The sequence below is a fragment of the Scaptodrosophila lebanonensis genome, unplaced genomic scaffold, assembly GCF_003285725.1.
Source record: "Scaptodrosophila lebanonensis strain 11010-0011.00,11010-0021.00 unplaced genomic scaffold, SlebRS2 tig00000101-arrow-pilon, whole genome shotgun sequence".
In the NCBI taxonomy this organism is placed as follows: domain Eukaryota; kingdom Metazoa; phylum Arthropoda; class Insecta; order Diptera; family Drosophilidae; genus Scaptodrosophila; species Scaptodrosophila lebanonensis.
The window spans coordinates 896186-968274 of NW_022060569.1; the positions used below are offsets into that span (position 1 = coordinate 896186).

At 42.2% G+C, this 72089-nt stretch overlaps 1 protein-coding gene and 3 long non-coding RNA genes across 6 annotated transcripts; 3 read left to right on the forward strand and 1 right to left on the reverse strand.

Annotated features, from left to right (window-relative positions):
* The first annotated feature begins 6215 nt into the window (after positions 1-6215).
* Positions 6216-7409, forward strand: LOC115628103 (zinc finger protein 830). The gene is made up of 2 exons (XM_030524084.1): positions 6216-6341; positions 6751-7409. Exons 1-2 carry the CDS (start codon positions 6256-6258, stop codon positions 7373-7375), a joined length of 711 nt encoding a protein of 236 aa, XP_030379944.1. The 5' UTR covers positions 6216-6255; the 3' UTR covers positions 7376-7409.
* Positions 7410-24609: 17200 nt separating this feature from the next.
* On the forward strand, positions 24610-26369 carry LOC115628101. Its single transcript, XR_003995746.1, has 4 exons — positions 24610-25155; positions 25251-25561; positions 25634-26157; positions 26235-26369. It is a non-coding gene; the product is annotated as an uncharacterized LOC115628101 (long non-coding RNA).
* Positions 26370-27113: 744 nt separating this feature from the next.
* On the forward strand, positions 27114-28013 carry LOC115628112. The gene is made up of 4 exons (XR_003995747.1): positions 27114-27323; positions 27382-27460; positions 27521-27674; positions 27733-28013. It is a non-coding gene; the product is annotated as an uncharacterized LOC115628112 (long non-coding RNA).
* Positions 28014-68179: 40166 nt separating this feature from the next.
* Positions 68180-71333, reverse strand: LOC115628098. 3 transcript variants are annotated; one of them, XR_003995743.1, is made up of 5 exons: positions 71129-71333; positions 70318-70549; positions 69895-70223; positions 68625-69760; positions 68180-68569 (listed from the first exon to the last, which is right to left on the reverse strand). It is a non-coding gene; the product is annotated as an uncharacterized LOC115628098 (long non-coding RNA). The 3 variants fall into 3 exon arrangements; XR_003995744.1 differs by having other exon boundaries at positions 68625-69027; positions 69120-70223; XR_003995742.1 differs by having other exon boundaries at positions 68625-70223.
* Between the last annotated feature and the right edge of the window lie 756 nt (positions 71334-72089).

A 72089-nucleotide genomic window follows, 5' to 3' on the forward strand; every position in this document is an offset into this window, starting at 1 on the left:
GGCAGAATAGCGGGCACATATTGAGCCGCGGCAGTCCTCAGCCGATCCGTAGATGCGCGATTTAGGCCCTGACGTGCACAGGCCATTAAGGCGAACCACGATGGGCGATTCCCGGCCCGACGTCGTCCACATCAGGAAGTGGGGCCTTGTGTTTGATGGCGAAACAAAAGGAATGCCGTTGGCGGAGCTTATATTCAGGTTGGAGCATCAGGTGCCTTGTATCAGGTGCCCTGGGCCGACGTGTTGCGAGACTTCCACTGCCTGGTGAAAGGAAGAGCGAAAGATTGGTATTGGATGTACATACGTTGCTCGGGCGTGCCGGACTGGCCGAATCTCCGATATGGGCTGCAGCAACAATTCCAGACTCGAAGATCGGAATTTGAACGAGAGCAGGAGCTGAGGGAGCGGAAGGAGCAGCATGGCGAGAGCATAGAAGAGTATATTCAGGCGATGTTGGTGTTGCGTTCTCGGTTGGTGTGTCCATTTTTGGATTATGACCCTATTAAGGTGATAAAGACGAATATTAAAGACACCGTGTCTAGGGTCATCTATCCGATGAATATCACGAATCTGCAGAAGCTGAGAGAGGAGTGCCAAGACGCCGAAAAGATGCTGGCAACGCATTGGCGCGGCCCTCAGCTAGTACCAACTACGGTCAGCAGCGAGAGCAGCATCGAGTACATGAGCTGGACGTGGTAGCGGAGAGTCAAGAAGGCAGCCAACTGGAGCATTTGGAGGTGGTGTATAGGCCACATGAAACTGGTGGGAGCCGCTCGACTCTCAAGTGTTGGAATTGTGCCCAACCAGGGCATACATATTTCGATTGCGAGTCCGCGGTGCGCAATATGTTTTGCCGCAAATGCGGACAACCAGGCGTAGTGCTGCCAAGATGTCCGAAATGCCGTCCGGGAAACTCGGAGAGTAGTCCGACGCAGCCGGAGGAGTCGCACTCTCGGTAAACGATAAAGCGCGTACCTCCGATGAAACAGTAGTTAGGATAGGAATTAGTAGCGATAAGGATGGTACCGTTAGTCATATTTACTCACAGATATATAAAGTCAACCAGGCAGTCCCACCGAAGACAGTTTGGTCGCAGCGGAAACCCTTGGAGTAGCGTCAGCGCGACTATGAAGTAGCTAGAAACTGCATATTTGGTAGCCAGTACGAACTGGATGCGAGAGGGGCGTCGAAGACATCCTTGCGGGCGCGTGGGATACACCGGGAACGCCGACAGAAACGTCAAGCGGTGTGTGCAGCGGTGAATTCTGCAGGTCGTGCCGACAGCCGTCCATATGCTACGGTATCGATTGAAGGCAGAGAATTTACCGTAGAGGCGTAGCAACAGGAGGAATTACAGCGACTCATGGCCCAATTCAGATCCTTCGAGGAGCACGGTCTGGGTAGGACGCCAGTGGAGTAGCACCACATTCAGTTGTCGGAGGGGGCACTGCCAGTGAAAGAGCGTTTTTATCCCGTGTCACCGGCAGTGCAGACGCTATTGTTTGCAGAAGTCGACGAGATGCTTCGGCTAGGGGTGATCGAGCCAAGTGAGAGTCCATGGAGCAACCGAGTGACTTTGGTGAGGAAGCCTGGAAAGAACCGGTTGTACTTAGACGCGAGAAAGCTAAATCAGCTCACGGTGAAGGATGCTTACCCACTCCAGAGTATTGAGTCAATTTTGAGCCGAGTGAAGGATACCGTTTACATCAGCAGTCTGGATTTGAAGCATGCTTTTTGGCAGATCGGGAAAGCCGGCAGTACACCGCGTTTACGGTACCAGGAAGGCCACTATACCAATTTAAGGCCATGCCGTTTTGGCGGCGCAGCGCCTTTGCCGTGTGATGGATAAGGTGATTCCCCAGCGTTTGAGAAGCCATGTATTCGTCTACCTGGGCGACCTTTTCATCATATCCAGAGCAATTGAGGATCATTGCAAGGTGCTGTTGGACGTGGCGAGTGCGTTGAAAGTAGCCAACTTGACGATTTCCTTTAAAAAATCCAAGTTCTGCTACAGGTACTTGAAGTATTTGGGGTTTGTGGTTGGCGATGGTGCGTTGCGGACTGACCCAGCGAAAGTCGAGGCGATTCGGGCGATTTCCTTGCCGACCAGCGCGAAGCAGCTCCGCCGATTCTTGGGGACCGCGGGCTGGTATAGGCGTTTCATTCGGAATTTTTCTACGATTTCCGCGCCGTTAACGGACTGCCTCAAAGGGAAGGGAAAGTTCCAGTTATCGGGCGAAGCGGTTGCGGCATTCCAGGAGTTGAAAGGGGCACTCACCTGCGCGCCAGTGTTGGTGCATCCAGACTTTCGGAAGCCGTTCGTGATCCAATGTGACGCGAGCCAAGCGGGCATAGGAGCGGTTTTGTTCCAGTACGATGCAGACGGGGCGGAAAGGCCGATAGCTTTCTTTTCAGCGAAGCTTCGGGGCGCTCAGCTAAACTATAGTGTCACCGAGAAGGAGTGCCTGGCTGCGGTAAAAGCGGTCGAAAGATTCCGGCCGTACGTGGAGTTGATGCCGTTCAAGGTGGTGACTGATCACGCCAGCCTGCGGTGGCTTATGTCGTTGAAGGAGTTGGACGGCCGATTGGCGCGGTGGTCGTTGGCCCTGCAAAGGTTCGACTTTACTATTGAGCATCGGAAAGGCCAGGACAACATTGTAGCCGATACGCTCTCGCGGCCCTTCGAACTCGAGGAAATTGATTTTTTTGATTTCGAGACCACCGAGTTCGAAAGTGCGGAGTATACCGAGCGGCTGAAACAGGTGCAGGAAAGCGCGGAACTATTTCCGGATTTGCGCGTGGAGGATGGGCTGTTGTATAAGCGGGCGCAGTTCACGCGGCCCGAGCGAGAGGAATTTTCCTGGAAGTTCTGGGTACCGCGTTCTGTGTCCGCAGCCCTTATACAGCAGGCCCACGAGAGCGACGCGACCATGCATGGGGGCATGAAGAGGACCATAGAACGGCTCCGGCAGTTCTACTTCTGGCCCGGGATGATGGCACAGGTGAAGAGGTACGTGGCCGGTTGCGAGACGTGCAAAGCGACAAAACACAGCACGCAGTTAGCGAGGCCGGTGATGGGTGCCGAAACCGTATCGCTTCGACCTATGCAGAGGCTATATCTAGATTTTCTGAGGCCGTATCGGAGGTCCAGGAGAGGGAATACCACCATCCTGGTAATTCTAGACCATATGTCCAAATTCGTGTGGTTGCGAGCGATGCCAAAAGCAACAGCGGCGGCAGTGGTCCGGTTTCTGCAGGAGGAGGTGTTTTCTGCATTTGGAGTCCCGGAAACCGTCCATACCGACAACGGGAAGCAGTATGTGTCCAGCCAGTTTACGGGGTTCCTGCAGGGGCTGGGCATCACCCTCGTACGCACGGCGAACTATGCCCCACAGGCCAATGCGGTGGAACGCGTGAACCAGACGGTGCTAGCGGCCATCAGGACGTATGTACAGGGCGACCACACGAAGTGGGACGATAAGCTCTCGGATGTGCAGTGTGCAGCACGTAGTGCCATCCATAGCAGCATTGGCACGTCCCCGTACTTCGTTTTGTTTGGATGCACATGTTCACCAGCGGGAAGGACTACAAGCTGGCACGCAAGTTGGGAGCACTGGAGGACACAGAATTGCGCATGTTGCCCATAGCGGATCAGCAGAAGACAGTGCGGGATGAGGTACAGCAGAGTGTCCACCTAGCGTATGAAAAGGCGAAACGGCAATACGATAAGCGTGCGAGGATGGTTGCGTACGTACCTGGCCAAGAAATTTACAGGCGAAACTTTGTCCTCAGTCGATTTAAGGACAAGTATGTGAAATGCCGTGTCCGGAGCAGCGTGGGCAACAGCCTGTACGAATTGGAGGACATGCACGGGCGTCGGCTGGGAGTCTTCCACGCCAAAGATTTGAAGCAATAGCAAAGGCCTGGCTTTGTTCGTCGGTAGACCGAGAGACCCATCGCAAGGTGTGGGCGTTGGCCTACGTTGGGCAGAAGAGGAACCGCGGCGCTTTCCACTCCCGTTTCTTTTCAATTTGCACAAAAATAAACCGGAGTGTGTTGTTATGTGCGACGCGGCAGTATTGGGAAACCTCAAATGGCATAAGACGAAGGGGATGGCAACTCGCGCGATTGACAGCTGGCGCGGGCTGATACCGAGTACTCGTGCGTGAGGTGCGAGGACCAGTGCTACCAATTAGGAGGGTTGCAAAGTGGGGAAAGTAGCATCGGGGAGAAGGGAAATTATCGGTTCCATGAAGAGTGGCCGGCCGTGCCCTTTGTCAAGGGCAGAAGGAAAGCGAAAGTGAAGGAAGTGACAGCCAGAAAATTTTCAGGCGCAGAAAAGTGTGGAAGTGACCGAAAATATATACATCAGTGGTGCAAATTGGAGATCCAGGAAAGGGGAAAGGAGAGTTTAGACCCAGGTTGTACATGCAGAGGAAAAGGAGCAGAGCGCAAAAACAGACGAGGTAAGGGGCACAGAAAATGAACCAGGCGCAAGTACTAATGGTGCTTTATTCAGTCCACCAGGCTAGGGGAGTGAGAGTGGGGGCAAGTCGCCAACGTTCGAAGAGGCAAGTCGCCAACGTTGTACGGGACAAGCCGCCAAAGCGGATGGGGCGTACCGGAGGAACTGCGTGCTGGAAGCGAGAGACTGTTTCTGGGCTAAGTACCCCCTTTAGAATCTAAGTTTATATGAATACTCCCACTGGGATAATTTAAAATTATATACATCACATACTCATACATATTCGATCCATAAACCCACGCATATGTACCATTCGAGCAAACCATAATTATATACAACCATACGCACCTAATCCATTTAATGTAAAGCCCATAATTATATAAAGCCCACCCCTCCATAGTCCATTTACATACAACAAACTCCAATATATAACACCAAAAGAAAATACACATGTATGCCATAGACAAAATTCAAAATACACACCCATTCATATACAAGTCATATAACAATACAATACAACACACAACACACAAAACAATTAACAATTTTCTGTTACACACATAGCCCAAACGATCACAACATAATATAAAACATTAAACAAAAACACAACACCAAACAAGTAACCATATTGTAAACAAAAATTCAAATGTATACTTAAAAAAAAAAAAAAAAAAAAAAAAAGTGAAAGAAAATGTATAAAATTTAATATAAGTAAAGGAGTTTGTAATGTGTATTGAAGCGGCGCAGTTTTTTTTTTGTTTATCTCCTGTTAATAATATCCCTCATAACCAAATACTCGAGTATAGGTAGAAAGAGGTTAGGAATTCAAATAAGTAAAATAGGCACAAAGAGCCAACGAACTGCAGCGTCCCAAAACTCAATGGCTTAAGTATAAAAGTCTATTTTTATTGTAATAAAATTTAAAATTTGAACATGAATCTGGAGTAGAGTCCATTTATGGGGTGAGATGGGGTGATAAAAGTCCCGGAGCAGGAAAAAAAAACCAAACCAAGCATGTTGAAGGGAGCCGGCAACAAAATGCCGAAACCGGCTCAAGGTAGGGAGGGCCACGCGGCTACATGACATCAAGGTAGCCACGACTCCACCCAAATTCCACAGGGGTCCCTCAGTCGACCATATGAGTAGGTGTGTTTAAAAAAAAATATAAATTCATTGTTGGTCTGCCGCACCCCTGTCGCGGTCGAATCTGACCCTGAGCCGATAGCTAGCCGGCGTAACGACAGGGGATGCACTGGCAAAGGCGGGCATAAAAAAATGTAATGTTCTATTCGGGCCAATGGGGCATCTTTATTGCTTGGTTGGTTTGAATGCTGGTTTTTTAAGTATACATTTAGTAATTTGCTAATTAAATAATATTTACATAGGATATGCAAAATATTTTTGATGCAGATTGTTCAGAAAACCTATAAGGGTTACATTCCAATGATTATTTTTATTTGCAAAAATGTGTTAGTGTTTTTAATAAAATCTCCTGGAAAAACATACAAGATTTTAAACCTCCAAAGAGTGTGAGTTGGTTTTAAGGCGAAACTTGGTGGGAAGACATTTCTCCTAAATGTACAAATTGTGATTTTCATAAATTCATACGGAGCCCACAATTTTCATTGAATATAATCGTTCGATTTAATACTTGTACCCAAACACAATGACTTTGGTCAAAACCAAAACTTATTCGTGAGCACAAAATCACTTTTATATACAGTCGATACACTTGTTATCGATATTTCTTACATCTCCATTATATTATTATTAATGCTTAACTTTATAAAATGGAGAGAAGTAACGCAATAAGTATAAAACTACGCAGGCAATCTCAAATCGCGTCAACGAAGAAAGTGGATTCGCCTATAGCTAAATATCCTTTGCAACTTAAATTTTTTCATAATGCATATGTGTGTATGTATGTATGTATGTACATAAATAAGATTGCACTTACATACATATGTACATATGTATGTACAAATCAGGGTGTTTAAATAGAGCTTGTTGACACCCAGATGGTTTAAATTATGTATAATGTGAATGTGTATGCATGTGTATTTTAGTATCGCAGAACACTTCGTGCAGAAAAATAAAATAAAATTTTTGGTATTCCTCATGCGGATCCATTAACCAAACCCACTTATGCACAAAAACGTAAAAATTTTATGCCGATCGGGATTTGCTAATGAACACAGTACATCTACTAATGTGTTTTACATACATTCATACATATTAAGAAATACACTCTTTTAAATTGTTTTTTTCCTTAACCTTATACACACATATGACTCTGGTGGTAACTTGACATGCATTATTTGTAGAATCCCAATTAAGTCTGCAACCGTATGGAAGATTCATATTAACTCTAAACATCACAAGGAATCAATTAAGTTTGCAAAGCAAGAACATTGTGAACTCTTCAATAAACAAACTATCAAAGAATCGAAACCAATATTATTACACAAAAATGCACGCTTGAAACCAAAAAGCGACATAATTAACAATTCATTTTTGGAAACGAATGGTTCTCCGTTAGAAGTTATTGGATCAGTTGCACCGGCTCAGATATTACCAGAACAATTTTTTGATAAACAAACTGCTAGTGCGATTCCTGATTGCATCCAAGATGAGGAGTGGTCTCGCTTTCAACGTGAAATTAAAGACGCTGACACAGTATCAAATATAATTATAGCAGAGGAACAACAAAATTTTAATATTAAAAGACAAATAAAAGAAATAGATGAGCAAATTGAAAACTGGAATAGATTTATAAAATTAAATTATAAGCAAAATCTTTTAAAAAAACATAACCGAAAAGTCTACGACAATATCGAACCAAGCTCAAGTGAAGAAGATGGTATTGAAGAAACTTTGAGTAACTGGAGAGTCAAAAATTTGCAAAAATAAATAAAAAGTATTATTGAAAAATGTGTTTTTAATATTTAATGAATGTTTATTTTAAACCGAAACCGCGTGACAGTTTTCGAATCAAGTTGTGACTAAAAGGTTTGAAACAAATTTTTATACTGAATTTGTTTTATGGTTGAGGAAAAGGAAATCAATATATTTCCAATTTTCAAATTTGATTTTGTAATGGTTAGGTTAGATATGTGTATTATATTCCTCTCTCATAAAAGCTCTGGCGATATAACTGTCATTTGTCGGAGTCTTCCATTGATTGCATTTGGTGACGCTCAGAAAACTGTAGGCTTTATATCGCGTCTGGCATATTGGGCTGTTGGTGAAACGTTGCTTGTCCCCTTTAACCTACTCTTGCAGTATTATCTTTATGACCGCAGAATTCAGGTTAGGTTGAGAGAGGCGGTAGATATTGCCTTACGATGCCATCGCTGAAGAGCCTCAGCGTAGTGTCCTTGGTCCACTGTTCTATTCTATAACTACGGCAGAAACTCCAGCGCAGAAGGAGGAGGAATCATTTGCAGACGACATCTGCAACTTCTCACGTAAATGATTCAGAAACGTCTGCTACACTATGAGAAGGGACGATGGGTCTGCGGTATGGCAGAATGATCAAATCCTGCAGCAAGCCTAGGAAGCCACATACTTGCGCATCCTATTGGACCGCAGGCTTACCTCTAAGCCCAACATCATAGGAACAGTAGCAAACTGCTGGCCAAGCTAAACTGGCATACGGACTACTACTAGGTGCAACCACCATAGCAGTCGCTATAATCGGTTGACAATGCATCGCAACAGACTTGCAATCAACAAGAGAGAACGATATAGTCGAGCAAGCCCGACAGTAAAATACTATGTACCCACTCCCACAAAAAAAGAAACAAGGGGAGAAGCTAAAGTCAGGTTTCCCGACTTCAAAATACTCTGTACGTATGTATGTATATGTAGAATAATTATAAAAATTAAGAAAATTAAAAAAAAAAATGTGATCGATTTTACCTCTCTCGGTATTCGAACTCACGTAAAGGGTGTATAATTGCACATATACAAAACAATGAATGTCTATGCGCGTGTATTCGTGTCTGTGTAAACATGTTTGCAGTCAACCAAACAGCAATCAAAAAAATAAAAAAAACTCGTATAGCATACAATTCTGAAGAAAGTTATAGCCATAAATAAATTCGCTGGCCATGCTCTGCTTGCAGCGGTGCCGGCAGCGCTGTCCGCAGCTGTTGTTGTTATTGCTGCTTGAGTTCAACTTTGTGCTGCATACATACACGCATACAAACACGCAGAGACACGATTCTGATGTAAATGTATGCTGTCGAAACTGTACATGAACATGTCTTTAATTTAATTAAATAATTTAATGAATATACTTTTTTTAATTATTGAAAATTTTTATTTTTTCCTTTTTGGTGGGAGGTACAGGGTATTTAAGAGTTGAGCTTGCTCGACATTAGCATTCTTTTCTTGTTTCTGCCTGAATTCATGAACGACCATAGGTTAGGATAGGTAGGCGGGTAGTAAGGGTATACCCCTGACTCACTTAGGCCAAGATTTGAGTTGTGCTGCCGCATGGGAATGTGGAATAGGCCAATGGTCACTGCATGCTCATGAATTACATCCATCCGGGTGCTTGGAGAAATTTTCAATTATTCCTCGGCCTACTTCTGGCTAATGCCGATAAAGTTTGGAGGAAATAGGCTCCAAAAAACGCTGTCTTGTACTAAGTAGGCCCGAACAGTCGCAGAAGAGCTGAGTTACTGTTTCCTCCTCTTCCTCGTCCTTACAACTACGACAGAAGTCGTTGTGGTGGAGCCCAAGGCTGGCGGCGTGGACAGTAGCTTCTGCTAAGTTTGCAGAGCTCTGCTAAGCGTTTTTTTTTATTGCGAGTAGGCCACTTTAAACGAGTGTCATCCATCCACATTCGATTTGCAACCGCTTCGAAGTGGTTTCAGACTAATAGCTTGCAGCTGACCATCGGTATACCAATACGTTCCGTATCGGGAAGGATAGGGACAGTGGTACCGTGTCTTGTCAGCTCGTCGGCTTTCAAGTTTTCCTCTATGTCCCTGTGCCCTGGGACCCATAAGATGGAGACTGAGAACTATGCTGCCAACTCGTGAAAAGATCTGCGACAGTTCTGCGCTTTTTTCGAGTTAGATGAGACTGCACTTAGGGATTTGATAGCTGCTTGGCTGTCTGAATAAATGCAAATGTCTTTAATATCTGTGTCTACACTTAACTCAGTAGTGAGAGCCTCCTATACTGAATTCTTCGCCGATGCGAACCTCAAGCTTGAAACTATCAAGAAAGATTCGTACAGAATCGTTTGAGCATGGTGTCCTAAAGTCCATTCTTCCCTAGAGGGAATGATGGTACGGAAAGGAGTGGTGCTTAGCGGTCCCGAAATTGTAAGTTCAGCCTGTTGCTGAACTTTATATAACCTCTGAATGCGTATGTTTTTGGTGAGAGCCGGCCACGATATAGAAACTCCGTAGAGGAGAATTGGGCGAATTACCGCTGTGTACATCCAGTGAACTACATGGGGGGTCATTTTAGTCCGATGGGTTTTTTACAAGTGTAGAACGCGATTGCGGCTTTTCTCGCTCGTTCTTCGATATTTAAGTTCCAGTCCAGCTTCCTGTCCAGTATCAGGCTTACTATACTTTGCTGAGCGATAAGGGTACCCCGTTTAGAAAGTGGGATCAGAGTAGAGGAATCTCGTACTTCCTAGTAAAAAGAATCAACTAAGTTTTACTAAAATTGACGCTGAGTCAACTCGTCGTCCTCCATCTGGATTGTGTGCTGAGGACATCAGTCATGCGCTCTCACAGAGTCTGAGGAAATTTTCCTGAAAAAGATACGACTACGTCATCTGCGTAGGCAACAATACGGCAACCCTCCCATGCGTTCTAGGGACCGCAGCAGTGAGTTTACCGCTACGTTCCATGGGCGAGAGGACACCTTGAGGGGTTCCGCGACTCACATATCTGGATTTTCAATATTAGAGGCAATGGCATTTCTGGCCTTTTTCATCGACTCGCCAACTTGGAGAGTCCACCAGGGAGGCTTGAGTTCTTCCCTTGGCTTTCCGTCGGGGCATGATTCGAGTATAGCTGTTTCGCAAAGTATGGTAAACCTATCTACAGAGTTGAGGCGAACTTAACCCTGTCTGGGACTTGGGGGGGGGGGGTCCCTGGTATGGGATTCCCTAGAAGATTCGAGAAAGAAAGCCAATTGGTGCGTCTGGGGTTCCTAGTCGCAGTTGGTTTCACGTTTCTGAAAGATACTTCAAATTGAGTCTACCTATGGTCTGAAAACGAGTGTTCGGATGGAACTGTCTATTTTCTAATGCTATTGTAATGCAAATTGAGTCTACCTATGGTCTGAAAACGAGTGTTCGGATGGAACTGTCTATTTTCTAATGCTATTGTAATGCAAATTGGTAGTGCATAGTTCAAACTGCGAGCTTGGCGCTCAAGTATCGATTTCCGCTTATCGATACGCCCCCATGCGCCACCTATCAACAGCTGTTTTTACAAGATCCATGCTGCCGCTGCCAACTTCTAGGCTTCAACCGCAACTAACTTTAAGGAGTTGCTCTCTTCCTGGTGTGCGCTGGACCGACACGGTTGTGTTCTCCGCTGATGCGGATCATTTAAGCATCTCCATATGTGTAAATTAAATCTTTAAGTATTTGGGCCATCTGCCTGTTTTGATCGCCATTGAAGGCTAATAAAGTGAAGTAAAGGAAAGATGAGTTGAACGGCGCAATTATTTCTTTGGCGCTGCTGTTAATTCTTTGAAAGTGGGCCCTTCTCTGACAAGCGTCGAAGAGCGCCACTTCGCGCCTCCGCTATACAGATTTGTTGCTGCAGCCACTTCGCCAGCCGCCACGCTGCTGGTCCCTGCTGCTTTACACACCTGCCCGCTATTGTTTTGCGTAGCGAATCGCCAGTCACCGCTCGGCCAAAGGGACGATTTACGCTACACTATCATATAGCGTGTCTGAGACGACGGTGAGGTATAGAACCTGGCTTCAGTTCCCCAAAAGCAGGATCAGATCCCAAGTTGCATAGTAGTAATTTGGTCATTAGGATATAGTTGAAAAGTAACTCGCCCCGGCCGTTGGTGTCAGTACTGCCCCACTGAGTATGATGTGCCTTTCCATCGCAGCCGATTAGGAGGTCGATCTTTCTCCGTTTACTGTCCTCGATGACATGTCTTGTCCTCTGGAGAGGAGGGCCTCGTATGGCATGTAGGAGCGGTTTTTGGTTCGTCTCGATGCATGCCGCATCACACATCTGCAATTTGTCGTGCAATAAAAGCGGTCTAAGGGAGAATTACAGCGAGCACCCCAATTAAATACATTAAATGCAAAAATTGGACCTCGTGGTTTAACAGCTGCTGGTGACTGGTTTGCAAAAAGCTGGTTGTTACGGTCAAGTAGGAGCGAGGAGCGTCAAGTGGAATGCATTTGCCACAGCAAGACGGTGCGGAAGCCAAGAAGAGGCACCAGCAGCCATAGATCAGCACCCGCTTCAGGTGCAGCCCAAACCGCCGTCGAGCACTAGCAGCCGGAGAGCAGTAGCCGTGCCAGCAACAGCATTAGCGCCAGGAACCAGCAACCATACCTGTAGCGAAATCACAGAACCAGGTGCGGCGGAATGGATGTTACGATCGTGCGCCATAATAAAATACGATCTTCCTAACAGAATAGCTAGTCGGTATTTATCGATGAATCATCGATATTTGCAATCGTGCTTAAGTTGGGTGTCGAAGTGCTGCCCAGTCTTAGTGTTCAAAAGCTCTAATAGGTTATACGTGGGAAAAGTCATTGATTTGTGCTGCGAATGTCTAGCCGGGACATAGCTTTAGAGAGTAGTAGAAGAATTCCAAGACTCGCAGGGGGTAAAGGGCAAAAACATAATTTCAGTCAATTCCTAATTTGGTTTGAAATTTTGGGTTAAGTATGATTATTGTCTGGAAAATTTTATGAACGCACAGCTGAAATACCACCTCTCCGCCGAACTAAAAACAAAATTTCTGCGCGCGGAGTTAAGTCATTTTAAAACGTTAGTGACTCACAGCGTTTTTTATGCAATACATATTATCGCCTTTGGAGGTCTGTAACAACGAAACTATTATAAAGAAGTAAATGACAATTCAATACCTTATACATTAAAAAAAAAAACTGCATATTTTTATGCCACAGCTTATTTTATGCAGGTAGTTTTGAGGTGGAAAACTTTCGTTTTTATAATAAAAGTCCTTATAGTCTACAACGCCTGTAAGGCATTTTTGCGTCGATATCACCAATGTTGAGTCACATCTAGTGTAATATTCGGCTATTCAGTTCTAAGCGCATCGTTGTGGTCGTTTTTATACCCTGTACCCGTAGCGAAAAAAGTATAGATATCCTGATCAGCATGACAAGAGAAATCGATATAGACAAGTCCGCCCGTCTGTCTTTATGGATGAAAGGCTGGATTTCGGAAACGGCTGAGCGTACAGTCTATACGAGTTGATTTTATTTTTTGAAATTCCCCCCTCCCAATGCTACAAAATTTCGTCAATACTGTCCACATTTCAAAAGCTACATAATAATATATATCAAATTACACACCCTTCATGTACAGGTCACATAACAATACAATACAACACACAAAACAACAATTTTCTGTTACACACATAGCCCTAACAATAACCACATAACATAAAACCCGAAACAGAAACACAACACCAAACAAGTAACCATATTTTAAATAAAGATTTAAAAGTATACTTAAAAGAAAAAAAAAGGAATTAAAAGAAAAATGTGTAAAAACTAATGTAAGAAAGGGATATTGTAATGTGTATGTAGGTTAGGAGGTTCGGTAATCGAATAAGTTAAATAGGCACAAAGAGCCAACAAACTGCAGCGTCCCAAAACTCAATGGCCTAAATACACAAATATATTTTTATTGTAATAAAATTTAAAATTGAGCATGACTCTGGAGTAGAGTCCATTTATGGGGTGAGATGGGGTGACAAAAGTCACTGAGCAGAAGGAAAACCAAAGTAAGGTCATTTAAGGGAGCCGGCAAAAGATGCCAATACCGGCTCAAGGTAGGGAAGGCCACGCGGCTACAAGACACCAAAGTAGCCACAACGCCACCCAAATTCCACAGGCGTCCCCCAGCCGACAATATGAGTAGGTGTGTTTTGAAACAAAAATTTCGATTGTTGGTCCGCCGCACCCCTGTCGCGGTCGATTCTGACCCTGAGCCGATGGCTAGCCGGCGTTGCGACAGGGGATGCAATGGTAAAGGCGGACGTTACAAATAATATTAATATCTGACAACTTCGCTACCGAAGAAACCAAGTGGGGTCGGCTAAACAGTCTCTAGGATCAGATTATACTGCTTTTTGGTCAATTATTTTGATAAATACGAAAGTTCGACCGTAATTCCAAATTTTTGGCACTTTCAAGACAATTCTCGTTATAATTTGAAGGAAATTAGGTTCATTTATCAAACTCCTCATTAAAAGCAAACTTTCCTGTACCAGAAGCCAACATACTGGCCCAAGCCATGGCGCTGCTACCGTTATGTGTATCCGTTGCATTAAGGATTTCTTCTTTAAACTATAAAGTATATTCTTGGCGCTGATATAAGGTTTTTAGCAGGTACGTCGGTTAGAAAAATCATGATTACGTAGTACCTGCTCATCAGTTTCTACCCCACACTGCTTGGCTAAGCTTTCCAAAGCCTGGGATACACGTTTCGAAGCTAAAAGTTGCGGTTTCGCCTTAGTCACTTTATATGATAATCAACTTATGGGTCACTGCGCTTCTTTTCTATACAATTCGAATAAAAAGAACGTTCGAATTTTTTTTACCGTAGGCGTGTCAATGTTCACAATTTCTGAAAGATTTCTCTTGACTCAACTGCTGTTCTGGACCCATTTTACAAAAAAATAAAATTAAAAATAGACTCCAAGAAACCAAATCAGAATAAAATGCGTGTAAAACTAATTGCAGAAGCAGATCAAAGGCATACAATTAAAATGTACTATTAATTAACGAAACATTGAAGCATCATTCCACATAAAAGTCGATGCATAAAATAACCTGTGACATAAAAATATGCAGTATTTATTAGTGATGTAAGTCTCAAATTAACATCGATGATTGACATCGGATGCAACGATGGATCGAAAAACTTAACTTCGATACATCGATTTTTCATAAAAATTTGTAATATAAAACCACTAACCATACAACATATAGATGCGTCATTTCATACAACGAAAACGTCCCATCAAAATTGTTAGCGACAGCTCCCATAGCTGTTCGGGTATTTGCCGAATGGGAGCTGTCGCACTTCGGCTATGAGCCGATTGGGAGCTGTCGCATTCGTGCTCTATGTGAGCGAATTTCATTTCATTCGCAGAGAGGCAGTCAACAGAGACGGTCGGTTCACGCCGCTTATGCTCTTTGTATGTGTGCGTGCACATATATACATGTATATGTTTATATGTATTTGTGCATTTGGTCTTTTGCTGTTTGCGAGCAGCAGCTTCAATTTCGTTTTCAGATTTTACCTGCTACATGGGCATGAGAATTTCATACACTGTTGCCATATTTGTGTCGCATTGTATTTTGGGACGCGTATGCAAGTGAAGTTTGTCAATAGTGTATGGGTTTCTCGTAATGCCTATAAAAGCACACATACATACAATTACATACATATGTATGTGTGCAAATGTTGTGTTCATATTAGAGTTGGGCACGGGCCGTGATTTTTGTCGTGGGCCCGCGTGTTCGTGTTGTAAATTCCGATTTCGTGCGTGGCCGTGCGTGTTCGTGTTGAGCCAAAAAGGCACGACAAAACACGCACGAGGAAACACGATAGAACACTAAAATCGATACTAGCTGAAATAAATGATAGCTTAAATAACGATTTAACACTTGAATCAGAAAACGAAGCACCCAATAGTCAACACGACTTTTCTGAATTTTTGGACACCAATAATTCAAAAAAAAAAAAATTAAATTGGACAGGTCAAGAATGGATATTAAAATAGATGACTATATAAGTAGTGTTGTTGATCCAGGAATTTGTGTGCTAACATTCTGGAAAAAAGCAACAAAATTTAAAATGCTAAGGCAATTATCAAGGCATATACTCAATATCCCTGTCAGCTCTGCAACAAGCGAACGAGTTTTTTCCACTTCTGGATATATTTTAAATGAGCGACGTACTCGGCTTCTTAGCTCAAATATTGATAAGATAATATTTCTGAATAAAAATTTGTAATGTTTATATACATATATATATATATATATATATATTTATATATATTTATTTTTTTTTTTTTTTAATTTTTATATTTAATATATAAAAAGCTCGTGTTGGGCCGTGTTAACAAAAATTTCGTCGTGCGTGCGCGTGCCTGTTTCTAAAAGTTAATTTCGTGGCTGTGTCGTGTCGGGCCGAAAATAGCCGGCCCGTGCCCATCTCTAGTTCATATGCAGACACCTCATATATGAACGCGTGGCAGTAGCCTTGACATTGTCATGACCTGCCTCAACTTATATTTATGCACAAGCAATTTTGTTGATAGACTATTTCTTATTTTTGTTTGACTTGCATATTAATTACAAAATATTTGGTAAAAATGTCAGTTGGCATTTAAATCAAATTAATTCAAAAATATTAGTTTAAAAATATTTTATTTATGTTCTTGGTAAAAATGTCGGTTGGCAAATTAGCCGATATTTAATATGAAAATAAGTACATTTAAGTGTCGCAAAATGTGGTAAATGTGCCGAAACCGATCATGTCATCTTTTTTTCGCCAGCCAGGACAATATTGTTATATTTTATAGACACTGCGGAAAAGGTATCCAAAAAGTCTCTGTAGTCCGTGTGTCTGTTAGGTCTATACGTACATCCGACAAGGATGCTTTCAATATTTTTGCGGCCTGATATTTGCAGAAACAAATATTCCAGATTGCTGCCCAATGGCTGGTTGCTAATCACCTGGCATTTAAGACTATTTTTAACATATATGGCCACACCCCCCGCATGCCCCTCACGGTCAGAACGATAGACATTATACCCATTACAACATACATATTGATCATTAAGACTAGAGACAAACCACGTTTCAGACACACACATTACATCTACATTAGAATTGACAAACAAAGATCTAAACTCGTCCATTTTATTCACTAGACTTTGTGCGTTGAGGTGACAAATATGAAGACCCTTCTTTTGCTTACATAGAACCCGAATAATGGAATTACTGTTCGCTGTGGAAGCATATCTTAAGTTATCTTGCATGGAGTCCAAAAAACAATCAAACGCCCACGCATTATACAGAGATCAAGAGCACTTACAGATGATCTGCACACTATTATTACATTTACATTTACAAGAAAACGAATAATGAAAAAATTATTTATCCAAGAATTAGACCTAAAGCTTATATTATTGTTAAAAGCTAGCATATGTTTACAGGGCAGAAATTCAGGCAGTGGGAGAGCGAAATCCACGCTCATTATAATGAGCGAGCTGTAAAAGCTCGTCCCTGCTTTGTATGGGCTGCGCACTCTCGTTCTCCCTAAGCTTCACGTGCACTATGCCTCTGCGTGAGAACACAGCAACAAAACGTTTCTGTTTTTTAAGCTTTATCGCCTCTTTAAAGATTATATAGCTTTCTCTTGTAAGCTGCTCATTGATGTATATGGGGGCTAGAGAATCAAAGCCCAGCATTTGCAAGCTTAGTGTTTTGTTGCTTTGCCGACGGTAGGCTGCGGCTGCCTTCAGCAACGTGGTTTTTTCATATAAATTTTCAAATTTAATAATTATATCGGGATCAACATTCGAAACCTGTTTATTTCTTGGACGAAAAATTTCCCGTATCCTAGGCGGTGGTGTAATGTTTAAGGCGAAACAGAGGGAGTGGTATAAGGTACGTACATTTTCGCCCTCCATGTGTGGGACTCCATGTATGCGCAGGTCACAGGCAGCATTGACATTGAGCTGCGCAGCAAGCTTTGCCTCCAGCACTCCAACCCGCTCCCTCAATGAAGACAGCTCTCCGACCTCGCGCTCCATGGTATTCACCCTCTCATGAAGCTGATCCACCCTCTCATGTAGTTGCTTCATTTCCGCAGCCATACGGTCGAAACGCTCCAGCAGAACGTTTAGGATGCGCTGCTCAGCATCTCCCATATTGGCAGTGATGAGGCTGGCCTGTTCCTCAAAACGGAGACTTATCAACGCCATAATTTTAGACGATATAGCCTCTGACTGGCGGCCCTCCTTAAGGTCAGTGACTGTGTTTTCTCGTGCGCGTTTGTTGGGTTGCGGTGCCATGATGTTCAGTGTAAGTTTTTCGTTTATGTTTTATTGAGTTATTTGTTGAGCGCTGATGAGTGATTGTTGAGTGTTGAGTGCTTTGTTGAGCGCTGATGCAAATATGCAGATATGTTAATAACTCAGTGCCTCGGTGTTGGTATTGATATATGTGTTTGTATAGTTTTCGCGCTTCAAAAGAACTTTTATAATTAGTGATTTTATTAAAGATTCCTTTAATTTATTTGATCACTAGCAGTTTCTATGAAGAACGAAATTGAACTTCTCGCGATTATTAGCACTGTGTACGTAAAATGTTGTAAATAAATTGACAAATTAGGAGTTTTGGCGCAGCGATAGAGAAACACGTCTGTATGCAAGCACAGCTGACTTTTTTTTTTTTGAAATTAAGTCAAATCCATGTTCCCCACTTAATATTACCTGATTTAGTGTATTAACTAACATGTAAATATTTAATATTTGCTACTATTTAAACATAAAGTAAGAAAAAATTCTACTGCTTAATTATTTTTAATTTATTTAAAGCTACCCTGGAGTTCTTACTATCAGCAATCCCATCTGTTATCCATTTACAATTTTTATAGCCTGTACCCAAAGGGTGAAAGGCTATACTAGGTTTGTGCGCATGTATGTAACACACAGAAGGAGGCGTGGCAGACCCCACAAAGTATATATATTCTTGATCAGGATGAGAAGACGAGTCGATATAGCCATATCCGTCTGTCTGTCTGACCGTCTGTTTGTATGAGCGCAAGGATCTCAGGAAGTACAAGAGCTAAGATAACCAAAATTGGTATCAAGGTTCCTATAAGCCCTAGGCAGATCGAGTTTGGTAGGTACATCCAGTTAGTACTAATGTGTCCGTGTGCCGTTTCATCATGATAGGTCAATTCTGAAGAAAGTTATAGCCATAAGTAAAATCGCTGCTCATGCGCTGGCTGCAGCTCTGTCGGCAGCGCTGCCCGCAGCTGTTGTTGTTGTTGCTGCTTTGGTTCAACTTTGTGCTGCATACATACACGCATATAAACACGCATAGACACGATGATGTAAATGTATGCTGTTAAAACTGAACATAAACATGTATTCTAATTTAATTTAATTAATTAATTTTAATTAATTAATTCATTAATTTTTTTTAATAATTTAATTTTTAAACAAATTTTTTTTTTTTTAATTTTTCCTTTTTGTGTAGAGTACAGGCTAATTTACTGTCGGGCTTGCTCGACTGTAGCGTTCTATCTTGTTTCTAATTAAAATCAAAATGAACTCATTAAGCAATTGAGTTCTGTGATTATAACACGGACCAGACTCTGAAATCCAGCATGCGTATTTATCTAACTTTGATGTAATGAATACGCATTTTTGAACTATTGTTTTTTTCAAATGGAATCTGTGAGACTTTGCCTCGAAATACCGTTTAAAAATATCAAAGTGTATAAATGGATAACAGATAAATAAATTAAAAATAATTAAGCAGTAGAATTTTTTCTTACTTTATGTTTAAACTAGCATGTATTGCCCGTCTTAACCCGGCTCAATATAATGTTTCCAATTGTATTTATTTTGTGTGTGCATAACCTACCCATATGTTTTCACCTTATAAGTTACCAGTAGGAAGGCATTTAAGGTATTTAAATGAACATTTTCTGTTCTTGACAAAACGAACAATATATATTAAATTATCAAAAGATGTACATACATACATATAAACATATATGTATTTTTATTTATTTAATTACACTTGTTTTACAAATTTTACCACATTTTGCGACCCTTAAATGTACTGTTCATATTAAATATCGGCTAATTTGCCAACCGACATTTTTACCAAGAACATAAATAAAATATTTTTAAACTAATATTTTTGAATTAATTTGATTTAAATGCCAACTGACATTTTTACCAAATATTTTGTAATTAATATGCAAGTCAAACAAAAATAAGAAATAGTCTATCAACAAAATTGCTTGTGCATAAATATAAGTTGAGCCAGGTCATGACAATGTCAAGGCTACTGCCACGCGTTCATATATGAAGTGTCTGCATATGAACACAACATTTGCACACATACATATGTATGTAATTGTATGTATGTGTGCTTTTATAGGCATTACGAGAAACCCATACACTATTGACAAACTTCACTTGCATACGCATCCCAAAATACAATGCGACAGAAATATGGCAGCAGTGTATGAAATTCTCATGCCCATGTAGCAGGTAAAATCTGAAAACGAAATTGAAGCTGCTGCTCGCAAACAGCAAAAGACCAAATGCACAAATACATATAAACATATACATGTATATATGTGCACGCACACATACAAAGAGCATAAGCGGCGTGAACCGACCGTCTCTGTTGACTGCCTCTCTGCGAATGAAATGAAATTCGCTCGACAGCTCCCAGTCGGCTCATAGCCGAAGTGCGACAGCTCCCATTCGGCAAATACCCGAACAGCTATGGGAGCTGTCGCTAACAATTTTGATGGGACGTTTTCGTTGTATGAAATGACGCATCTATATGTTGTATGGTTAGTGATAAAACTAAAGATGAAGGCTAACTAGGGATGTAAGTCGAAGGGAAAACATCGATGTTGATGTACATCGATGTCTCTTTATAAAAAATCTATGCGTTGTCGATGCATCGCAAGAAAACATCGATGTTTTAAAAAATTAGCTTTCCATAGGAAAAAAGCTATTATTAGGGAGCTAATCAACATAGATGCTTGAAATAAAAAATGTTTATATATCAAGAGGGACTGTCATAGTACTGGACAAACATCGATGGATCGACGATGCATCGTTAGCAAAAAAAACATCGGAAAACATCGATGCATCATGGTAAAAACATCGTCGATGCTCGATACATCGATGTTTTTTAACATCCCTACTAACGACGAGCGGGATTAACTCTCCTGTGCATATTATATGACCACGAACCTATTATGCCATTCGGTTACGGGATATAAAAAAGCTAGTATCTTATTTTTGCACTATTTTAAAATTTTTAATTATATATATATACATATATATATATATATATATATATATATAGATATATATATATATATATAGATATATATATATATAGAGATATATATATATATCTTATATATATATCTATATATCTATATCTATATATATATCTAATATATATATATCTATATCTATATATAGTATATATATATATAATAATAATAATAATGTTTAGGGCAGATTAGGATAAATTTGTATCCAAAGAGGCATCTAGAAAGGTCAGATCTCTTCACTGTCGTCCATCCAGATGAGGATGAATGGAACAGTGGATAAAGATCTCGCGATATATAAAAAATATGATTCTGAAATTATGTAAAGCGCAGAAAGGAGCAGCTGGTGGTTCCGATCGGATAAATGATGAATTTCCTCCCCTCATGGAAATAGTAAAACGTTGGATTTTGTTTGAGTGTCATATTTGATTGCAGAATTTGTAGCGGTATGCAACATTTTGTTGTTTGTTTTTTTTTTGTAAGCTGAGATATAACGCAAGGAAGAAAGCATTTATTTGTATTGTGGCTGTGTAGGGAGTTTATTTGTTGAGTGCAGATATATTTATTTTGGTGTTTGAGCGTATATTTATTTTGGTGTATAGTGCAAATTTGGTCATTTTCAGTTGTATATTTATATTTTTGTATTTTGATTGATTGTTACATTTTTCTAATTTAAACATTTACATTACATACAGCATATACTTATATTTTCTTTTGCATAATTGGTTTCGTTGGTCGTGGTGTACCAGCATATACAAGTACTATTTTCGTTGTTTTCATTGAATCCTTATATTACATAAAGTCATTCCAAAAATAAATATAGGAAGTATACAGATAATAAATAGCATAAAATGGAGCAGGATTCGCATCGCGAAGAGCGCTCGTATAATACGAGGGCGCAGGCAGCTCGAGAGGGTGGGCTGATAGAGCTTGATGAAGGCTCGGAAGCTGTGGCGGCACGGCCGGGCAACCTGCTGCGAACGCCGCCCAGACAGCCTCTGAGGGAGGAGGAGTGACGAGATGACACTCCAGGGCGCGTTGATAGCGAAGTGGCGTCAACAGTAAATGTTGCCATCGCACAGGCAAACCAAACTTATCGGCATGCGCAGGTGGACGGAGTAAGCCAGGTGTTGCAAGAAGAAATTCGGAAAGGCTTCCTGGAATTATTGAGAGCGGTTAATGAGGCATTGCTACCGGTCAGAACAGGCGTGGACTACGTACCTGAATTGCGCGCCGAGCAGCAGGGGTCTGATTATGGCAGCAGAGGAGCAGTCCCGAAAAGGCCTGAGCCAAGGCAGAGCGCAAGCAGGGCCCAAATACACGACGCCCCGAGTCGAGAGTACCGGCGGCCAAGCGACAACACGTCGACCAACATTGACGGCAGAAACGAAGCGGCGGCGAGGGACTGGCGAAATCCGTGGAGCGCTCAGCGGCCGCGGCGCGTAGATTTCCGGGGCCACAATGATGCGCGGCAGGCAGATCCACCCCCACCATACGTGCAAGGCAACGAAAGGTCGTCTTGGGGTCGAGTTGAAAAATGATGCCGACAGGCATAAAATGGCTGTGGAAGATTTTATTTTTCGTGTGGAGTTTCTACAGCGGCAGTGCAGATGTTCCTGGGCTGAAGTATTGAACAATTTTCATCTATTGGTGGGCGGCAACGCGAGGGAGTGGTACTGGCAGTATGTGCGTGACCACAGGGCCGATAGCTGGCAGGAATTGAAGCATATCCTGATCGCTCGGTTTAGAGGCGCCGCCGATGAGTTCCAGCGGATGCAAGAGTTGCGCGAGAGGAGACAGAAGGCCACATAAAGCGTCGAGGACTTCTTCCACGCCATGAGGAAGCTAGCATCTCGTTTGCAATCACCACCAAGCGAGTCTGAAATGGTAAAAATAATTAAAAAGGGGCTGAAAGTCGAAGTGGCGCGGTATGTTTACGCACTTCGTGTGTATAGCGTGGACCATCTTCGCGACGAGTGCGTGGAAGTGGAGGCAACAATGGAGCGGCAGGAGGGAACGCGTGCATACCGCAGTGTCTTTAGGGCTGGTCCCAGTGGGCGAACCAGGCCCGTAGACGAGTTGGAGGCAGATTTTGGAGGCCCTGATGCAGCAGACGACGTAGCCGTGGAAGATGCGCGAGTCACCAGACGTGTACAGCTGCAGCTAAATTGCTGGAATTGTGGCCAAGCGGGGCATGGTTTCCGCGATTGCATGGCGCGAGAGCGGTGTATATTTTGTTACCGGACGACCAGACACGTATAGTCCGCAGTGTCCGAGCTGTACGGGAAAGGGGCGGCGGAGTGCGATACCCATGGGCGAAGCGCGCTCGGCAGCTGCGCCCACACCATCAGCGGGAAGTCGAAACTAGAACAGAGAGAAGAAAATATTAATCCTAGGTATAAGGGTAGGATTAGGGATTTGCCGATGGAGGAGCGGATGCGAGCGTACTTAGAGGGGCGAAACGGGATGTTTCAACAGCACAAGGTCGCCGGAATGCGGATGCTCACTACCCGCGTGGTGTAAGCGAGGACGCAGTTTAAGAGGAGGCGTCAAACGAAGCGACAAGTTGCGTGGGTCCGAGCCGTGGGAAGCAACGCTTATGAACTGGAAGACCTGCAAGGACGGCCTCTGGGAGTTTTCCACGCAAAAGATTTGCGCTCCTGAGCGCGAGCGAAGAGTGGGTGTGGCCTACGTTGGGCGCGTCGGAAGGATCGGCTGCCGAATTCGCGCGACTGCGGAGATGATGCGCGCAAAGGTTGTAGCATTCCGGATGGCGTCATTCGCACCTTTGCGTTGGTGTTGCATCGGCTAATTAGCGGCCGCGGTTTCTGGCAACGCCGGCATACATTTATCCCGCCAACCAGTCACCAGCGCCACCTTGCGGTACCGGTAAGTCACAGTGCCAGCCGTTGCGGCAGCAGGCCATGGTTGCTGGAAATGGGAGTAAGAGATGGCAGCAGGAGAAGGATGGGAATAAACGGATGCGAAAAGGGTTTTTTAAAGTGTCACGCGGTACGCGAAATGGCGGCGGCATTGTTGCTGGCGAATCGGACGAGCAAGGACAGAGCACGGTCGCAGGCCTTGAATGAATATATTTGAATATACATACATATAACCTGAAAATATGTAAGGGAAAAAAGTTAGAAAATGAATGAAAGGAATTTATGAAATGTCTACGTGTTAGATAATCGTAGACCCAGAAGCAGACGAGCGGCCGCTGGGTCTGTATTAAATTTGGGTCTATATTTTGAGCCGACCAGTGTAACCTGTGGATTGTTTCGGCCTGACACATTACCTTCTTTGGCGGCGCGAGGGAACTAGAGACGGCAGTGTAGGGACTCATATGGGTTGTTTGCCAATTGTTGTGGCGATAGCGAATTGTTGTCTTGGTATAGATCAGATAAAAAAAGAAAATAATAAATAAATTAAAATGAGTGTGGATCAGATTTGCTTAGAACTGATGTGATATATATATATATATATATATATATATATATATATATATATATATATATATATATATATATATATATATATATATATATATATATATATATATGTATGTATTACCTAATTACGGCCAAATAATGACAACCTTCTCGCTTTCTTTCTCAATCAGCCCTACTAGTCCACATCGAATTTGCGTCTATACATACATCAGTTCTAAGCAAATCTGATCCACACTCATTTTCATTTATTTATTATTTTTTTTTTTTATCTGATCTATACCAAGACAACAATTCGCTATCCCCTCCCTTCAGAATTGTCTTGTCCATTTTTAACATAATTATTTTCTCTTTACAAACTTACCAGTTTTGACGGCGCCCTCGTATCGGCTTATTTTTTGTTCTACTACGAACTTCATTGCTTGCTTGCCTGCGTACGGTGACTCCATATAAGTCTCCCAATCCAAAATCTGGTTCAGAGCCTATTTCCCACCTACAATCTGGGCTTGCAAACATCAGGGAACCCATCCTGCTCGAGGCACTACCCAACGGTCAGCCCTCGGCACTCCTGGCATTCATTTCGAAATCCTTAGATTGGGCGCCATATTGTTACGACCACGCTTTTGTACTTGGGCAACGCCGACTGGCTCATCGGACTTCAATCAGGTTGTTGGTCCATCCCAATGCCCGCGTGACTCGAACAAATACCGATTACTCGGTTACGGCAAAACATCCACCACTATAACCAATATAAACAAACGGACCAACTACAAAATTACAAGACGTGCAACAAAAAAATACCCCTCCGGCAGTTTCTGTGGACTTCGGTGTTCCTGCCCAAGCGCTCCCGCCCATCCTGTAGCCGACACGGTTTGTGGCTACCCACTATGGAGCTACGTACTCCTTATTTTGGCCCGGTCGGTGAGTTCATCTCCCCCCCTCACTCAACGTGTTTAGCAACAACGCGTCATTATTTTCCTTTCCAAAACGTTATAATTGTGCTGTCCAAACGGCAGCACTATGCCTGGTTGTCCGCATTTGAAGCAAAACATATTGCGCACCGCGGACTTGCAATCGAAATATGTATGCCCTGGTTGGGCACAATTCCAACACTTGAGAGTCGAGCGGCTCCCACCAGTTTCATGCGGCCTATATACCGCCTCCAAATGCTCCAGTTGGCTACCTTCTGGACTTTCTGCTACCACGTCTAGCTCGTGCACTCGATGCTGCTCTCGCTGCTGTCCGTAGTTGGTACTAGCTGAGGGCCGCGCCAATGCGTTGCCAGCATCTTTTCGGCGTCTTGGCACTCCTCTCTCAGCTTCTGCAGGTTCGTGATATTCATCGGATAGATGACCCTAGACACGGTGTCTTTAATGTTTGTCTTTATCACCTTAATAAGGTCATAATCCGAAAATGGACACACCAACCGAGAATGCAACACCAACATCGCCTGAATATACTCCTCAATGCTCTCGCCATGCCGCTGCATCTGCTCCCTCAGCTCCTGCTCTCGTTCAAACTCCGATCTTCGAGTCTGGAATTGCTGCTGCAGCCCATACCGGAGATTCGGGCAGTCCGGCACGCCCGAGGTACGTATGTACATCCAATACCAATCTGTCGCTCTTCCTTTCACCAGGCAGTGGAAGTCTCGCAACACGTCGGCCCAGGGCACCTGATACAAGGCACCTGATGCTCCAACCTGAATATAAACTCCGCCACCGGCATTCCTTTTGTTTCGCCATCAAACACAAGGCCCCACTTCCTGATGTGGACGACGTCGGGCAGGGAATCGCCCATCGTGGTTCGCCTTAATGGCCTGTGCACGTCAGGACCCAAATCGCGCATCCACGGATCGGCTGAGGACTGCCGCTGCTCAACATGTGCCCGCTGTTCTGCCTCTAAGATATGGTTGTCGACGAACAGGTGAGTCGGTGCTGCAGCTACTGGTCTACTGCTTACAAACTCTCTTTCCTTCTTTGCCTGCTCGTACCCGCCTATAGCTGACCGCTGCATTTGCGCGTGAGATCGCTCTGGCCTGCCCACCGGCGCATGTGCTACAGACGGAGGCGCACTATGTGTCTTTTCCTGCCTCAGCGCTGCCACTGCCTCATTAATCTCCCGCATGAACGACGAGCGCGCGCGTCGGCTGCCGCTCCGGAATTGTTCGGCAACTCATCCCCAAACCCTCGGAACGCTGCCCCGCTTTCACTCGGCGGCGATGCGTCATCATCGAGTGCTTCCGCTGGCTTGTCCGCCTCACTCAATCTTACGTGAGGAGGAGAGTCCAAGTGAACCAATGGCCTGTTCCTACTAAACTTCTGACTCCGCCTGACCTTCCGGGTAACATTCGGGTCTAGATTCATTTCTATGTACCTTTTTTTAACCCACAACCAAAAAAAAAAACACTGCTAGTACTAAGGCTTTATGCTAAAAATTCATCTAAACCCAACAATAAACGAATAAATAAACCAACCTGTGTACGCGTATGTGTCTCTAAATGGGCAGCGAGGATAATATACTCCCACCGCTATATACACACTATATACCCGCAACACCAGCTTACCTACATAAAATAATTAAATATACCAGTATATGCAAATACAAAAAGGAAAACCACAAATAACAAAGAAAATGGTAATAAGTGAATGCAAAAAACGTAAATATACTCCACACGCAAAAACGTCCAATAAATAAATAAATCGTGGATATACGATACTTGTACGCCTCCGGCAAAACTAAAAAAAACTTAGACTAAATAAATATATAAGTGCCACACGCAAAAATATGGGGATAAATAAGTAGAATAAATAAATAAGAATAAATAAATACACACCAAAAAAAACTGAACAAAAAAAAAAATAATACTAAGCGAAAATATTACTCCCAAAAAAAAAAACTAACGATAAGTTGAACTTCAAATTCCCGCCCTATGTACAGACCCGCTAACCTGTGCCAAAAAAAAACCCTATCGATACTTATTAATATCGATGGTTCAGCCCAGGAACAGCTGTGCTAGACCGAGACCATTCACAATGGACTCCCTGCCTATTGATAACTTATTTGCTGCTACGCAAATAAATAAATAAAAGGTAATTAATACACTAACTGACCATAAGACCAATAAAAAACAGATTCTCACAATTACAGACTCAATAACCAGACATGTAAGGGTGAGATGGGGATCCTCAGTATGACGCTGCACCACGGCACGCTGTCACTGCAGAAGGTAAACAACCAAAACAAACATATATGTACCGCACGCTTTACACCACCCAATTTCTTCCAGGTGCCTACTAAAACTCAAATCCTGCTTGGGCTATGGCGAATTGCTGCTCCCATGCTCTGCTACGTAGGGCAACGATGCTCCTTCCGCTTGGGACAGGACATGGACCTACTACGCAACCATACATAAGAAATACCAAATAACCACAAAAAAAAAGGTAACTAACCCAAAAAAAAACAAGGCAACTAGACTATTCTTTACTTAACACCTAACAGACATTACTCTCGATCTTTTCAGCCTCGGAACACCCTGTAGGGCAACAATGAGTGGGCACCAAGACCCCTCACGGACCTGCTACACTCGCTCCTTCGCTGCACCTATTCTGCTGGTTACCAGGGCTCAGGGGCCGCCAGCAGCTATCGCTGTGGAAAGTTACATTGAAACACTAAATAAAGAACAAACAATATCAATAACAAAACTGCACCGCTCAATACACCTTACACATTTCTGCAATTGTACAGAACCAAATTAAATAAAAATATCTCATACTTGAAAATCGGTTGTTTATTTTCAAGGATATTCAAGGTTTGAAGTATTTGTGCGGTGTATATAATATATTTATGAGTATAAGGGTATGTGCTGATATGTGTATATAGGTATGTGTTGATATGTGTATATGGGTATGTGTTGATATGTGTATATAGGTATGTGTTAATATGTGTATATGGGTATGTGTTGATATGTGTATATAGGTATGTGTTGATATGTGTATATAAATTTTGTGGTGTGAGTTTAAATCAAATGTTTATATATGTGCCTCAAACAAAAAAAAAAGAGAGAGGGGTACTTAGCCCGGACTTCAGGATAAATGAAAGTTGGCCTGGCTTCAGCTAGGGCCGAGGTCCTGCATTAGATCCAGTGTTGCCGGTCGGTGCTGGCGCTGTCTTCTGCCGCTAGTATAAACTTTTTCGACGTTCGGTGTCGACCCGCGCACAGCACACTTTCCGGACCGTCCGCAGTTACTGCTACTCCTATTATACATGGTAAGGAATTAGTTATCGGCACACTGGCCTTTCTAAGATCCTTACCTCCTCCTATGAACCCCCGCTGGTGTATTTCCCAACCCTCCTGTCATCACTCCGGTGTTTTATAAATCTTCTAGTCCCCTTATTTTGTTTTTTGTTCGTAACTTCATGTTCGTCTCACTCACTGGCCACAATTTATTTGCCCTTTCCTGAGGTCATGACTTGCCATTCACCAGGAATTTCCCCACTTTGCAACCCTCCTAATTGGTAGCACTGGTCCTCGCACCTCACGCACGAGTACTTGGTATCGGCCCGCGCGAGTTGCCATCCCCTTCGTCCGACGCCATTTGCGGTTTCCCAATACTGCCGCGTCGCACATAACAGTGTATAAAAACTATGTTTATATATATATATATATATATATATATATATATATATAGCTACGGGCGCAAATCGCCTTCCCTCCTAAGAGCTCTTATGGGGTCAGGGGCACTCCTCGGTATTACCTAATTACGGCCAAATAATGACAACCTTCTCGCTTTGTTTCTCAATCAACCCTACTAGTCCACATCGAATTTGCGTCTATACATACATCAGTTCTAAGGAAATCTGATCCACACTCATTTTCATTTATTTAATATTTTCTTTTTTTATCTGATCTATACCGAGACAACAATTCGCTATCGGCACAACAATTGGCAAACGACCCATGTGAGTCCCTACACTGCCGTCTCTAGTTTCCTCGGGAAGCTGGCCACGAAGAGGTGAGGACTCAGCTGCTGAGGCGGCGCAGCGTTGGCGTCGCTAGCGTCGGGGACTTGTACCGGAACGGACTCTCTCAGTTTGCACTCCTTTTTTTTATCCTCCGCCTCCGCCTTCGCTGACCATGCTACGGCTGAATCTGCCGGTCGGTGGGATGGCGCTGAATAGGCCGCTACTACAGGCTGCCGTTGACGATGATGGTGATGTCGGGAGTCCTGTGCAGCCTTAAAATGCGCCGCCAAAGAAGGTAATGTGTCAGGCCGAAACAATCCACAGGTTTTCTAACTTTTTTCCCTTACCTATTTTCAAGTTATATGTATGTATATTCAAATATATTCATTCAAGGCCTGCGACCGTGCTCTGTCCTTGCTCGTCCGATTCGCCAGTAACAATGCCGCCGCCATTTCGCGTACCGCGTGACACTTTAAAAAACCCTTTTCGCATCCGTTTATTCCCATCCTTCTCCTGCTGCCCATTTCCAGCAACCATGGCCTGCTGCCGCAACGGCTGGCACTGTCACTTACCGGTACCGCAATGTATGCCGGCGTTGCCAGAAAACCGCGGCCGCTAATTAGCCGATACAACGATATGTATACACTCATGTTAATTACAGTTAGTTTTGATAATGCACGCATTCCATAAATTCGTTTGTATAAATTCCCAATTAAGGTTTTTTATTCACTTTTAATTTTTATTTAAGATCTGACCTAGGTTGGACAGTTATTAAATTTTACGATAACTTTGAAATCGTAATTAGTCTTCAGCCTTGATGGTTGCGGCGACTCAGGAACAAACATTGAGGGATTCCTGCCAGCTCGTTAAGTATATGCTATATTGCACAAAGATACCTTATGTGTGTACGCTGTGCAAGTTTGTCTGATGTTTTTAATTTCCCCCCCACTTTCCCCCTATGAGGGATTTTCCGCTCGTAACCGCGCCTGTTTCTCCGAGACTGTATGACCTAGGGACACCAAATTTTAGTCCTAGATGCCTTATATGAATACGCAGAAAATATTTGTCTCTCCCCCTCCCCCCCCCCCTCCTTTCCCAAAAATCTGTGATGATCATAACTCCTGTATTTCTTGGAATTTTTCTTCGAAGTTTGGAAAATATTATGAGTCCGTGTGTCTCATTATGAGAGACCGATTTAACAGGAAGTTAAAGCCATATATGTGTATATGACCAAGCTGTGCACGCAGCCAAGAGTACACATGGCAGTTCACAAACGGGAGGAGGAGCAGGAAAATTCGGTAGATCTGAAGCCAGCACTGATTCCTATGCAGCGACGCCGGAGCACGCAGTCGCACCGATGGCACTACAACCAGCGGCTTCAGTACCTGTCGTGGCAGTGGCGCAGCCAGCCCCTCGGCGGTAAACGCCAACTCAAACGGTGGCCTCGGCCACGGAAGCTCCCATCGCACCGTGAACGCGGGCGTTAGGTACAAAAGCACCAACCGGAGCTGCGCCAGTGCCCATAGCCGTTGCCACCACCCACACTGGAGACACGCCATCGGTTCCAGGCGTAACAACGAGCCACGGCGGTGGCTACGACGACCGGGTCAGCAGTGCCGACCGCACCAGTAATGGATTCAGCGGCCCGGTCGACAATGTTGCGAGTGGAGTGGAAAGCCATGACCACGGAGGTGGCACAATGGGGAGTACATTTCGTCGGCACAGGCTAGAAGACAGACCAGTAGTGAGTGGAGAGCCCGTAGATAACTTGGTACCAATATCCTGCAGGTTGCACCACTGACGTGGACCGCACAAGGTGAAAGTCGACTTGGCGCGACGACGCTTCCAAGGCGAGGCGGAGTCCACTGCGTCCTATGTGAAGGCGATACTGGAGGTGATGCTCGTTGCAGACATGCGTGGGGAGGATCAGCTGAGGCGCATCTATAGCAACAGCCGACCAGCGATCAACATCAGGATGTCCATACTGTTGCAGAATTCAAACGGCAAGCAGCAGAACTGAGGGGTTGGGCTAGGTTCCGGATTGTACCATAAGGGAAAGGCCACACCTGCCAGCGCTCAGGGCTCCAACGGGGCCTACGATCCGACATCCAGGGCCAGCAGACACGCAACCCATATTTGGTGGTGAGTCAAACAGGCAAATCTTTGTTCCTTCGCAGGCGCAGTTGCTCGCCACATGCAGCCGATGGGCGAGTCCGCGCAGGAAAACTAGCGGCAGAACGCACGCTAGCGATGGTGTTGATGGTGGACTGCTGTAGTCTATCCCTCGACGCTTTGGTAGATACCGGGGCCACTCAAAGCTTTGCAAGCCCAGCCTTGGCACGACACCTGCGAGAGCCATGGGCTGCAAGTACGAGCGCTTCACTAGGTCTGGATTACATCAGCCAGGTCCAAGGTACGCTCGCCATCGGCGGCCACAAGGTAGAGTTTCGACATGCGCGTGGGTGACAACGGCGGAGAAGGCGTCAGGGGCGCCGAAGGGTTCGGCTGGGGCTCAGTCGGCAGCCATGCTGACAAAGAAGCAGGCTTCCAGAGTGCCATGTTTCTTCAGGAGGAGTTGCCGCCCTTTGAAAGTACTGTCGGTGTGTCATCAGTGGCAACACACATGATCCGTGTTAAAGGCGACATGCCCATCAAACAGTGCCACTATCCGAGAAATCCTGCGATGCAAGCGGTGATTGACCACGAGAATGAAAAATTACTGGCAAAGGGCTGCATAGAGCTGTCCAATAGCGCGTATAGCGCAATCATGGTGCTCGTACGTAAGAACTGGTCTGAATCGGTACCGCCACAGCTGCAGCAGTAAAATGGACGCTGCGAGAACGAATTCTGGCTGACAGCCATACACCATACACGCCGCAAGAGAACCCACACTAGCGCATTGCATTGCACAACTAGAGGATGGCCAGCACACTGCATGGGACGAACACCTACCAGAAATCCAGTTGGCGACTAACAGAGAACAAGCAAATACAATTTGTCGTGCAGATGGTGCGAAGGAACCAGGGGCTGGTAAGCGAGGAGCAGCTACCGTCTGCGGAAAAGACAGCAGAAATGGCAACACCAACACCAGCAGACTGCGGGAAGGGGAAAAAGAAGAGTCAGCGACACGCCAAAACAGCTGAAGAAGTAAGCAAAAAAATAGGCGAACGCAAACGGATACTAACCGAATGGGAGGCTCAGTTCGCGACCACTCCGGTGGACAACGCAGTAGGCAGTAGCGTAGCAGATGGCAGCTCAGCAGGGCTATGAGCGGTGCTGATCGAGCTGAAGGGGTACCACTTGGCGACAGCCAAACAACGGCAGCAGCCGCAGGTCCGCCAGGCACGCGAGCAGTTCATGATCTCTAACCTTGCACATCGTGCGCGCTGTTCTGCAGTTGTTTTGTGTTGTCCGTCTGTTCTCCCGCCTCAGTCCATGCCTTATGCTCCCATTTGCTGTGGAGCTCTCTTGGTGGCATCTGTAGGTGGTTTATATCTGTCTTGGCTAGATTTATTCCTTGCTTTGCAAGAGTGTCTGCCATATCATTGCCTTCTATGTGACCTTTTTACTGGCACAGGGTCTATCTACGGCTTCCCTGTTTGCTAAGACTGTTTTGGAGCAGATGGTGGGCATCTGTATCGATTTGTATGGTGCTTGGCTGTCCAAGAAGAAGTTGATGCATTATTTCGTGTTCTGCAGTTGCAGGACCTCCTCCGCAGCCTTCCGTATGGCGAATACTTCCGCCTGCTAGATACAGCAGTGGACGAGCAGCTTATACGAGTGTGTGAGCACAGGCTCTTCACAGTATATTGCCGCCCCGGTTCCTGCCTTCACCTTCGAGCCGTCCGTGAATATATTGATGGGACGGGGCCCTCTGGTTATGCTGATGTTGCTCGTGGAGCAGTGTAGTCCGTGCTACTGTGAAGGTTCCTGTCGATCGAGCTGTGTCCATTGCCCAGTAAGGCGAAGTTTCCTGTTGCGAAAAGTCTCTGCGCTGACTTTTTCGCAAGTAGGCGCGTGGGTTCCATCTTGGTACCTTGTATCTCTTTGAAAAGAGAATGAGGTCCTTTTTATCTGCGTTGATACTTAGTCCTACGCCTGTTGCCGCCTTAGTATTTCTTGCAGTGTTGTGTCCATGACTGAGCTGATAGTCGATGGAAACTTTCGCGTGATTATTATGCTTATGTCGTCATCATAGGCATCATATCTTTGGGGCTATCCTGCGATGTTGTTTGAGGAGTTTGTCAACCACGAGATTCCACAGTAGCGGCGATAGGGCTCCACCTTGTGGTGTGCCTCCATGTACCCTATATGTTAAGATCGTGGTTCCGCATAGATATTTAAATTTCAGTAGATTTCTCTTCGCTTTGATGTGTTTACGCCAAGTAAGCCGTCTTTTCAAATGGATATATTGACGTTGTTTAGCGGTATATTGATGTTGTTTACAATGGTGGACAGGTTTTTTTGTTCAGGGTAAAGGTGACATGTTTGCACTTTTGCTCGTTTACATGTATGCGCCAGTCTGCTAGCCATTCTTCTATGGCCACGAGGTGAGATGATAAGAGTTCTGTAGCTCTTGTTGCACTTGGAGCGACTTAGGATTGCAGTATCATCAGCTAATTTCAAAATTGTTGTATGACTGTTTGTCGGTATATCTGCTGTGTATATGATACACAGTGTCGGTCCATGCACGCTCCCTTGGGATACACCAGCTTCAATTGGATGGTATTCGGAGAGGAAATCTTTGCATCTAACTGAGAAACTTCTTTGCTGTAGATATGACTCCAGTATTTTATGATATACAGTGTCGGTCCAAGCACGCTCCCTTGGGGTACACTAGCTTCAATTGGATGGTATTTGGAGAGGAAATCTTTGCATCTAACTGCGAAACTTCTTTGCTGTAGATATGACTCTAGTATTTTATGGATGTTCTGTGGAAGCAATATTTGGATTTTGTGACATACAGAAAAACAGCGGCCCAATACTCTCGTTTTTCAAATTCATTTCGTATCTCAAAGGTCATTCGGTGTACTTGTCCAATGGTTCCATGTTTTTCGCGAAAACCTAATTGGTGCATTGGGATTAATACGATTCAGGATCACTTTTTCAAATATTTTCGATAGGAGACTGATAGGTCTAATGATGGTCGAGACTTGTCTTTTCCTGCCTCATGGATCATTGTGATGACAGATTTTCTCCGTTGTTGAAGATAATAACCCCATTTCATCATGCTGTTAATTATTATGGTGAGGAAATATACTGCACAGCTCGGCATTTCTATGCTCATTTTCCTTCTCTCTTTTGTGGCCATTTCAACTGGATTCCGGTTTTGGTCACGTCGAGTAGTCCTCGACAGTTTGTTCTGTCTTGTACCTGTTGTCGCCCATTGGTCACATCAAGACTATTTAAGTCCTGCATAGCTTGGTATTTACATCGCAGTCACGGTCGTCCTCTGCGTCGTCCACCAGCAGACTCGAAAACGAATACTTTTTTTTTCTGGAGCACTGTCATCCATGTGGACGACATGACCTAGCCAGCGCAGTCATTGTATCTGAATGCGCTTGACTACATCAATGTCACCGTATAGCTCATACAGCCCATGATTCATCCGTATTTGAAACTGGCCGTCAACGTTTAGTGGGCCGTAGATTCGTCTCAAAATATTTCTCTCGAAGCCTCCCAGTCTCGCCTTATCAGGTCTTGTTGACCAAATCTTCTTGTCCATGTTTACCGCCAAACAGTTTCGTTTCCCTCTTAATTTCTGGGAAAGCTCCGCTCACTGTACATGCGCTTGTGTCAATGATGTCCTTGTCATCGCCATACGGTAATATGATAATTCACAGGTCCGTATCCGAGGCTTTCTCAACCCTTTCATTGGTTTGGCATTTTTTACAGTGGCCGGTACCAAGCCCAGCGCACCTGCCTCAAACCGAGGCAGCGTTCGTCGCTCATTTTAACCATTGATCTAGCTGATGTTAGTACAATGTTAGCAGAGGTCCCCACATTGAGGGAATGAGTCAGCTTGAGGCGCAGTCAAATAAGGATCGCGCTGGGGCCACCAGCTTGAACCGATCAGAAAGACTGCCTTACGACATAGACCTCCAAACCTTCTATGATCATTTAAGGGGAAATAAAATCGTTGCCAGGGCCTTTTTTGTTTGCTTTAAAACTTGGTCCTTAATTTGAGATCGGTTTCTTTCATATTCTAACGCGTGCCTAGTATATGGTTGGCAATTTTTAACCGCTCCTTCGACGCAGGTGATCTGTGGTCTTTCCACTCTCGCCGAAGCCTTCTTTTTTTGTACCAGCTAGGAACACGACTTCAATACGGAAACTTATATACTTCCTGTATTTTAACCAATCTGTGTTGCATGAAGTTAAAAAAGTTAGTTATGGGCGTTCCGAGGACTGTGGGTGGTCATAAATGCGATGATGGATTGGCTGGTGATCCGGTGATAAATCTGTTAAGAGCTCCACACAAATCTGAGCCTGTGGCACTCTTCTTGTAACAGCAAAATCAATCAAGTCTGGTTGCTTCTTTGGATCTGTGAGAGAAATAAACTCAAGCTTGTTTCGTGGTGTTATGATAGCGTTATATAGTTGTCTTCCTTTTGGGTTGATGAGTCGGGATCCCCAATGTGTGCATTGTAGTCACCAGCTGTTATGAATCGGTCACCTAGTAGGTCGATGAAATGTACAAATTCTGCCTCAGAAACGGAGAAGCGCGGTGGGTAGTATACTGCGGCTAGACTAAAATAGCCACTTTGTGTTTCGATATGAGTTGTTGTGGCGATGCTTTATCAGGATGCCAGTACCTCCGTGGGCCTTGCCATCGGTATGATTGGTCGCATAGAAATTGTAGCCATTGAGATGAAAATAATTATTGTTTGTTAGGTGAGTCTCTGAAATGAGCATGGCGTCAATGTCATGTTGATTGAGGAACTGCAAGAGCTCGCATGCTGTAAAATTCCATTCGCATTCCAGAAACATATGTTTGGTGAAGCCATTTAAGTAGATTTATGTTTGAATAGTAATTCCAGAAGGAGATTTTGATTGCGCATAATTTCTTGCATCGTTTGTTGTATTGCTACCATTGTATTTGTTAGAGTTTCCGAAATTGATTCAATTTCACTAGGCAATTGGGATGGATTTGCAGGGGTATGTTGAGTCTGGCCACTGTTGCGATGTCTGACGATTCATTATTCCTGCAGTGGTTTGTTTAGAGGCTGAGGCGTACGACTTGTTGGTGTAACTTAACGCCTTAGCAAAAGATACTATTGAAATCGAAGATGATGGTATGTACGGCAAATTTTGTCGGATGACTGGATTTCGAGCTGCGGATTTTTGTTGGCTTAGGCGACTTTTTAACTCTTTGTATACAGGGCAACCTCTAAAGTTGGCAGTGTGGTTTCCCCCACAGTTGCCACATTTTTTAGCAGAGGGGTCCTCCGTATTTACAGGGCAGGATTCATTGAGATGTACATCCCCGCAGGCACCACAGACTGCGCGTAGGGTACAGGTTTTTGTGTGTCCATATTCCTGGCAGTTTATGCATTCGACAGGTCAATTTCGTTTGTGCGGTTCCTCAACGGTGATTTTACGGTGCAGTAGATATTGCAGCTTGTAAATTGCGTGAACTTCGTTTTTATTTATAGGCATACAGTCAGGTGTCAGTTTTACCTTGAACATTGGTTGGGGAATTTTATTTCTATTTATTATGTTCATTGCCATTTTGACTTCAAAGCCAGTATCTTTAAATCCATCTTTTATCTCGCTGACTGGAACCGTTGGCTCGATTCCTTTGATAACCACTTGTAATCCCTTGCTACTTTTAAGTTGGTAGGTGTAGTAGTTCATCTTTTCATCGTCGAGGTATTTGACCAGTGATCGATAGGTATTTTCATCATTGACATGTATTTTAGTTTCATTTATTCTACCTCTTTTTATAGACGTTGTTTTCACCAATTTTGGTAGTGAGTTTTTTAACTAATTCTGTACAATTTGCCTGACGCACATAAATAGGTGGCGGCTTTAGTTGCTTGGCCTTAGCTGTTTCGGCGATATCTTCTTCAGGTAAACTGAGAATCGCGAATCAATTGTTTTTCAGCTCCTCAGTTGGCACAGGATTTTTAGCTGTTTCTGTTATTTCGGATGCGTTGTTTTTCTTAGTCGCTTGTGGGCTTAGTTTTCGTTTAATCTGCACATAGCGATCGAGCCCAGTGTGTATTAACGCTCCGTTAGCGTCGCAGTGAGTTGACAATACCGGGCGCTATGAGACTGCTGAGGTTGTAGTCGTTGTTGTCGGAGTCGAAGACACTGTTGTAAGCGAGGGCATTGTACTGGTCGATGTTGTTATCAGCAATTCATTGGTAAGACAGTAGGGGTCTGGAGAAGGGCACTGGGCACGCATGACCCACTTTGCAATATGCTGGGTGAGCATATTAACGGAGGGGAGAGAGAGCGTTCTCTTTCCGAATTAGCTTGCAGTAATGCAGTTGTTGTTGGTACCGCTACATCGGGTGCGCGTATAGAAAAGTACGCGTTATTACGAAGTGACGAAAGTCGACGGATAAGTGCCCACGCATACCTCCATATAGTCCATTTGAGCTCGGTGTTTCTCATCTTCTAGGGCTTTGCGTAGTAGATGGTTGGCTATTTTTAACCGCTCCTCTGAGTCAGGTGATCTGTGCGCTTGCCACTCCCGCCGAAGCCTGCTCTTATTTCGTAGCAGCTCTTCAATATGCCTGGGAACACGACTACTTTTGTAAAGTTTATAAGCTGTGATTTCTCGAGCGGAATGTTTTGCCGCCAGTGACATTACATGTTTGGGCAGCCATTGATATGGGAACTTACGTACTTCCTGCATTTAAGCCAATCTGTTTTTCTAGAATCACTCTGTTCTAGAAATACTCTGTACATATGTGTAAAATAATTATGCGTGTATGTGTGTGTCTGTGTATGTCTCGTGTGCCTGTGCAAAGCAGTAACAACAACAGCTGCGTGCACTGCTTGGTCATACATACATATATGGCTATAACTTCCTGTTCAATCAGCGTATCATGATGAAACTTAGCGTACAGTCCCCTAATCACTATCTGGGGGTATTTCCGAATTTCAATAAAAAATTCCAAGAAACACGGGAATTATGGAAAATGACTAATTGCACTGGAGAGGAAAAAGGAAAGAAATTCTAAAATACACATTTTCTGCGTATTCACATAATGCATTTGGTGCTCTAGTGCCCGAGATATGGGCGATTATACGAATGGAAAATCGGGAAAAGCCCCATATTTGGAGTCTCTACCTCTTATAGTCTCTGAGATCCAGGTGTTCATACGGACAGAAAGACGGACAGACAGACAGACAGACATAGATCGACTCGTCTTGTTATGCTGATCAAGAATATATATACTTTGGGGGGTCTGCCACGCCTCCTTCTGCCTGTTACATTTCTCAGCTCCCGCAAACCTATTATACTCCCGTACATTTCATGTACAGAGTATAAAAATGCATTGTTCAGAAACTCACCATACAAAGTTCAAGATTCATAATCATAAGCCCATTTCTGATTTCTCGTGCTTGCAGTACATCGCGCTTTAAACATAATCAGCAAAGAAATAATCTCGATCTCCACCCTCCGCGATGATTTTGGTAGTCGGCAGTCGCCGAAAAGTTCATTAAAGTTACGCATTTGCCTGGCATTTGCGATATCGATTGCAAGCTGCACGACACCCTTAACTTTGTTAAAGGTGCCATTTACGCACCCTACCTGGTCAATATCCCCGACGAAGAAATAATCGAAGAGCTTAAATCCCAGAATGTGCATTCCATTTTCAAGTTCTCCAGAATAATCGATGGAAACGCAAAACCAACTGGTGTAATTTTGATCACCTTCGACCTTTACAGTTTACCAAGCAAACTGGACATCTCCTGGCATACCGTCAAGGTAAGGGAATATATCACCAACCCGATGAGGTGCAAGATATGCCAGCTATTAGTAGAATGTAATCTGGTTCCCCACCTCCCCGTGCCGTGCACCTGCACATTTTGTGCCCGCCTCCTCTTCATCATGCCCAAAATACCAACAACAGAGGGAACTTCTCAAAATAAAAACCACTAAAAAGTGCAGTTTGCGAGAAGCACGAATATAGTAATAATGAAATAACACAAACAAGCACTACAGTTAACTCATCAACCACCTACGCTGCTGTTGCAGTTAATCGACCAACTGCGCCGTCTACAACTACCAAAACAAATTGCGATAAGAAAGAACCTCTCCGAAAGCCAATCATTGCAGACTCCTCGAGTCAGGCAGCTCCCTCTGCCTCCCACCTCTCTTCAATAATCACAAAGCTCAAAGCTTCAAGCTCCCAAAACTCAAATATAAAGCGCCTTGTAAAATCTCTTGCTCTTAATTTAGAAGCCCTAGAAATTTTACAACAACAAAATCAAAACACAATTATATTAAACGAAAAAATTTATTCTTATAAATCTAATTCCTCAACAGAAAACAAAACCGATGATTCGGATACATCAATGGAAGATCTCGTCTCATAGTCAAATTGATATATCTCTATACTGCACATATAAAACATCTGCTGTAAAATTGTACAATGCCTATTAAAATATTACAATGGAACATAATGGTATATTTAATAATTATAATGAACTTACACTTTTATAAAAGACCACTCTCCAGATGTTCTATGTATGCAAGAAACGCACTTGCCACACAACTTTAAAAATTTTACTTGCCCCAAGCAATATATTGGCTACTTTTACAACCTCCCACAAAACACATCGGCCAAGCAAGGTATCGGTGTGCTTATTAAAAGACACATTCCCCACACGCACAACTTTTTGAACTCCAACATTCTCTGCTCCCTCCTACAGCTTAACCTCGATAGTGTGATAAATATTTTAAATACATACTATATATCCCGCCCAGCCAAGGTTTTACCAGTAGCTTAATTACCAATATATTGAACCAAGCCATTGGACCACTTATTCTTTTAGGAGACTTTAATGCGTAGAGTCCCCTATGGGAATCCCCGAAAAAAAATGCTCGCGGTAAAATCATTGAACGTGGAATAGCTGGTAAAAATTGGTTATCCTTAACACTTCGTGTCGAACACTCTTTCGTCTAAAAATCACGTTTCCATATTGGCAAAGGATTTTGAAAGAGCCTTCGATCGCGTGGGGTTACATGCAGTGCTTTGTCTCTTATAAAGGCCTTTATGACCAATCGCTTTTTCAGAGTTCGAGTCAACAACGTCACTTCAAACACCTACAATCTCTTCCTACAATTCCTCAAGGCTCCCTACTCTCCATCCTTCTTTTCATAATAGCTTTTGAAGAACTAAACAGTATTTTGACAAGACATAAATATATTCATGTATCAATATACGCCGATGACACTATTATTTTTACCAAAATAAAAAATTTAGCCCATGTAAAGATAAAATTTACCGACGTATTGCAAGACGTAGAATCGTGGGGAGTCTTATCGGGTGCCTCACTGGCTATAGAAAAATGTAGGCTACTACACATCTGCCGCAAGCACCAATGTAACCTATCTGACATAGATTTTAAGAACAAATGTATCAAAAGAATAGACGAATTAAAAATCCTAGGTATAACCTTCGACTCCAAGCTTCTCTTTAAAATACATGTATTAACCTTAGAAAACAACTCGAAAAGCGTTTCAACATTATAAAATTCCTATCTTCAAAATACTCGAGCATTCACACTAACACTCTTATAAACATTACCCGTTCCCTAATGCGGTCTAAAATAGATTATGGCCTTCCAATATATGGATGGTGCGCAAGGTCCCACATCAAAAATATCCAATCGCCATACCACGGGGCGGTTCGCTTCGCAATCAATGCATTTCCTTCCTCTCCCGTGGCTTGCACTCTAGGAGAATCAGGACTGCCCATCATTCATACCGTATCGAAGAATTAACCATGCAGCTTATTCCAAAACTTTACACTACATCTAACCTTCTGTTAAAAAAGACTTTTCTGCTATCTTCAAACATACCCGAAAGTACAAATGTGTATCCACAATCAGGCGTTGTGCCAACTACAGTACACAGCTCGGCTTACCACCACCTAATTTACATCGCCCCATCAATTCGCCTCCATACTGGTCCTCCAAGAAACCAAACATCATCATCATCAACCTATACAACGCAAACAAAAGCAACACCTGCAGTTCGGAGTTTCTAGCTCGATTTTTATGCGAAAGAGACAAACTCGGTCCAAGAATCTGGCTCTACACAGACGGCTCAAAAAGAGATGATGCCACCACCTTCGCCGTTGTTGACAGCGCAAACACAATTGTCGCTGGAGGATCCCTCCCTACATATAACTCAATTTTCACCGCCGAAGCATTTGCCATACTAAAAGCCTGCCGCCATGCTGCCAGTAGCAAAGGCCTATACTTAATATGCTCCGATAGCCTCTCGACAATATCTGCTTTACAGAACTGGGATCATAGTGACTCCACTGTTCGTGAAATAAGGAACCTCACCACCACTCATAAAAAAAAAATTACCATTCTCCCCCAGCCACCAAGGGATTCCTGGAAACGAAGCTGCCGATAAGGCCCCTACCGCCGTTTCCTTTCTTTTTACACCCACCAATGCCAAGGATATAAGGAATAAAATCCAGCTTCATCTTATTAAAAAGAAACAGGCCTGTTCACACACAGATACACACAGATTAACGCAAACTTCTCAAGAATCTTTCTTCCCGCTAACCTTTCGAGACGAACATGCGGAACTTTCATCCGCCTGCGCATTGGACACACACAATGTACACATCAACACCTACTGACTGGTACTACACGGCCTCCCTGTCCACTATGCGGGGAAAATCTTACAAGCCCACATATTGGATTCCTGCCAAAAACTAGAGAGCATTAGGGTTCACCATTTTGGTTCTCAGAGCCCTTGCAACAGTTTAGTAATTCTAAAAATATTCAACTTTATGAAAGAAGCAAATCTTAATATATAAACGCATTGTAGCCCAAACTTGCGAGTCGAAGGCCCTAGCAGCTAGTGCTCGTTAAATTATTATTAAGTTTAGCACTGTATACTAGATTTAATTTGTTAAAAAAAAATAAATAAAATAAAACATGAACTTAAGGACTCATTATTTCCATTCAAGAATATTTCATTTTTTAATAAAGAACATTTTTTGGGTTGGAAAGGAAAACAGCGAGAATGCTACAATCGAGCAAGCCCGACAGTAAAATACCCTGTACCCAGGTAAATTTGCGACACTGAGGTATATGCGCTTCCAGCAGAAGCAAAAAAGGAAGAAGAAGAGCGAACTTGTTTCTGTAGTTTGGGGGGTTGTACTGACGAGAATTTGTTTCGCTAATAACATTCTTAGCATTAACCGATTTAGTTGAAATTTGAAAAACTGAACTATTATGTATAAATTATGTGTGCACAGTTTGGTTAATGTAGCTTTTGAAATGTGGGCGGTATTGTGTAGCGGGGGAAGGAAGGGAAAATTTAAAAAAAAAATCGTCCCTTCTCGGACCTAGGAAAATCTGGATACCAACGTTGGTTTTTCCAGCTTTTATAGTTTCTGAGATCCTTGCTTTCGTCCAGACGGACAGACGGGTGGACATATCTAGATCGATTTCTCTCGTCATGCTGATTCAGAATATATATACTTTCTGGGGTCGGAGATGCTTCCTTCTGCATGTTACATACTTTGCACAAACCTAATATAACCTTTTTACCATACGGGTACAGGGTATAACTAGAGAGACCGCTACAGTGGACCAAGCCCGACAGTAAAATAGCCTGTACTCTCCATAAAAAAGAAAAATTAAAAAATATATATTAAAAAAAATTGAATTACATAGAAGACATGTTTATGTACAGTTTTACATTTACATCACGTATCTATGCGTGTTTATATGCGTGTATGGATGCAGCACAAAATTGAACCAAAGCAGCAACAACAACAACAGCTGCGGGCAGAGCTGCAGGCAGCGCATGTGCAGCGATATTATTTATGGCTATAACTATAATACTAACTGGATGTAACTACCAAAATTGATTTCGAAATTCCAAGAATTACGGAATTTATAAAAAAAACAAGTAAAAAAGCTAAAGTCGTGTGTCCCGACTTTAAAATACTATGTACATATGTTAACAACAATTATAGAAAATAAAAAAAATTAAGAAAATTAAAAAAAAATTTTTTTATCGATTTTACCTTTCTCGGTTTTTGAACTCACGTAAAGGGTGTATAATTGCACATTTACATAGCAATTGCGTCTGTGTGAGTGTATGTATGCCTATGCGCATCTATTCGTGTCTGTGTAAACATGTGTGCAGTCAACCAAAGCACCAGCATCAACAACACTCGCGGGCAGCGCTTGAGCAGCGCTGCAGCAGCAAATATATTTATGGCTATAACTTCTTGTTAAATCAGTCTATCATAGTGAAACTTGGCATACGGACATAATAACTAACTGGGGGTATTTGCAAAATTTTAGTTCGAACAGTAGAAATCAGCTGTGCTTGCATACGGACGTGTTTTTCTATCGCTGCGCCAAAAATTGTTTAATTTGTTAAGTTGTGTACGTACACAGTGCAAATAATTGCGAGAAGTACAATAACGTTCTTCATAGAAACTTCTGGTGTCAAATAAAATAAAGGAATCTTTAATAAAATCACAAATTAAATAAAAGTACATCCAAGCGCGAAAAACCAATCTATACAAACACAAAGATCAACACCAACACCGAGACACTGAGCTATAACCTTAATTGTAGTAACGCTTAATAATCACTAAAAAAATCTCTCATCTGTGCTCAACAAACCACTCAATAAAACACAAACGAAAACTTACACTGAACAACATGGCACCTCAGCCCAACAAACGCGCACGAGAAAACACCGTCACTGACCTTAAGGAGGGCCGCCAGTCAGAGGGAATCTCGGCAAAGATAATGGCTACAATAAACCTGCGTTTTGAGGAGCAGGCCAGCCTCATCACTGCCAATATGGGAGATGCTGAGCAGCGCATCCTAAACGTGCTGCTGGAGCGTTTCGACCGCATGGCAGAAGAGATGAAGCAGCTACATGTTAGGGTGGATCAGCTTCATGAGCGGGTGGATAATATGGAGCGCGAGGTCGGAGTGTTGTCCACGCTGAGGGAGCGGGTTGGAGTGCTGGAGGCGAAGCTCGCTGCGCAGCTCAACGCCAATGCTGCCTGCGACTTGCGCATACACGGCGTCCCTCACATGGAGGGAGAAAATGTGCGTACTTTGTACAACACGCTCTGCTTCGCCATCGACACTACGCCACCGCCTAGGATACGGGAAATTTTTCGTGTTCGGAATAAGCAGGTAGCAAATGTTGATCCCGATATCATTATAAAATTTGAAAATTTTAATGAAAAAGCCACGTTGCTGAAGGCAGCGGCAGCCTACCGTCGACAAAACAAGAAAGCACTAAGCTTAGAAATGCTGGGCTTTGACTCTCCAGCCCCCATTTACATTAATGAGCAGCTGACTAGAGATAACTACTTAATCTTCAAAGAGGCGATAAAGCTTAAAAAACAGAAACGTCTTGTGGCTGTGTTCTCACGTAGAGGCATAGTGCACGTGAAGCTTAGGGAGAACGAGAGTGCGCAGCCCATACAAAGCAGGGACGAGCTTTTACAGCTCTCTCACCATAATGAGAGTGGATTTCGCTCTCCCACTGCCTTTAACTCTGTGGTGTAAACATATGTTAGCTTTTAATATTAATATAAGTTTTAGGTTTAGTTTTTGGATAAATTGTTTTTGTAATATTTGTTTTCTTGTAAATGTTAATGTATTAATAGTGTGCAGATCATCTGTTAGTGCTCTTGATCGCTGTATAATGCGTGAGCGTATGATTGTTTTATGGACTCAATGCAAGATAACTTAAGATGTGCTTCCACAGCGAACAGTAATTCTATTATTCGGGTTCTATGTAAACAAAAGAATGGTTTACACATATGCCACCTTAACGCGCAGAGCTTAGTCAAAAAAATGGATGAGTTTAGGTATTTGTTTGTTAATTCTAATGTAGACGTAGTTTGTGTATCTGAAACTTGGTTTGTGTCTTGTCTTAATGATAATAATATATGTTGTGATGGGTTTAGAGTTTACCGTTCAGACCGTGTGGGGCATGCGGGGGGTGTAGCTATATATGTTAAAAATAATATCAAAGCTAAAGTGATTTGCAAACAGTCAGTAGACAGCAATATTGAGTACTTGTTTTTGCAATTATCAAACAGTAGAAATATGGAAAGCTTATTAGTCGGATGTGTGTATAGACCCAACAGAAACACTGACTACACTGATTTCTTGAGCATTCTCTCCTCTGTGTCCCTGAAGCATAACAATATTGTCCTGGCTGGAGATTTCAATAGCAATATGCTTCTTGAACGACATTTAAAGGACGATATGGTGTCTCTTGGCATGAAGCTAGTAAACTCTACAGTACCTACACATTTCTCTAACACCTCTGATACCCTTCTTGACTTATTTTTTGTAAATGACACTGAAAAAATTCTCCTATTTGACCAGTTGCCCGTACAAGCTTTTTCCAAACATGACTTGATTTTTATAACTTACGATATATTCCTGGACCACACTGACCACTCATTTAGTTATAGGGACTTTAGGAACATTGACCATAGACTACTGTTTGACTTCTGTGATAACTTGAATTTTAATGATATTTACCTAAAACCCACTGTAGACGAGCAGCTCCAACTGTTTAATGACAATGTTGAGCTACTGTTCAATACCTTTGTGCCACTGCGGCACAAAGTAATCAGGCCTGTAAAACATGAATGGTTTAATAGGGATATCGAATGTGCAATAAAATGCAGGGACGACGCATATAAAAAGTGGAAAAGGTACAAGACAACTGCTCACTTATCGCAATATAAGAAACTGAGACGTAGAGTTGGGCTGAAAATTATGAATGCGAAGCGTGCTCACTTCTCCTTGAAATTTTCATCGGTCACCTCGTCCAGACAAGTTTGGGCCGAAGTTAATAAGTTAGGGATCGGAAAAAGTAGACCTTCTTTATGTATTGATGTCGACGTGAATGAACTAAACAACAAATTTGTACAACTAGCAGTACCTGAAGCCCTTGAAAATACGTACCTGAATTCTACCTCGTTATTAAACTGTGATACTTCTTTTAGTTTTATGTGTGTACGTCAATGTGATGTCTTAGATGCAGTTCTTAAAGTGAAGTCCAACGCCATTGGCCTTGATGAGTTACACCCCAAATTTTTAAAATTATTGCTTCCGAAAGTCTTAAATTATATAACTTACATATTTAACTCAGTGCTTACGACATCGTGCTTTCCGTACAAGTGGAAATCAGGAAAAATTATTCCTATCCCGAAAGGAAGCAATGACTTCAGGCCAATCACAATTCTACCATTTCTATCAAAAGCACTTGAACACTTGATGACCAAACAAATTAGCAATTACATGGTAGAAAACTCACTCTTGAGTGATAAACAATCGGGCTTCAGAAGTAATAGAAGTTGTATTACATCATTAATTAAAATTACCGACGATATTAGGAAAGAAATGGACGACAGCAAGGTAACTTTCCTAACCCTACTAGACTACTCAAAAGCTTTTGACTCTGTTAATCATAACATACTGTGTACGAAATTAAAAAGACTTTATAATTTCTCTGACTCAGCTACTAATCTTGTCCAGTCATATTTGTCCTGTCGTCACCAAGCAGTAGTTACTTCGCATAATTTTTCGTCTTTTTTATTCATAAAGCGTGGAGTCCCTCAGGGGTCTGTCTTAGGCCCACTATTGTTCTCAATTTATGTCAATGACCTTCCATGTTGTGTGTCTAATTCCGAGTTACACATGTATGCTGATGATGTCCAGATGTATGTTAGTCGTCCGTTATGTAGAATAGATGAATGTATACGTGTCTGCAATGATGATCTCTTCAAAATCAGCAAATGGGCAAATATTAACGGACTGGAGGTCAACCCTAAAAAGTCAAAATGTTTAGTAATATATAAAAAAAAAATCAACACACTCAATCTTGAGCAAGTACGCCTCAACAATGAGCCCATTGCGTATGTAGAGCAGGCAATAAACCTGGGAATAAATATAAACATTAACTTGGTGTGACCATGTCAATAAGGCAGTAGGTAAATTATATAGCGCACTAAGGCGTCTGTCTTTGACGCAGAATTTTCTTCCTGTAAAACTAAAGCTCCTTATTGCCAAAACATGCCTGACACCGTTGCTATTTTATGGGATTGAACTTTTTGGATACTGCGATGCAGTAAGTCAAAACAAAGTAAAAGTAGCCTTTAATAGCATAGCACGGTACATTTTCAACATTCAAAGAAGAGATTCAATAACGACATACACCAATAAAATATTCAATCTGACCCTTGACTCCTGGATTAAGCTTAGAACCCTAATCTTCTTGCACAAAATTATTGCACGTAAGGAACCAAATTATCTGCACGACAAAATTGCTTTCACGACATCAAGAAGAACGAACAACATAGTTTGCACTAAATTTAAATTAGCAATCTCGGAAAAACATTTCTTTATTTCTGCTGTTCGTCTGTGGAATGATCTTCCGCATAACCTAAAAACAATTAGCAGCGAGACGCACTTTAGAGTTAAGATTCTAGCACACTTACAAAACATTAACTAAATTAACGTTACCAAAAATTATAATTTTAACGACACACTTAGTTCAGTAGGCAATTTAGATAAAGTATAAAACTATTAAACTATTCAATTAAAAATATATAATTATAAAGAATAATGAAAATGTTTAATGAGAAAACTAAAACTATGATTAAATTGTAATGACTAGCGTAATAATTTAAAAGTAACCGATACTTGTAACGCTAGGATAAGGTTAATAAATAAATAAAATAAAATAAATAAATTCCAAGAATTACGGGAGTTAGAAAAAATCGCAATTTGCATGGGAGAGGGGGGAGGGAGGGAAATTCCAAAATATACATTTTCTGCGTATCGGGAAAACCCCCATAGGGGGGAAGTGGGGGGGGGTTAAATCAGAATAAAAAAATAAACTTGACCTGCCTAGGAGGGGAACCTCGATACCAAGTTTGGTTATTCTTGCTCTTGTACTTCCTGAGCTCCTTGCGCTCACACAGACAGACGGATGGACGGACAGACGGACATGGCTATATCGACTCGTCTTGTCATCCTGATCAATAATATATAATATATATACTTTGTGGGGTCTGCCACGCCCCCTTCTGTGTGTTACATACATTCGCACAAAACTAATATAGTCTTTTACCCTTTGGGTACAGGCTATTAAAAGAATGTGTATATAAAAAAAAAGGAACTTAGATTTAACTAAATAATTTTTATCTAGAGGATATTTCATACATCATACACTATGATTATTTCATGGCATAGAGATTCGTTTTGTTTCAAAACAAATTTTCAAGTCGTTATCATTAATTCATTGTCGTACACAAAAAAAGGAAAATACTAATAATAATAATATAAAGAAAATGCAATAGAATTTCACTTGAACGTGCTAGTCCATTCTTTGCTAGTCCATAGATTTGCAGGGTTTGGCTGTAATTTCTGGCCTCAGTTGCGCTGCTTGATGGTGCATTATTTCTGCATATTTAGAGACTGGGCCGTACGAATCTTTAATGTCACTTAAAGCCTTAATGCCTCCGTCTGTCTGGATGAGCGCCTGGATTTCGGAAACGACTAAGCCAATAATAACCAAACTTGGTATGTGGACGCTGCTAGTCCACAACGGGGCCGGAATGTTGGAGCACCTTGTATAGTTTTTAAGCCCTTCTTTTGCGTTCTCTATTGTGCGCTCTCAATTGCGGTCTCTATGTTCTCCATATAAATGATTATTATGCTGGTCTGCTGACTTTGTGGCGGCAGCAAGCAAACTACTCGTTGAGTAGTAATCGCACTGTAAACCTCACTGAACTCAAGCTATATTAAAACAAATTTTATAATCAAAAACTTCCGCGTGCCTTTTAATTATTACTAATTAAAGTCGTTTGCTTGTTATCGCTAAGAAGCTAGCGATTTTTCAATATTCAGATTGGAAATCTTTGCATCTTACTGCGAAACTTATATTTTATGGATGTTCTGTGGAAGTTATAATGTGCTTTTATGAATTAAGCGAACTAGCCAAAAACGCGGTCGAAAGTTTGGGCGACATGTAAAAAAACAACGGAGCAATACTTTCGACTTTCAAATGCTTTTCGTATCTCAGAGGTTATCCGGTTTACTTGGTCAATGGTTCCATGTTTTTCACGAAAACCAAATTGGTGCATTGAGATTGCACTGTTGATGTGTAGGTGCTGCTTGATTCGATTCAGGAGCAGCTTTTCAAATATATTGGATAGGCACTGCAAAAAACTGATAGGTCTATGGATCATTGTGATGACAGATTTTTTCCATTGTTGACGATTAAAGTCCCATTTCACCATGATGTTGAATATTATGGTGATAAATTATACTGCACAGCTCGCCAATGAAATCATGGCCTGGCGCTTTTTTTAATGACCCCTGCGTGGAATTTGTTGGTTAAGACGTTTTCTAAATGGGCGGACAATGCGTTTGCCTTCTCCTCGTCTCTGCGAGCTCACTCTTCTGTTTGTGTACGTAGCGGTGATTTACTCTCGATTGGTGGTCATACACCTGATTTAGCTTTCCACAGTGGGAATCGTTTGCTGTTTGGGAATAGCTATATGGAGCAAATATGTATGTTTGAGCTCCGTGTTCCTCATCATTTAGGGCTTTGCGTAGTAGATGGTTGGCTAGTTTTAACCACTCCTTCCAGTTAGGTGATCTGTGGGCTTGCCAGTCTCACCGAAGCTTTCTCTTATTGCATACAAGTTCTTCAACTGGGGACACGACTGCTTTTGTGAAGATTATTAGTTGTAATTATTGGAGTGGAGTGTTGGACACTAATGCTTCAACTGAGGTATCAATGCCATCTTTACAATAAATGTTTGGGTAGCCATCAGTATGGGAACTTACGTACTTCCTGTATTTAAACCAATTTATTTTGCTAGAAGTTAAAAACTGCGGGCATTCCGAGATCTGTGAGTGGCCATAAAGATGAAGAAGAATTGGCGAGTGATCCGATGATAGATCTGTTAAGTGGTCAACACAAATCTGATCCTGCGGCACTCTTCTTGTAATAGCAAAATCAATCAAGTCTAGTTGCTTCTTTGGATCTGTGGGCCAATATGTATGCCAGCCCGGACAAATAAAGTTAAGCTTTTTTCGTGGTGTTATTATAGCGTTATATATTCCTTTCGGGTTAATGAGTCGTGATCCGCTATGTGTGTGTCACCTACTAGATCGAAGAAATTTCCAAATTCTGCCTCAGAAACGGAAAAGCCCTGTGGCTTTACTGCTTTTCTGTGGCTAGGTTTAAATAACCGCTTTGAATTGATGTGGCCTATAAATAAGTTGAAGCAAATAGTGGCAGCGTATAGTGCTTCATGCTTGATCAGAATGAATCGGGATGATTTGTAGCATAGAAGCTGTTTGATTAGGAGCTTCAGGATGAGGTTTTGATTACGCATAAGTTGCTGCATCGGTTGTTGTATTGCTACCATTGTATTTGTTAGAGCTGCCAGCATTGATTCAATTTCCATGGGTATACTAAGCATTAGATTGTTGCAATGCCTGATGGTACATTATTTTTGCAGTGGACTGCACTGTGTGGTTTGTTGAAGTTTCGGCTTAGGGACTGAGGCGTACGGCTCGTTGGCTAACATAAGCAAAATATACTCTTGGGGTCGTTGTTAATGGAGTGCATGGCAAGTTTTTTCGTATGACTGGGGTGACTGCGGTTCTGGTTGGCTTATGCGATGTTTTAACGCTTTATATACAGTTGACGGTATGGTTCCCTCCAAAGCTGCTAAATTTTTGGGCAGATGGGTCCTCCTTATTTACACGGCAGGGCTCAGTGAGATACACATCCCCGTAGGCAACGCAGACTTCGCTTAGGCTGCAATAGGTTTTCGTATGTCCATATACCTGACATTTTGTGCATTGGTTAGGCTCATTTCGCTTGTACGGTTACTCAACGGTGATTATACAGTGCAGTATATATTGAAGCTTGTAGAATAGGTAAACTTCATTTTTACTTAAAGGCTGTGTGTCAGGTGTCAGTTCTATCTTGAACATTGGTTGGGGAATTTTATTTATATGTGTAATGTTCATAGCCATTGTTTCTTCAAGCCCTGGCTCGATTCCTTTGATAACCACTTGTATCCCTTTGCTACTTTTAAGTTCGTAGGTATAGTAATTCATTTTTTCACTGTCAAGGTAATTGGCTACTGAACGATAATTTTATTCGTCATTGAAATGAATTTTTGTTTCGTTTATGTAACCAGTAAAAGGCACTGCTTAGGCGCCCTACCACTGTGATGAGCCACCGCCATGTGGAAACTATCCTCTACCTCCGCACTTCCCTACGACTTGCACATAAACTAAATGTGTAAATTGAAAGAAAGAAAGAAATACTCAATATCAAAACCATTAATAAATGCACAATGCGTGGATCAAAAGCAATTTATAAACAAACACCTCTTCCACCCAAGTTGCGCCCCAAATCCAGTTCTCGGTGTCACAGAAATTGTTTGGCAGGTTTCAAATATTGTATGTTTTTCCTGGAGATTTGATTAAAAACACGAACGAAGACATTTTTCTACATAAAAGTAATCATTGGAATATTTAGGGTTGACACAGAAATCTTTTCCGCCCAAGTTTCGCCTCAAAATCTCAAAATCTTTTCCGCCTCAGTGCCACAAAAATCTCTTTTACTAAATTAGCAAATTACTAAATGTATACTTAAAACGCTAGCACTCACACACAGCATCCTAACCAACCGCACAATAGAGATGCCCCCTTGGCTCAAAAATAAAATTACATTTTTCGAACATTTTGCCCATTTTTCTGAGTTAAGTCTTGTTTTCTGAGTCAAACGAAAGAAAAAATAAAATATATATTTGACGCAATTATTGTTCCAAATAAGTACCAAATAACTGTGGAGAGGCGGGGAAGACCCCAAAAAGTATACATATATATTATTGATCACGGGGACACGTCGAGTCGATATAGCCAAGTCCGTCTGTCCCTCTGGATGAGCGCAAGGATCTCAGAAGGTACAAGAGCTAGAGTTACCAAACTTGGTATACAGTTTCCCCTAAGCCCTAGGCAGTCCAAGTTTGTTATTTATTCCGAATATAGCCATAAATATAATCTCTGCCGAAGCTCTGCCCGCTCTCTGCCTGCAGCTGTTGTTGTTGTTGCTGCTTTGACATACAAGCACTCATACAAATGATTCTGGTGTAAATGTATGCTGTTGAAATTGTACATAAACACTTATGTGTATGTGTTAATTAATTACATTTTTTTACTTACTATTATTTTATTTTATTTTTTGTTGGGACAGTCACAAATATGCATTCGTTGAGTCCAGACGTGCCTAATCGTTAGTCGTGTGCGGAGGAGAAATCCAAGAATGTAAAAAACTACGCAACGGATCAATATTGGTAAAAACAAAAACACTTATGCAAGCAGCTAAAATCATTCAATTAACTGCTCTAAACAACAATATTAACGTGAATGTGACGGAGCATCAGTCTTTAAACTCTTCCAAAGGCGTAATCTACTGCAACGACTTGCGCAACATCTCGGAAGCTGAAACACTAAATGAACTAAAATCGCAAAATGTCATCGAGTGCAAAAAAATCTTAAAAAAAGAAAATAACGCCCTAATTGAAACCGGTCTAATCATTATTACTTTTGGCTTACTTGATCTCCCCTCAAACTGGCTATCAAAAAGTGCAAGTCCGTATCTTTAAATTCATAACCCAATCACCTCTCGTAATTCTCAACGATGGCTCTCCCACCCATTTCAGTACCCACAGCTCCCTCACTCATATTGACATATCATTAGCAACTCCCTCAATAGCTCTCGAATCTTCATGGAGCATCGAAAATTACCCTTACGGCAGCGACCACTTCCCTATCACCATTTCTCTTTTCCAATGCAATAGCAAACTTCCTCCACATACCCCAAAATTTAAACTGGATCTAGCCGACTGGCCGAAATTTACTCTGTTATCAGAGAAACTGTCCGCCATGAATCCACCAAGTCATAATGTCAACAAAGAAGCCGCCAACATCTCTAAACTAATCCGCCAATCCGCCAATATGTCCATCCCTCAAACCCACCCTTACTGTCTATCCAAATTCAATGTTCCCTGGTGGAATAGCAACCTACAACATCTCAGAGACACAAAAAATAAGCATTGGCGTTTACTAAAGCAAAATATTTCTTCAATAAACATCATAAACTATAAAAAAGCTAATGTTACCTTCAAAAGGGAACTAAAATTAGCAAAGCGCGCCTCCTATCAATCCTTCACTTCAGAGATAAACCCCACAACTCCTACTACTAAAATCTGGTCCAACATTCGCACTTTCTGTGGCACTAACCCTCGTCATACTATACACTGCATCACAAAGGAAACCACACACGAGTCTATCATTTCTAAACTTGACATCGCGGACATTGGTCTCAAGAATCCAGCGACATCAACTTCTCTTCCACTTTTCGATCCCACAAATCTAACTTTTCGTTCAACAGCACCAATTACTACTCTTGCCACTCAGCCAAATTTCTTGACCAATCCATTTCTCCCATTACTTGACCTTTTTAATACAATATTTTCCTCTATAATTCCGCAAAACTTCAAACTAAGCCAAATTATCCCTCTCAATAAGCCTAACACAGACAAAACTCTTCTAGCATCCTACCGTCCCATTTCACTGAATTCTTGCATGTCCAAACTGCTGGACAAAATTATCGCCAACCGGCTATGGTGGTTTGTATCTCGCAACAAATCAATCGATAGCCGGCAATCAGGATTTAGAAAGGGTAGTTCAATATCAAATTCTCTAGTCTCCCTAGACTATTGGATAACTGCCGCCCTCAGCGCAAAAAACCACATTTCTCTCATATCACTAGATTTCTCAAAGGCCTTTGACAAGATCGGACTACACACAATCGTAGACGAGCTTATACAATGGGAAATGAGCCCGAAAATCATACAATATATCATTAACTTTATGACCAACCCTAAAATATTAGTGAGCCTAAACAATCATAGTTCTAAAATTCCACTATTTAATGGTATTCCCCAAGGCTCACCTCTTTCAGTCATCCTTTTTCTAAAAGCTTTTAACAAATTAAACAGAACTATAGACGACCACAAGCAATTTAATTTCTGCGCCTACGCAGACGACTACGTTATTTTCAAAAAAGTTGGCAAATAAAAAAACCTCGACATCGACCCTCTGGTGCATGATATACTGTCTTGGTGCGATCACTCTGGAACCCAACTCTCACTCCATAAATGTAAGCACCTTCATGTATGTAAAAAACACCACTGCCAAGTTAATGTACACACCTCTCTCTCACCTATTGAAAATGTAACAAACCTACGAATCCTAGGTATAACATTTAATCGTCGCTACAACTGGACTAGCCACATATACAACCTGCTCGCTTCCCTCTCCAACCGACTCAACATAATAAAATGCTTATCCAGCCAAAAGTTCAATTGTCACCAATCTTCACTGTTACTAGTTTTAAAAGCTCTTATCATGTCCAAAATCGACTTTGGTATCTATTTTTACGGTTCCTCTCTAATTTCTCAAAACAACAAAGTTAAATCTGTATACCATTCCGCCCTGAGACTTTGCCTTGGCGCCTTTCGTTCTTCCCCCATCAATAACCTTCTGTTTGAAGCGAACATTATGCCCCTTGAAATCCGTTACCAGTTCGAATTAGCCAAAATCAACAAATTAATACAAAACTCTTCCGACTCTCCTATCAACCGTCCACTTTATACATTAATCAATTCAAAAGGAAAACCAAAAATTTCCTCAACTCTTCTGCGTTCATTTTTAATTAGTAAAAACCTGGAACTGCCTTTATGTCCCCCTGTGCCGCCAAAAGACACAATTCCACCGTGGAAATATCAAGCAGCCTCTATTAACATGTCACTACACTCTTTTCCCAAAAATATTACAGCAATCGCATCCTACAAACAACTGTTCCTAGAGCTAAAGAACTCACTCCCTGATTACACATTCATCTACACAGATGGCTCCAAATCTCAATCAAGTACTTCCTTCAGCATTACCACCGACAACTCTCCGATTCGTTGTCCTCAATCGAAGCAATCTCTATATATATAAAACAGTTTGTCCTGACTGACTGATTGGTGATCAACGTACAGCCCAAACGGTAAAAGCTAGGAAGCTGAAATTTGGACTTAAGTATCCTTTCATAGTGTAGGTGCGCACTAAGGGATTTTGGAAAATTCGAGCTCCAAAGGGGGGAAATCGAGCTCCAAAGTTTGTATGAAAAATCTACAATTTTCATCTGTTTAACTTTAAACTTAGTTTGTTTACTCTCAGAAAAATTCCAAGAAAAACTGTATACTTGGTTTTTCGAACAAATTTTTATAGCCTGTACCCAAAGGGTGAAAGGCTATACTAGTTTTGTGCGCATGTATGTAACACACAGAAGGAGGCGTGGCAGACCCCACAAAGTATATATATTCTTGATCAGGATGAGAAGACGAGTCGATATAGCCATGTCCGTCTGTCTGTCTGTCCGTCTGTCTGTATGAACGCAAGGATCTCAGTAAGTACAAGAGCTAGGATAACCAAAATTGGTATCAAGGTTCCTATAAGCCCTAGGCAGATCAAATTTGTTTATTTTTTCTGATACACCCCCCCACTCCCCCACAATTCGTATTTTTTCATATAACTTCCGTAATTCTCGGAATTTTAAAATCAAATCATTTGGTAGGTACATCCAGTTAGTACTAATGTGTCCGTGTGCCAAATTTCATCATGATAGGTCAATTCTGAAGAAAGTTATAGCCATAAGTAAAATCGCTGCTCATGCGCTGCCTGCAGCTCTGTCGGCAGCGCTGCCCGCAGCTGTTGCTGTTGTTGCTGCTTTTGTTCAACTTTGTGCTGCATACATACACGCATATGAACACGCATAGGTACGTGATGCAAATGTATGCTGATTAAACTGAACATAAACATGTATTCTAATTTAATTTAATTAATTAATTTTAATTAATTAATTCATTCATTTTTTTTAATAATTTAATTTAAAAAAAATTTTTTTTTTTTTAATTTTTTCTTTTTGTGGAGAGTACAGGCTATTTTACTGTCGGGCTTGCTCGACTGTAGCGTTCTATCTTGTTGGGGACTGAAATATGGGAGTTTTCCTGTAATAAAAATGGGGCACAAAAGGAAACCGCGTCAACAGCCCACAGCCCAAACGGCAAGAGCTATGAAGCTGAAATTTGGGCTCAAGGATCCTATAATAGTGAAGGTGCCCACTAAGAAGGGATTTTGGAAGCTCCAAAGGGGGGAAAACGGACTCCCAAGTTTGTTTGAAAATTCTGAATTTCTGCACCGATCAACTTTAAATTTGATTTTTATAATCTCTAAAAGAATACAAACAAAACTGCATACTCGGAATTTGTGGTGGAGCTTGAATTATTGGGGGTTTTAATATTTATTCACCTTTTCAAATGAAAAGTTTGTGTTATAAATTTTTTCTGATCGATTTCAAATTCGGGGACTGTAATCTACGTAACTAAATCTATAACTTTGCGTTCAAGGATTTTCAAAATATGCATTCTACAAATGCAGGCAGAACAAACAATACAAAATATCAAACAGTTGGGGACAACTAAGTATACATACACACACACAAATACAAGCAGCTGTTCGTTTAGTTGCGTGCAAACGATTGAAATAACCAAAGCAAAATGTACATATATAGAATGTATGTACATTCGTATGTATGTATACATTGGACAATCGAGCACTGTTGTTTGATTGTAAAAAATAATGTTCTATGGTTTTAAATCAAATTTTTAAAACGAAAAACAACAACAATTGCAAGTCATTGGCTCGCGCTTCTTCTTTCGTTTTGATCATTTACGCCTGTTAATTTGTTGCATCGGCAAATTATCGGCCGCGGTTTCTGGCAACGCCAGCATACATTTATCGGCGCAACCGGTTACCAGCGCCACCTTGCTGTACTGGGAAGTGACAGTGCCAGCTGTTGCGGCAGCAGGCCATGGTTGCTGGAAATGGGAGTAGGAGATGGCGGCAGGAGAAGGATGGGAATAAACGGATGCAAAAGGGTTTTGAAAGAGCCACGCGGTACGCGAGGTGGTGGCGGCATTGCTGCTGGTGAATGAGACGAGCAAGGACGGAGCACGGACACAGACCTGAAAGAATTTTGAATATACCTATAACCTGAAAATAGGTAAGAGAAAAAAAGGTTAGAAAATAAATGAAAGAAATTTATGCCAATGTCTACGTGTCAGATAATCATAGACCCAGCAGCAGACGAGTGGCCGCTGGGTCTGTTTATTTTGGACTTTTGCTACATTTTGGATATTGGGCAATTGGTAGCCACCAGCACATGCCCAATCGTCCCGCCGACCACGTTTCGACGCATGTTGAGGCTTAATTGACCGCCCGCATCGCCATCATCGTCTCATCGTCGCATCTTCGTCAGCGGCAGCCCGTACAGCCGCGTCTTCAGGGCTATCCCACCGACCAGCGGATTCTACCGTACCGCCAGCATAGACGACGGAGGATACGTGCCGTAGAAGCCTAAACTGAGTGAGTCCGTTCTGGTACCAGGTGTTGATGCTAGCGACGCCAACGCCGTACCGCCGCAACCCTGATTCCTGGCCCCATCGTGTGTCCGGTGCTTTAATTGTAAAGAAAAAAAAAGGAAAGAGAATTGAATTGAATTAAACTTTAATATGAACATAAGTGTTTACATGTATTTATGCGTACGCTCACCTGTCTCGTGAGGAAATAGCCAAGCTTTGATCTCAGAGTTATGTAAAACCGAATAGGAAGGACAGCCTAGAATTTGTGAGTGTTTGGCCACCAGAGTAAAATAAATAGGAGTGCCCCTGACCCCTAGAGCTCTGTGGAGGGAAGGCGATTCGCGTCCATAGCTGATCCAAGTACATAGGCCGTCCGGGTTTTCGTTCGCGTTCGGCTGCAATAGGTCATAGCCTGGGCTGCAAGATACACACATTGTTCCACATTTATATACCCTTTAATACGCACAACACAACATTTACATACATGTCATAACATTTATACATACATCGGGCAACATTTATATATACATTCATAGCACAACATTCATATACATATCCCAACATTTATAACATATCACAACACTTATATACATATACACATATATACATAAATGACACAACATTTACATACATGTCATAACATTTCTATACATCGTGCAACATTTATATAATTAAATATTCAACGTAACATCGATTGAAAAAAAATGTTTTATTTAATATTCAACACGACATTTATTGACTTAATGGAGAATTACACTTAGGTGAACTTAACGATAAGTTTGCAAGACTCGATCCGTATGGCTCGAACGAAAATATAAGACTCAACTCCTCCAAGTTTCGCGATCGCTTAGCAAAACTCGGTTTAGAGCTTTCTTGGTCAAGAGCTTTTTCTCTTGACAATGAATTCCTTTGTTCAATTGGACTTTGGACTTTTGCTCGTCCCGAATTTGAGCCGCGTTGGCAATTGGACTTTGCTCGTCCCGAATTTGAGCCGCACTGGCAATTTGGTGAGAACATAAATTTGTTTACAGCATGAAGTGTGGGAGCCAAATTGTTATTGCTATAAATTCTCGGGAGTCTGCTTACAATCTTTTATGTGCTATGATTTTATGTGTACGTGCCGCTGGCGTATTTGAAATTATACATAAGGTGCAAGAGTGGTGCCGTTGGCATATGTGAACTTATATGTGGGTGTATGGGTGTGATGCATATGTCACTTCCCCATCCTTAAAAAATTGGCCTGTCCTCAGGCTAACACTGTAGGGTACAACTTAGGGCTATTTCCTAGTGTTACAATTTCATTTTCTTGCAAGTCATTTGGATTTTCTATCTTCAATTGATCTTTTTATTTCTTATACTTATTTATACTTACTTATACTTAATCATAATTCTTTGTGGTATTGCCTTGTACTTGTAGGCACAGTACAACATTGCGATTATTACAATTATTGCAAGTGTTGTTAACATAATTATTTGAAAGGTTTATAATTTTTTGTATACTGTTGTACAATTTCCTTAGTTTGAATATATGATAGTGGTTCTAATTTTGTTACATTGTTGCTTACATAGATAGTTTGTGTATAGTCCAGCGTTGTGCCAGTGATTATTATTTCGTCAAGCCGCATGGAGCAGCTAAAAGCTTTCATTACATTATTTCCTTCAATTATTATTTCTCTATCTAGACAATTTTGGTTTAGAACCGTTCTAGGCAGGTTCCAGGTAATTATTATGTTAGGCTCGATATAATTTATTTCAAAACTCTTGTGGGCTTTCATGTATCTACACTCAGTTGTGAGTTGGTTGAGTATTCCCGTAATACACCTGCTCGTAACAAGGTTTCTGGAGTTGGCCGTGTAGGCTTGGTTATCTTGAACGAAGTATTTGTCATGTATTATTTCAGTCAATATATTACTGTTTTCGTCTGGGTACGGTAGTACCTCGAAGATTGGCAGTTTAACAATTTCTCGTGGAATGTGGGACACAATAAGGATCTCATTTACGCTGGGGTTCAGCCATGTGGAGGTTTTTATGCTCAAGAGCTTGTCTGAGGTAACGTGAGTTATAGAGTCGTGTTTCAGTAACTTTGGATTGAATATACCGAGTCGTGTCAATTGCATGCCCAACTCTATGTCTTCAATGTACTCGGTGAACTGCTGCAAATTAAATATCAGCATAGCCAACCTTTGGTCGTTTTCGTTCACTTTACTCAACTGGTTCACAAGCTCCATCCCATTATTTATAGCGTCTATCACATGGTTCAGTTCGGATGTCTGCACGTTATTTTCCTGCAGGTAATTAATTTTGCTCTCTAACTCTTCTTTATCTTCCTGATCCAATGTGCCGAACAAGTATTTATACACCGTTCCCACTATGTTTACAAGGCCTCTTTTACTTCGCTTAACTATTCTTAGACCATTCATTTCTCTTTCAAGTTTTTTTTCCTAAGATACTGAATTTGTGTCAATGTTCCGAACTCCTCAGTTTGTCTAACCAGATCTTCATACGTCTGTTCGGTTTTTGTCAAGTTCACGGACAAACAATGATATTGATAGTTTACAGGCAGATCTATTGATCCTGTTTTAAATATAAGGTAGCCATTTTTCGCATGAATAGGGTTCACTTCCAGGCTTTGGCTTCGGACGGAGCTCATCAGCAAAAACAATACTATGATTACTGCCAATTTAGTTGGTAGCTTGTGGTTCAGCAGGGGACGATCTGGAATTATCGTATTTACTCTTATTAACCTTTTTCTTTCTTTTAAACTTTGATTTATAGTGAATTATTTTTCTACCTCTGTTTGTTTCTTCAAAGTGATTGCTATCTATCTGTTTTAAGCCACCAGTTTTCTTAAATGGGGTTGTTGTTTTACTTCTTACAAGAGGGGATTCTTTATATCTTGTGTCAATTTCGTAACCATTTCGCTCTTCATTCAGTTTTTCTATCCGTTTTATCTTATTTACTTGGGTATCGTATGCCGGTGTTCCAGCATATATAAAAATGTCAGCTGGCGTTCTGCCAGTCGTGTTATGTTTTGTTTTATGATTGTAAACATAAAGAATTGTGTCGAATTTGGTCATTCTGACCTCTGGATCGGACTCACTGTTGATTATTCTAAGTTTTTCATTAACTGTTTTATGAAATCTCTCTATGTCAGAGACTCCATTTTTACTTGTTGTCAACTTTATGTTAACATCCTCTGTTTTTAACCACAGCTGTAATGCTGCGCACATGAATGCTGAATCTTTATCTGCTTTTATCTCTATGGGTTTTCCCATTTCATTGAACACTCTCAAGATTGCTCTCTTGGCCTCCAACCAATCTCTACCATTTACTTCTATCAATGATGCGAATTTAGAATAAACATCCACACACGACAGAAACTGTCTATTATCGACCATATAAAAGTCCATGACGTATTTGTCTCGGGGACTGAAAGTTTCAGGGGTTATCTCTAAGGGCAATCTTGTATCTCTGTGTTCAGTCTTTGCTATATTGCATATCTCGCATTCGTTTATAATATTTTGTATCAATTTTTGGTAATCTGGGTAGTAATAACTCTCTTTAAAGAGGGCCGTCAGCTTTTCTATTCCTGGATGCAAAAGACTCCTGTGTGTTCTGACAATGATTTCTTTGAAATCCGAATAAGTCTGTATGTCGACCAATTTTTTGCTTGTCTTCATGACCTTAGTGAGGTTATCCGGGCTAATTATCTCTACATAAGCGCTCTGGAAAACCAAAAAGTCGGCTTCATCAGGAAAATAGACAACGCTCTTCTTTGCACACAGGTATTCCTTGATCAATTCCTTAGCATGCTCTGTAGTCATTTCTTTGTATGTGATTATAATTTTTGTTTTGTGAAAATAATTTATTAACTGGACTCCATCCGAGTCGCCTCTCACGAATTCTACCTGTTTATTGTAATAATTTAAAGGTCTTTCCGTGATTGAAATGTGAGTTTGGTTGTCTTCTTGGGCACTATGCACTGTTGCTTGCGTTGGTAATGCCACTTCTCCTAATAGGTTTTCTTCTATTTTGACCCTTGACAGGGCATCTGCCACGTAATTTTCTTTACCGGGCAGGTACTTAATATGATAATCAAACTCATTCAACCTGATCCTCCATCTCTGTAACTTCATGTTTGGTTGCTTTATATTGTTTAGCCAAACCAACGGCCTGTGATCACTCAAAATCTCGAACTTCCTACCGAAAAGGTACGATCGAAAATACTTCGTCGCCCAGACAATTCCGAGCAACTCCTTCTCAATGGCTGAGTAATTTAACTCATGTTCATTCAAGGTTCTACTTGCATAGCACACCGGTCTATGACTCTGAGAGAGAACCGCACCTATAGCAATGTTGCTGGCGTCCGTCGTGAGTGAAAACGGTTTACTGAAGTCAGGATAGGTCAATATTGGATCTGACGTTATGAGCAACTTGAGTTTCTCAAAAGCCGAATTATAGCTTTCTTCTGCAACATCTATTGTTGCTCCTTTTTTTAGTTTAGAGGTCAAGGGTTTTACAACCCTAGCAAAGCCCGGTATGAACTTACGATAAAAGCCACAAAGTCCAAGAAATGACTTAATTTCCTTGGCTGTTTTTGGAATAGGGAACTCAACGATTGCCTTTATCTTGTTAGGGTTTGGCTTTATACCTTCAGTTGTTATAATGTGACCGAGAAATTCAGTTTCCTTCCTCATGAACTCACACTTGTCAAGCTGAAGTTTTAAATTGGCCTCTCGCAGTTTTGCGAAAACCTTTCTCAGAGACACAATATGTTCCTCCAATGAAGTGGAGTAGACTACTATATCATCTAAATAAACCAAACAATCCTTATATATCAGTTCCTCCAATAAATTGTTCATGCAACGCTGGAAAGTTGGAAAGTCTTCGTCATTGACCTTGGATCCATTTGGATCTGATGAAAGCCTTTGGCCAAATCAATTGTTGTAAAATACTGGCTCTTTCCCAGTTTATCCAATATCTCATCCATTATAGGAATGGGATATTTATCATCAACGGTTATTTCGTTGAGATTTCTATAGTCTATGACTATACGATATTTCTGTTTGCCCGAGGCATCACTTTTCTTTGGCACAATCCAAATAGTTGAGCAATATGGGGACTTAGATTTGCGAATAATGCCTTGAGTCAGCATTTCGCTCATTTGCTTATTGACCTCTTCGTCAAAAGCTTGAGGGTACTTATATGGTCTCTTATAGACCGGGTCTTCGTGCTTTGTCTGAATTACATGCTTCATCGTGCTCGTGAAGGTCAAATTTTCACCTTCTCGATATTGGATATCGCGAAATTCTGCCAAGACCTTTTTAAGTTTTTCTTTTTCTTCGAGATTCAGGTGATCCAGCCTGAACTCGTTGGACTCTCTCAATTCGTTTTGGATTGAGAAATTAAAGGGTATGTCCCCTGTTAGAGGTGGGTTGAGACATTTCGTCTGTTTGCTGGTCATTGTCACTATACCTAATCATGAAAGGATAGTCGTTTAGGGTCACTGTCCCTGTTTTATAATCGATGCTAGCCTGGCACGCCTCAAGGAATTCTCTTCCTATTAGCATATCATAGCGATCGGAAAAATTGTGTATGTAGAATTGCTGTTTAGTCGGACACAGTTTACTGGGGTGGAACAACACTGCTTCATTTAACTCTATTGTACCATTTATAGTACGGACTTCTAACGGACAAGTTTTTGACGGAAAGTTGAAGAAATTCTCCTTCAACAAATTGATTGAGGATCCTGTATCTATTACACACCTAATTTCTTTACTATTCATCAGTATTCTGATGAACGGGTTCCTGTATCTGGCTCCGAGGCTACTTGATGAAAATTTTCTGAAGTGTCCATTTTAAAATGACCACTAGTGCTTTCACGCTGCCTCTTGACTGGTGGATTGGGTGCACTCCGAACCTGAGCCGTCTGATGATTGACAGGGTTGTTTACTCTATCATGATGCAATTTTTGTTGCAATTCTTGATGAAATTGTTGATAATTCTCGGTTTGGTGTCTTGGTCTAGTATTATTGTAAGTGTTTGTATGTCTATGAGCATATGTTTGATTGGAATTTTTATTTTGATTCCCATCATTATTTCCCCCATTCGCACGATCATTGCTATGCCTTTGGTAACCTGAATTTTGGGGTTTTGATTGATTTATCGGACCATTGTAGTTTTTATTCCTATCGGAGAAGGTATTTTCATAAATTCCCTCTCTCTGAGCCACCTGTTTCAAGCCTGAAACCGTACTTATATCGTACCTTGCCAATACCATGAACAATCTATCAGGCAGTTTTCTTGTAATCACATCTTTTACAGTTTTGTTTAGGGCGTTTGTATATAATGCTGTGTTTCTACTATCATCTTCTAATGTTAACTTATTTGTAATCAAAAATGACTTATATTCTAATTCTTCCACAAACTTACGGATGTTGCCGCTAAATTGTGTGTTGTAGAGCCGTCTGAGCAGCTCCTCAAAAGGGGTTTGCGTTTTAAATTCCGATATCAGGACCGCCTTCAGCTCGTGCCATGAATTCGGTGCCGCCAACTGAGATACTCGTTGTGCATCTCCTGTTACTTGCATTTCAACTGCTCCAAACAAGACGCTGCGCTGTCTTGGGTCTGCGGTCAAGTAGAGGCGCATAATGAAATCAATTCTTCTGATGAAAGCGCTCAACTCCTCCGTGGCTCCATTGAACATAGGCACCTGCCTAATCTGTCCGAGGGCTTGACTCAGATGTAGCTCTGTGAGAACGGGTGTGGATTCTGCACTCGTTACCATTTTTGATGATTTTTATTTGGTTGTGATTTTGTTGGTTTCACTTGGTTGATTTGTGGTTGAGTCTTTGACCTGGGACTTTAATTGTCCTTTAATGGTCGTTGATTGTGGTTGAGTTTTTGACCTGGGACTTTAATTGTCCTTTAATGGTCGTTGATTGTGTGACACTTTTAGCGAAATTGAAGTAAGTCCGATTTAGTTGTGATACTACACTCAATTGTGCGCGATGATCGGAAAGAATCCAGTCGTTTGGAATTCCTTTCTTAATTGATCATATCACTCACGAACTTTTTAAAGTCTTCATTTACGCACTACACACGTGGGTTCTTCAGCGGATATATTTCAGTGAATCAATTTGTTCAATTGCGTAGAATGAACAGATGCTGCCTGAGCATTAGCACTATTAACATTCACAATGAATTTAGTTACCGGTTCAAGGATAATGTTAGAATCCTTACGTAGCGGTTATTTGTTCACCTTAGATATATCCTACCAGCTGCGCCAATTAAATATTCAACGTAACATCGATTGAAAAAAAATGTTTTATTTAATATTCAACACGACATTTATTGACTTAATGGAGAATTACACTTAGGTGAACTTAACGATAAGTTTGCAAGACTCGATCCGTATGGCTCGAACGAAAATATAAGACTCAACTCCTCCAAGTTTCGCGATCGCTTAGCAAAACTCGGTTTAGAGCTTTCTTGGTCAAGAGCTTTTTCTCTTGACAATGAATTCCTTTGTTCAATTGGACTTTGGACTTTTGCTCGTCCCGAATTTGAGCCGCGTTGGCAATTGGACTTTGCTCGTCCCGAATTTGAGCCGCACTGGCAATTTGGTGAGAACATAAATTTGTTTACAGCATGAAGTGTGGGAGCCAAATTGTTATTGCTATAAATTCTCGGGAGTCTGCTTACAATCTTTTATGTGCTATGATTTTATGTGTACGTGCCGCTGGCGTATTTGAAATTATACATAAGGTGCAAGAGTGGTGCCGTTGGCATATGTGAACTTATATGTGGGTGTATGGGTGTGATGCATATGTCACTATACTATATACTTTACATTCATAGCACTACATTCATATACATATCACAACCTGTACACAACATTGATACACACATACATATATACCAACATACAATAATAGCACTTATATTCACAAACATATATTTATCGCACATACGTATATTCACCAACATACATTTACACGCACACATTGGTGCGCATACGTTTGTATTTATTTTATTTTAATGTTTTGTGGTCATTTGTTAAGTAATTTAAATTAATATTGTACACTTCCATACACCGGCACAGATTATAACGTTTTGGAATGAGGGGGGCGTGAGGGGGGCGGGATGAACTCACCGACCGGGCCAAAATAAGGAGTACGTAGCTCCATAGTGGGTAGCCACAAACTGTGCTGGCTACAGGATGGGCGGGAGCGCTTGGGCAGGAACACCGAAGTCCACTGAAACTGCCGGAGTTTTTTTTTGTCGCATCGTAGTTTTTTTTGTTGCACGTATTGTAATTTCGTAATTGGTTTGTTTGTTTACGTTTATAGTGGTGGATGTTTTGCCGTAACCGAGTAATCGGTATTTGTTCGACTCACGCGGGCATTGGGATGGGCTCACGCCCTGATCGGAGTTCCGATGAGCCAGCCGGCGTTGCCCAAGTCAAGAAGCGTGGTCGTAACAATATGGCGCCCAAACTTAAGAATTTCGAATCGAATGGCAGATGTAGGTGGGGAAATAAGCTCTGTACCAGATATTGGATTGGGGAGAGTTATATGTAGCCACCGTACGCAGGCCACGGAATTTAAAAGAAAAATAAATTAGCCGATACGAGGGCGCCGTCAAAACTGGTTAGTTTTTTCTTGTGAAAAGAAATAATTATGGTAAAAATGGACAGAGCAATTCCGATGGGAGCGCCTCGAGAATGCGTATGTCGCGACGGCTAGATGAAGCCGCTCGCTTGCGACGTATTCATTGCCTGGTGGTGGAAGGCGTAAGCTCCGGGTGTAATAGAGGGAATAGGCCCATTTTTATTCATACTTATTTACTGGTTGGTTTGGGTTTTTTTGTGTTTTGTTTTCATAATTTATAATATGTTTTTGTAAATAGGCGACAGAAGTTGTTACCTGCGATGCACTGGCACTGGCATGGGGGATAATGTTAAGGGCAGATAAGAATAAATTTGTATCCAAAGAGGCATGTAAAAAGCTGAGATCTCTTCATTGTCATCCATCCAGATGAGGATGAATGGAACAGTGGATAAAATGCTCGCGATACATTAATAAAATATGAATCTGGCAAAGTATGTAAAGCGCAGAAAGGAGCGGCTGGTGGTTCCGGTCGGAGAAATGATGAATTTCCTCCCCTCATTGAATTAGTCAAACGTGAGAGTTTGTTTTGAATATCGTGTTTGAGTGCAAGTTTTTTTTTGGCGGTGTACCACTTTTTTTTGATGTTTTTGTTTGTAAGCTGAAATAGAAAGAAAAGAAGATAGCATTTTTTTGTGTTGTGTACATTTTAGGGAGTTTATTGGTTTAGTGCAGGTACATTTTTATGCGTATATACATATATATATTTTGTTGTGTATAGTGCAAATTTTGTCTTTTTTTATATATTATATAATCTATAATTTTTGTCTCATCGTCTTATTTAAATATTTATTTCGCATACAGCATATATATATTTTCTTTCGCATAATTTACTTTTGGGCGTTGTGTACAATTATATACAAATATCATTTTAGTTTTTTTTTTGAATATAAAAATATACGTGTTTTGGTACACAAAATTTGACCGCAGCGGTTTGTTTTGCGAAATATTATACAGATAATAAATAATATAAAATGGAGCAGGACACGCATCGTGAAGGGCGCTCGTATAATACGAGGGCGCAGGCAGCTCGAGATGGTGGGCTGATAGAGCTCGATGAAGGCTCGGAAGCGGGCGCTGTGGCGGCGCGGCCTGGCAGTCTGCTGCGAACACCGCCCAGACAGCATTCGAGGCAAGAGGAGCGACGTGATGGCACACCGGGGCGCGTCGATAGCGAAGTGGCGTCAGCGGTAAATGTTGCCATCGCACAGGCCAACCAAACCTATGGGCATGCGCAGGTGAACGGAGTAAGCCAGGTGTTGCAGGAGGAGATTCGAAAAGGCTTCCTGGAATTAATGCGAGCGGTTAACGAGGCATTGCTACCGGTCAGAACAGGCGTGGACTACGTACCTGAATTGCGCGCCGAGCAGCAGGTGTCTGATCACGTCAGCAGAGGAGCAGTCCCAAAAGGCCTGAGCCAAGGCAAAGCGCAAGCAGGGCCCAAACACACGACGGCTCGAGCCGAGAGTATAGGCAGTGGATGAACTGGCGCTACCTCCAGGTGAAATTCTAGGCATGGAAACGGCTGAATTTGAATCGGAGGAATACCGAGAATTGACTTGCAAGTCGTGGACGGCGTCATTTACAAACGGACCGCATTCAACCGCCTTGAGGCACAGCTAGACGGAATCGAGTGGAAGCTGTGGGTGCCCAGCGCGTTAACAGGAGCCCTGATTACGAGAGCCCATTGCGAGGAAACAGCGGGACACGGAGGAGTTGCGAAGACGCTGGAAAATCTACGGCGGTACTTCTATTGGCCGAGGATGGCGTGTCAAGTCGCGGAGTTTGTGCGAGGCTGCCAAGTCTGCAAAGAGACCAAGGCGGCAAATTTTAAAATGCAGGTCAGTCTCGGTGCTGAGGTGGTGACAGGGCGGCCTTTCCAGAAGCTATATGTTGATTTCCTAGGGAAATACCCTAGAACTAAGCAAGGCCAAGCGTTTATATTCATCGTCGTCGATTATTTCACGAAGTTTACCTTCTTGAAAGCGATGAGGAAGGCTACGTCGGGAAATGTGGTGGAATTTCTGGTGAACAACGTCTTTCACACATTTGGAGTGCCAGAGGTGATGCATTCAGACAATGGCCGGCAATTTACTTCAGCGACGTTTGCGGAGATGATTGGTGCGTACGGGATCAAGCATCTGAAGACCCCGGTATATTCGCCCCAGAGCAACGCCTCGGAACGGGTCAACCGCACCGTATTGGCAGCCATTAGAGCATACCTGGAACAGGATCATAGAGAGGGGGATTTGCATCTGCCGGAAATCGAGGTGGCGATTCGAAACAGCGTGCACGCGGCGACAGGAAAGACGCCGTTCTTTGCACTCTTCGGGCAGCACATGATGTTGCATGGGTCCCAATATGAATTGGCGAGGAAACTGAAGTCGATGGGCGACCACGAGATGTCAGTATTAAATAAAAGCGACAGACAGAAACTTGTCCAGGAGAAGGTGCAAAGACACATGCATACCGCGTATGAGCGAAGTAGAGCCCGCTTTGACCAACGAGCGCGTAAGTTCCATGCTGTCCCGGGCCAAGAAGTCTACCGCCTAAAAATTTGGAATTCAGCGACTTTAGCAAAGCGTTCAACGCGAAGTTTGCGAGGAAGTTCCTGAAGTCGCGAGTAGTCCGAGCCGTTGGAAGCAACGCGTACGAAGTTGAAGATCTGCAAGGAAGGCCTCTGGGAGTTTTCCACGCAAAAGATTTGCGCTCCTAAGCGAAAGCCGAAGTCGCGCGACGGCGGAGATGATGCGCGCAAAGGTTGCAGCATTCCGGATGGCGTCACTCGCACCTTTGCGTTGGTGTTGCATCGGCTAATTATCGGCCGCGGTTTCTGGCAACGCCAGCATACATTTATCGGCGCAACCGGTTACCAGCGCCACCTTGCGGTACCGGGAAGTGACAGTGCCAGCTGTTGCGGCAGCAGGCCATGGTTGCTGGAAATGGGAGTAGGAGATGGCGGCAGGAGAAGGATGGGAATAAACGGATGCAAAAGGGTTTTGAAAGAGCCACGCGGTACGCGAGGTGGTGGCGGCATTGTTGCTGGTGAATGAGACGAGCAAGGACGGAGCACGGACACAGACCTGAAAGAATTTTGAATATACCTATAACCTGAAAATAGGTAAGAGAAAAAAAGGTTAGAAAATAAATGAAAGAAATTTATGCCAATGTCTACGTGTCAGATAATCATAGACCCAGCAGCAGACGAGCGGCCGCTGGGTCTGTTTATTTTGGACTTATGCTACATTTTGGATATTGGGCAATTGGTAGCCACCAGCACATGCCCAATCGTCCCGCCGACCACGTTTCGACGCATGTTGAGGCTGAATTGACCGCCCGCATCGCCATCATCGTCTCATCGTCGCATCTTCGTCAGCGGCAGCCCGTACAGCCGCGTCTTCAGGGCTATCCCACCGACCAGCGGATTCTACCGTACCGCCAGCATAGACGACGGAGGATACGTGCCGTAGAAGCCTAAACTGAGTGAGTCCGTTCTGGTACCAGGTGTTGATGCTAGCGACGCCAACGCCGTACCGCCGCAACCCTGATTCCTGGCCCCATCGTGTGTCCGGTGCTTTAATTGTAAAGAAAAAAAAGGAAAGAGAATTGAATTGAATTAAACTTTAATATGAACATAAGTGTTTACATGTATTTATGCGTACGCTCACCTGTCTCGTGAGGAAATAGCCAAGCTTTGATCTCAGAGTTATGTAAAACCGAATAGGAAGGACAGCCTAGAATTTGTGAGTGTTTGGCCACCAGAGTAAAATAAATAGGAGTGCCCCTGACCCCTAGAGCTCTGTGGAGGGAAGGCGATTCGCGTCCATAGCTGATCCAAGTACATAGGCCGTCCGAATTGGGTTTTCGTTCGCGTTCGGTTGCAATAGGTCATAGCCTGGACTGCAAGATACACACATTGTTCCACATTTATATACCCTTTAATACGCACAACACAACATTTACATACATGTCATAACATTTATACATACATCGGGCAACATTTATATATACATTCATAGCACAACATTCATATACATATCCCAGCATTTATAACATATCACAACACTTATATACATATACACATATATACATAAATGACACAACATTTACATACATGTCATAACATTTCTATACATCGTGCAACATTTATATATACTTTACATTCATAGCACTACATTCATATACATATCACAACCTGTACACAACATACATATATACCAACATACAATCATAGCACTTATATTCACAAACATATATTTATCGCACATACGTATATTCACCAACATACATTTACACGCACACATTGGTGCGCATACGTTTGTATTTATTTTATTTTAATGTTTTGTGGTCATTTGTTAAGTAATTTAAATTAATATTGTACACGTCCATACACCGGCACAGATTATAATGTTTTGGAAAGAAAAATAATGACGCGTTTTTGCTAGACACGTAGAGTGAGGGGGGGGGGGATGAACTCACCGACCGGGCCAAAATAAGGAGTACGTAGCTCCATAGTAGGTAGCCACAAACTGTGCTGGCTACAGGATGGGCGGGAGCGCTTGGGCAGGAACACCGAAGTCCACTGAAACTGCCGGAGTTTTTTTTTGTCGCATCGTAGTTTTTGTTGTTGCACGTATTGTAATTTCGTAATTGGTTTGTTTGTTTACGTTTATAGTGGTGGATGTTTTGCCGTAACCGAGTAATCGGTATTTGTTCGACTCACGCATGCATTGGGATGGACTCACGCCCTGATCGGAATTCCGATGAGCCAGCCGGCGTTGCCCAAGTCAAGAAGCGTGGTCGTAACAATATGGCGCCCAAACTTAAGAATTTCGAATCGAATGCCAGCAGTGCCGAGGGCTGACCGTGTGGTAGTGCCTCGAGCGGAATGGGTTCGAAGATGTGTTTAGCCCAGATGTAGGTGGGGAAATAAGCTCTGTACCAGATATTGGATTGGGGAGAGGTATATGTAGCCACCGTACGCAGGCCACGGAATTTAAAAGAAAAATAAATTAGCCGATACGAGGGCGCCGTCAAAACTGGTTAGTTTTTTCTTGTGAAAAGAAATAATTATGGTAAAAATGGACAGAGCAATTCCGATGGGAGCGCCTCGAGAATGCGTATGTCGCGACGGCTAGATGAAGCCGCTCGCTTGCGACGTATTCATTGCCTGGTGGTGGAAGGCGTAAGCTCCGGGTGTTTTTGGTGAATAGTTAATTGCAGTGTTATTTTAGAGTGTGCCACTTGGCTTATTTGTCTGCGTTGGCAATGTGGTCCGTGTGCCCTAGAGGCTTTTAAGTGTTTCAGTGGCCCAGGCGACAGAAGTTGTTACCTGCGATGCACTGGCACTGGCATGGGGGATAATGTTAAGGGCAGATAAGAATAAATTTGTATCCAAAGAGGCATGTAAAAAGGTAAGATCTCTTCATTGTCATCCATC

Excerpts from the sequence above, each read along its gene's own strand:
- LOC115628103 (XM_030524084.1), top strand. The coding sequence starts at position 6,256 with ATGGAGAGAAGTAACGCAATAAGTATAAAACTACGCAGGCAATCTCAA. Across the intron at positions 6,342-6,750 it reads GTGGATTCGCCTATAGCTAA|ATATGACTCTGGTGGTAACT; the intron begins ATATCCTTTGCA and ends CCTTATACACAC.